The sequence below is a fragment of the Chamaea fasciata genome, unplaced genomic scaffold (assembly GCF_029207755.1).
Source record: "Chamaea fasciata isolate MVZ Bird 193981 ecotype frontalis unplaced genomic scaffold, bChaFas1.0.hap1 SCAF_10, whole genome shotgun sequence".
Classification (NCBI taxonomy): Eukaryota; Metazoa; Chordata; class Aves; order Passeriformes; family Sylviidae; genus Chamaea; species Chamaea fasciata.
Window position 1 is genome coordinate 31,562,001 of NW_027094095.1, and position 65,261 is coordinate 31,627,261.

Below are 65,261 nucleotides of genomic sequence, written 5' to 3' on the forward strand. Positions count from 1 at the left end.
CTCCTCTTTAATGATGACCCGGCCAGGCTGGCACAGATGGCAGGAAACCCTCACCCCCGCTGCTGGCACTGCCCCGGGAGGCTTTGGGGACAGCAGCGACCCACACTGTCCCTCCCTGAGGACACCCAGGTGTGCCCCAGCAGTGGCACGGCGTCACTCTGTCCCCAGCCCTGGCAGGAGGGGAGGCTGGACCTGTTCTCCCACTGCTGGGATGCTCCAGCACGAGGCCACCCTGTCCCTGTCCCTGTGTCCAGCCTGCCCGGGGACACTGCAGCAGCACCAGATTTATTCCTCCGAGCTCAGATCCAAGGCAAACCCCTCCGCTTTCTCACCCAGCCCTGTCCCCACGCCACAAACTGGGGGGTCCTGGGGGCACCTGGCCCAGCACACAAATTCTCCTTTCCCTCCCCAGATCAGCCAGCCTGGCCAAGGACAAGAGGGGCAGCCCGGCGGTGGGGGTCTCACCGTGGGCTTCTCCCAGCACCTGTGGATGCAACGGCCTCACTTCCCCCTTGTTAAAGAATTCTGTGAGGGCAGAGTCTGCATTTCCCCCGAATTTTACAACCCGCGTTCTTTCTGGGGGCAGCGGTGGCAAAAAGTGAGCCGCTCCAGATTTCACGTACTGTGAAATACTGTGTGTTAAAACACGCACGTTGTATTTTAAAATGCGCGCGTTGTATTTTTAAAATGTGCATGCTGTATTTTAAAAATGCGCGCTGTGTTTTAAAAATGGCCAGTTGAGCAAAGCTCTCTGGATTAAATGCTGTCAGATTCGGGCAGCTGTGCTGGATGAGCACCCTGCCACGAGCTTTGTTTCAGGGCAGACACCAAGAACATCCCTGCAGCCACACCAGGGAGCTGGATTTGGGCTTGGAAACAGGGTCTCAAACCCTACAAAAAATCCCGATTTCTTCCCAGATTCCTGGGAAAACAACCATCAACAGCACGAGGCTCCTTCCCTCACAGCCCACCCGCAGCTGGACTTCTCTCAGCCCTGCACCCCCACCCCGAGCAATTAATTAACAGAGCTCATTAATTCCGACCAGGTGTGTGACAAATAGACAGGGTGAAAAAGAATCAGTGCAGAGCCACGTTGTTGGTTTTTAAGGCTGCCGCGAGAAAAACACTCTTGATTACAAAAACAATTTGCAGGCAAGCACGGGGTGAGCAGCAGGTTTCTCTGTCGGGCTGACGTTTGGGAGCTCTGCCGAAGAGATTCGTGAAACAAAGTTGAATTTTGTAAAATCTGTACCAAAAGTGGGGTCTGTAACTTCGTCTGGAAACGACAAACATGCAAGGTTAACGGCAAGTGGTTCATAAATCCTGCAAAGATCCTCCCAGAAATGGACAGAAGGACATTTGCAGCCAGCTGAAGTCAGGAGTATTTCTGAACCCTCCAAAATTTGCCGTTAATATATCAAGTTTATACATCTACACACACACACACAGAGAAAGTCTTTTTATTATGTGTATATATAAAATATATACTAGATGGAAAGGCCCTCCAATTAGAAATGCATAACCACAAGCTGGAGATAATTTGGCATTTTTTCCTGTTTAAAAATGGAAATATTTTTATTTTTTTTTTAATAAAAATGAGTCAGGTTCTGACTCCCTGCACAGAACCCAGCTGGGATTGGGAGTGAGGGCAGCTTTCCTCCAGCTCTGCCAGGGCACTTCCAGCCTCCCATTCTTTTTGCCCCATTTTTTTTTTTCAAGGGTGTGTTTTATACTAACAGAGTTGTTTTGTTCTGTTTTGTTTTTTCCACTCGAGAAGAAAATGCAGCAGAATCCAAGCTGGAAATTCTGCTTTTCCAACTCTTGGAAAGCAGGGAAAAGCATTTCTGATTCCCAACTCTACCCTTTAAAAGCCCTGGGAGGAGAGGCCAGCAGGAGGAAGGCTGAGGCACAGCTCCCTGGAGCTCCCCAGCAGCTGCTACAATCATTTGGCAAGGTAGTTTTTGCTAGAAAATGCACTTGAAGCCTGCCTGTGCACAAACAGGTGCTGCCAGCACAGGCACAAACCCTCCCCCCACCACCACCAACAAAAAAAAAAAACCCACAATTTTTAAAAAATGTAAACCCAGTGATTCCATCGGGTCTCTACAACAACTTTGCCTCATCTGCAAAGCTCAGGCAACTTTGGTCGTGTTGGAGTTGGCGAATGCCACCAGGACCCCCCCATGCAGAGAACCCTGGAGCCCGTTCCCTTGGCCAGGAAAAGACGGGGATTGAGTCAGGAACCTCCTAAACAGAGCCAGGGATCAGCAGGAACGCCTTGGGGAGCTCAGGGAATGGTTGTGGGCAGGGTCAGGGAGCAGCCCCGGGGTGCAGGTACCTGGGGGAGTGGTGGTGCTTGGCCCAGCTGGGCTGGCAGGGGCTGGGCAGGAGGAGCTGGCCCCTGTCCTATAACAAAATGCAGGTTTTCTTGTCCTTGAAAGGGTTCTCGGAGGCTGGGATCCCCATGAGCAGCGGGTCCTTCTTGGCGTGCTCCTCACAGTACAGCATCAGGTCTGCCGAGGCTTTGGACACCTGCAGGACACGGGGGGAGGGAAAATCGGCGGAAAATGAGGGGGTTTCTCCATGGAAATGGGATCAAAATGCTGAGGGCTGGGAGATGGGGTCGTCCTGCAGGGCTCTGTCTGCTGCTTTGATCCACGGCGGATGAAGGAAAGGATGGAGCCCCGGTGTTCTTTGGGGGTGGCTGTGACACCGGGCAAAGGCTCAGCAAACAAAGAGGGGCTCCAAAATCGTTCCAGAGGAGTTTTGGATCTCCCCTGGAGCGACAGGAAAAGGGGGAACAGCTCCCCACTGCCAGAGGCGGGATGCTGGGCCACAGGAAACGGATTAACTTGGATTTGTTGAGCTTTGAGAGGGGCAAACACCGAGCTGTGGGTGCACAAAACTCAGACACACACTCCGTTCTCTCACTGTGGGAGGGGAAAAAACAAGGCAAAGGAGGGGGCAGGAGGCTGTGGCCTCACCTTTATCCTCTCTATGGAGGCTTCTATCCTGAGCTGCTGCACGGTCCTGCGGGCCTGGGCGATGTTGTTGGTGGTGGTGGCCGTTTTGCCAGACATTTTCAGTGCAGCAGGGAAGTCCTGCTGGGAAAGACAGGGGGTTGTTTATTGCAGGAGGCAGCACAGCACCCTGAGCTGCTTTCAGGCATCCACTGCACGCTGCTGCAGAAGTGCAGCGTTTAAAAATTTTCATTGTTGTGTCCAATCAGCTAAAAAAAAAAACCAAGTCTGGAAGTGAAAGAGGCTCTCCAGAGAAAAGGTGCTGTGCAGGTTTCTGAGCCTGTGGGACAGCTTTGATCCCCCCATCTGCAGCTTCCCCTGGGATTCCAGGGATCCCAGAATGTGCTGGAAAGCCACAAATTCCCGGTGAGCTGCACCAAGGAACGGGGCAAGGTCCTGAGCCCACCAGAGAGGGAAAACAAAGAGAGAATCACGGAACGTGGAGGCTGGAAAAGGTCTCTGAGACCACTGAGCCCAACCATTCCCCAGCACTGCCCCGTGCCCCCAAGTGCCACATCCACAGGGATTTTCAATCCCTGCACACTCCTGGGCATCTGTGCCAGGCTGGAAAACCCTTTCTGGGGAGAAATAATGACCCTGGCACAGGCTGATCTCAGCTGATCCTCCACCCAGGCAGGCTGAGCCCTGAGTGTCCCAGGCCAGGTTGGATTTTGGGGTTGGATATATTCAGTTCTCTCCCAACCAAACCAGTCTGGGCTCCCAAATTACTCAGGTCTGGGGGAATCCAGAGGGTTTAACCCAGCCCTGTGTCCCAGTCTCCAGCAGGAGTGCGCGCAGCTCCAGGAGGATGAGCGTCCCCCGGAGCTGTGCGTGCACGGCTCTGCAGTGACCCCAGCCCAGGGCAGCTCCCTGACCTTTCTGAGCAGCTCCTGCAGGGTTCAGGTTTCTCTCACCCAGCCTGGTGCCAGCCCAGCAGGCAGGAACAGCATTATCCTGGTTTGGAGGGGACACGGAAAAGCTTTGGGCAGGGCAGGAAATGCCTGTCCAGGCGCAGGAGGAGGGACATTCATGTTCACTCCTCGTATTTGGTGTCACTAAAAGAAATGATTTCCTACAGTAAAGAGCAAGAGAATCTTCCTGCAGATCCACGGATGCTCCAAGCCTTGTCCCACCTGGCCTTGGGCACTTCCAGGGATCCAGGGGCAGCCACAGCTGCTCTGGGAAATCCATCCCACCCTCCCAGCCAGGAATTCCCAGTTCCCAATCTCCCATCCAGCCCTGCCCCCCGGGAAGCCATTCCCTGTGTCCTGTCCCTCCATGCCTTGTCCCCAGCCCCTCTCCAACTCTCCTGGAGCCCCTTTCAGATGAAAAATGAACTTTCCAAGCAGGAAACTCCGCCAGGCTCTGCCCATGTGCAGCTCCAAAGCCACCATCTCTGGGGTAACAAGGAGCTGTTTCACGTGGACACAAGAGCACGGATCCGCCACGAACTGAGCCCCAAATTCCCAGTCCAGCCCCTGCAGTTTTCCTTTACAACAATCAGAAAGTGCAGCGTGAAAAACCCAAGGCAAAGCAATTAATTTTCATCTGCTAATGAATGCAGCTCTGAGAGGACAGGCCAGGAGTTGCTGATTCCTGAAATTTTGGTACTTTTTTTTTTTTTTAAAGGTTAAAAAAGTTGCAAAATTAAAAGACAAACCTCTATAAGATAATAAACAAATTAAAGATTATCCTCTCATGTAACTGGGGAAAAGCTACACTCAGCCCTCCCTGCCCCAGCCCCAAACCCCGTTTGCCACAGGAGCTGTTTGATTCCCGGACCCCTTCCCACCCTACAGGGACTGAACTCCTCAGGAAACTTCTTTTCCCAGCTGCTTTTAGCTTTGTTAATAAATGAGATGTTGGGGAAAAAAACCAAACCAAACCAAACCAAACCAGGCCAAACCTGAAGATTTGAAAATTCACTTGCTGCCTTTGCCCATCTCCAAACAAACAGGAGCTTTAATAGCCCTCCCAAGATTACCAAATCTCTCCCACAGCGAGATTTACAACAACTAGGTCAGCTCCAAATAAATCTGTTTTTCCTTCCCAGTCGCTGGCAACGAACTGGGAGCTGCTGCAGCCCTGGGATTTCTCACCCTGGACTTCACCAAACTCCCCAGATTTAAAACTGGAGGTGTCAGAATCCCGCCCAGCTTGGGGGTTCAGGGTTTGGCGGGGTAGGAGGGTCTGGCAGGGGAAGAAGTTGCTCCCTGAAGGAACGAGAGGGCAAGGCTCTGATCTCTAGGAGATGATCCCCTGGTGCTCAGCAGGCAGCCCTGAGCCAAAAGGAGCCCCGAGAGGTTCCCTCATCCCAACACGTTCCCTGCAGGATCTCTCGTGTCCCAGCACTCCTTCTGTGCTCAATGCACCAAAAACGAATTTTCAACAAGTTTTTTTTCCAATCGCCACCTAGCCCAAAGCATGGCTGGTGGTCCAGGCCAGGCTGGAGCCACCTGGGGCAGTGGGAGGTGTCACTGGATGGGCTTTGAGGTGTTTTCCAGCCCAAACCACTCCAGGATCTTCTGCTGTGATCTCCAGGCAGGAGGGGGTTGCCTGTGGTGACAACCTGGGTCCCCTGGGTGTGCCAAAGCCGAGCAGGGGCTCACAGGAGCCAGGGTGGTGGTGACAGAGATCCCCAAACCCCAGAGCAGCTGCAGGCACGGCTGCAACCCTCACTTGGGGCTGACTCACCGCCTAAAACGAGACAAAGGGGTCAGATCCAGAACAGCCTCTCCTGCCATGGCAGGGACACCTCCCTCTGGCCCAGGCTGCTCCAAACCCTGTCCAGCCTGGCCTTGGAGACACTTCCAGGGATCCAGGAGCAGCCACAGCTTCTCTGGGCAACCTCAGAGCCTCCCACCCTCCCAGGAAAAAAAAAAAAAATTCCTTTCTCGTTTACCCATTGAAAACGGAGGCCTGCAGAGGAGGATTCCCAAAGACAAAATAAAAACCCCACAGGAAACTTCCAGTGCACTTTTCTCTTTCTTGAAACACCTGCAGACAGGTGGAGCTGCCCCTCTCCCACAGAAGAAAAAAAACCAAACTGTTTTTCCAGGCCTTGCCCTGTTTCTTTCCTCAGGCTTTAGGTAAGGAGGTTGCCACGCAGCAGATCCCCGATCCGCCCGGGCTGCCTGCCAAACCTCCAGCTCCAGCGGGATAATGAAACCCTGGCCCGTCTTATTTACTCTCTCAGATCCAGGACTGGTGAAGCATCTGCCCAGTGAAAGGTAATTAAATCAGCACAGCTAAAGCAGGGCTGGGGATCTGCTGGAAATCCCTGCCGGGCAAACAGCTCCCAGTTCGCTCCAGTGGGGCAAAGCCAGCTCGTGCCGGAGCAAAGGCTCAGAGGGGTCTTGGAACCGTTTCCTCGGAAATAAAGCAGGTTTTGAGGTGGGTAACTCGAAATTTGGATTGACAGAGCAAGGTTGGGCAGAACACAAACCGACAGCAGCGACGGCAGCGGCGCCCACAAGCGTGGGTTCCCCTGGTTTCGCAGCCCCTGGCTCCCCCAGAGCCACGGGAGCCCTGCTGGGGAGGAGGGAGCAGAGAGGTGGAGAGGTCTCTGCGCCAAAGGAAACTGCAGGAAAAGGACCGGGGGTGTTCCCAAAATTCCCACTGCCCCTGCTCCCCCTGGTTTGGGCGCCCTGCGCTCCACGGGAAGGGAAGGGGCACTCCCACCCCTGCTGCGGCTGCTGCTGCAGGGAAGCGAGGCTGGAGCAGCTCCAGCCGGGAAATGTTTGGAAGCTGCAGCCTGGTAAACCAGAAACAACCACTGCTGGAATCACAGAAACTTTGGAATTTGAGGTTTTAAATAATTCCACCAGGGGAATGATCCCACTTTTCTTAAAAACACAGGAACGGGGTGGGGGAAAAGAGAGAAACAAGCAGCTGGACAAGTTCAGAGCTGCTGCTCCCAGCTCATTCCCAGCCCTGAGCTCGAGTTAAAGGTTTCAGGAATTCCACCACAAGGTTTCCAAGTGACGCCATTCCCAGCCCTGCAAATTCCCTGGTGTTTGCTGGGAGAGTTTTGAGCTGGATCTGGTTTGTCACCACCACTAACACGGGCTCTGACTGCTGCCTCCCAGCCCAGCCTGCAAAACCATCCTGCTCCCTCCTCCCTGGCATCCTTCCACCACATCTTCCGCAAAAAAAAAATTCGGGATTAACACCAGCAAACCCCAAATCCCAAATCCAGCCGCCTCCTCTCAGCGACTCACGCTCCCCAGAGCTCACAGGAATAAAAAGAAGAAACAATTTTGCTCCTGAAAACGCAGGGATTTGTCGGGCAGGACGGTGATGGGAGGAGGTAGAGGAAGAGGAGATGCACGGAGTGACACCAAGCTGAGGTAAATCCTGCTGGAGAAGAGGGAAAAAGAGCCCCAGTGGCCCTTGGAGGGGTGGCACAAGCAGGGGGTGATGCCAGAGCCTGGGCTGACCCCCACGGGGTGAGTTTTCCGTGGATTTTGGGGGCGCTCTGCACGTGCTGCTTTCCCAGGAGCTCTGCGGGAGAGCGAGGCCTGGCGGCTGGTTGGGACTTGAATGCCGGAGCTTGGTTTTCCTACAGGGCACCCTTGGGAGCTCAGGAGCAGGTTTGTCATGACTTGCAGAACCTGAAAATGCTCCCAGTCCAAGCCAGGAGGCCACAGCCGGCAAGAAAGGCGGGGGCAGGAATAAACGACTCCGCCGTGAGGGCGCACGGGAGCACAGCCGGCTGCAGCAACAGATAACAGCACCCCACAAAGTCCCTGGAATTGTGACATTCCCTCGCGTTGATTTTTGGGGGGTTTTTAGGCCTCCCATGGAAGGATCCGTGGGAGGGATCTCGGTGTGCCGGGCTCTCAGGAGCTGCAGAGGATTTGGAGGCCCGGGGAGAGCAGATGTGTCCCCCCAGATGTGAGCACAGCAGCAGGCGGCACAGGGTGACGCCCAGGACGGGGGGCAGAGGCACGGAGCCCCTGACAGCAGCAGCAGCAGCAGCAGGCGGGAGAAAGGAGCGGCCAAGGGATGTGTCTGCCCGCCCCAAACCGCCACGGCCCTCGGCGCTGCTGCTGCTGCTGCTTCTCCCCCAGCACTGACACGGAGCGAAGGAGCCGCCTTGCCCCGGCAGGCCAAAACATTGCGGAAAGGACACGGGGAAGCCTGGGCGCTCCTTCGGAGTGGGAAAAGGAACGGAAGGAGCAGCCTTGAGCCGTCCCCACCTGCAAAGCAAACGGCGCCCGGCCGTCCCCGCCGCTCGGGCGGCACCGCTCGTGCTCCGGCCGCTCGTCCTGCGGGGGGGCCGGAGAGACCGGCCCGGCCCGGCCCGACCGGGACACGCGGCCCGACCGGGACACGCGGCCCGACCGGGACACGCGGCCCGACCCGCCCGGCCCGACCGGGACACGCGGCCCGACCGGGACACGCGGCCCGACCGGGACACGCGGCCCGACCCGCCCGGCCCGACCGGGACACGCGGCCCGACCGGGACACGCGGCCCGACCGGGACACGCGGCCCGACCCGCCCGGCGCTCCGCCGGCGCCGCGCTGACACCCAGCGGGAAACACCCGGGCCGCAAGGTTTGCCTTCCGCTGGGCTGCCAGACAGCATGGGGAAAGGAACCGGGAAAAGCCCGGGCGCCTGCCCTCAGCCAGAGAAATGGGCTAAGGGAAGGGGAGGAAAGGAAAGGAGAAAGGAAGGGAGAAAGGAAGAAAGGAAGGGAGAAAGGAAGGGAGAAAGGAAGAAGGAAAGGAAGAAGGAAAGGAAGAAGGAAAGGAAAGGAAGAAGGAAAGGAAAGGAAGAAGGAAAGGAAAGGAAAGGAAGAAAGGAAAGGAAAGGAAAGGAAAGGAAAGGAAAGGAAAGGAAAGGAAAGGAAAGGAAAGGAAAGGAAAGGAAAGGAAAGGAAAGGAAAGGAAAGGAAAGGAAAGGAAAGGAAAGGAAAGGAAAGGAAAGGAAAGGAAAGGAAAGGAAAGGAAAGGAAAGGAAAGGAAAGGAAAGGAAAGGAAAGGAAAGGAAAGGAAAGGAAAGGAAAGGAAAGGAAAGGAAAGGAAAGGAGGGATTGGAGATGCTTTTATGGAGCTTATTTCTTCCCTTTTTATGGAGTTTTCGTTTCATCCCTAGAAGGGTCCAAGGGCAGGCTGGAGCAGCCCGGGACAGTGGGGGGTGTCCCTGCCCATGGCAGGGCTGGCACTGGATGGGATTTAAGGTCCCTCCCAACCCCAACCGCTCTGGAATTGCCGATCCAACGAGCAGAGAGACAAGCGGTGCAATATTCCAGAGATTCCCAGGAGCACCCCGAGCCCCTCCTGCAGTTTGCAGGCTGAACACAGCGTCCACAGTGCAAACTTCCCAGGAAAAATGGGATCATCCCTGACCTCCCTGCTCCCAGCACGGGAACCCGTGGCCAGGAGAAGGATTTTTCCACACCCGCCCCAAACCAAGCTGTGAGTAGCAGCTCCCTGGTGCCTGGCAGGTGAGAAGGGCTGGATTTTTGAACAGGAATGGATTTTAAACAAGACTGGATTTTTAACAAGACTGGATTTTAAACAGGACTGGATTTTTAGCAGGACTGGATTTTAAACAAGACTGGATTTTAAACAAGACTGGATTTTTAAACAAGACTGGATTTTTAAACCAGGTCTCAGGTGAGATTTACAGTCGTGGCACAAATCTTTTATATGCCACAGAAAAAGTTTGGGTTTGGTGAAAAGAAAGCAAGATCCTCCCCAAACAAGACCCTCCCCCAGGGATCACCCTCTGGAAAAGGAAAGCTGGAACACTTTCAGCAGCAGGACTCGCAGTGGTTTTGGGGAGAATGGGGATGCTCTGGGATGCACCACAGCTGAAGGGATTGGGGGAGCTCAGGCAGCTCAGATTTCAAACCCAATTTTCCAGCAGAAAAGGCCCAACTCTGCTCCAATCCCCCTCCTGGAGGAGGTGCAGCAGCCAGGGCTGGATGAGAAATGGGAATTCTGGCCATGCAGGTACACCTGGTTTGCACAGGGCACCTGTCAGTGCAAGCAGACCAAAAAAAAAACCCCTAAAAGCACAGAACATCCATTTGTGATGTTTCCTCCTTCAGGGAATTTACACTTGAGAGTAGTGAGAGATCCTACACTAGAGATCTTTTCTTTAACTTATAAATAATGCTGCCAGTGTCTTAATTGGGGATTAAAACCCTTAATGACGTGAAATGAAAGGAAACAGACGGCTCCTACGAGATCTTCAGCAGGACTCGGTGTTCTGGGTGTTTAATTAAGGCTGTGCTCCTTCATAAGTTATTCCAGCACCATCCTGCTGATCAAACCTGGCCTGCAGCTCCCTTTGATTTTCAAAGTCTGCCTCCACTGTGGGGTTCTGTCAGACCCAATACTGGGAGCGGGAAAACCTGCTTTTGTTTCTCCTCTGCGTTCTTCTTCCGACTTCGCTTTTTTGTATCTTCGGCACGCAGGAAAAGCGGCTTTGAGATCAAGGTTGCTTTGAAAAACATCTGAGCAGGGCGATTTTAAAGGCATTCAGCCTGAAGTCGCTGGAAAAGGCAACGAACTGCAGGGCAGCTTCTCCCCAGAAGGTCCCTGTTCCACCCCACGGGGAAAGAGGAGGAGAAAAAAAAACCAAACTACAAAGAGACATTTGCAAAGAGGCTTTCGGCGGGATGAAAATCAGGCTGTGAAGCAGGAGAGGGCTGTGCAGAAAGCTCCAGCCTGGCAGTCACGGGATGCAGCCCGGCCCCAGGTTATGTGACCTTCGGCAGATTCTTTGTCTGCCACAGATAAAGCCGAGCAGAGATGCTCTGGGGAGAGCTCAGCTCCAAGAGCTGGGAAGGTGGGAAGGGTTTCACCACCTCCTTGGCTGCAGGAATTCATCAAAGTGCCTGGTTTTTTCTTAAGGATGGGAGGGGAGAACACAGAATGATTTGCATTTTTTGATGGTCAAACAAAATACATGTAAGCACAGCAAAACGATGAAGATTTGCAGGCTGGTCCTTCCTAATCAGGGGAAGAAACAAGGAAAAGCTTAATTTCTGTGAGAAAAGCAGGTTTTTTCTGCCCTCCTAAATTCAACCCCAAAGCAGTCAGGCAGTTAAAAGAATGAGGTGAAAAGTGTCAGCAATCCTGCCAAGGACTTTATATTTGCTCTGCTCCAGAATAAAATTAAACCGCCAGGGTTTGGGACCTGTCGTGCTGCTTTGTATTTTGCACGGAAGAGAAGAACCAGAGTGGACTGGAAACTCACCTACATAGGCAGACTTGCTCCCTTGTCCAGCTTGCCTTGATTTTATCGGTGTAATGATCCTGAAACAAAAATAAAATAAAAATTAGAAGGATTTCAAAGGGCAAGAATGCCAAAGCTGGAGGGGGTTGGGGGGGGGGGTTGGCACTTGTGGTTTGATGCAAATCACAAAAACAATATTTTGAGATTGAGAAAATCCACCCCAAGCTTGGAGCAGCCTGGGATAGTGGAAGGTGTCCCTGCCCATGGCAGGGAGTGGGATTGGATGGGATTTAAGGTCCCTCCCAACCCAGACCACTCCAGGATGACTTTGCCCCTGAAGACTGGGAGCTGTCAGCCTCCAGTGACGTGTCCTCACAGCTGGCTTTAAATCACTGCCTGAACAAATCTGAGAGCTCACATTCCCCATGGAGGCCCTACCCAGCCAGAAAGAAACCTGGAATTGGATCAGTCCTCCCATCCTGGAGTTTCTTTAGGCCCTGGAAGGGCTCGGAGCTCTCCCTGGAGCCTCCTCCTGTCCAGGTGAGCACCCCCAGCTCCGTGAGGCTGATGCAAACCATCGGGTGATGGGAATTCTGTGAGAGCTGGAGCAGGGAGCGTGTTGACGAGTAAAATCCCCTTTCCTTTCATTCTGCTGCCGGGAGCCCAAGGGCTGCACAACCACTGCACTTCACACACAGGTGTGCAAACAGAGCTGCCAGGTTCTGACAGGTCACGATCCAACCGGCAGTTCCCGTGTCACCCTTCCCTGGAATTCCCAGCGCAGGTTCCCAGGCCTGCAGACTGCCCCAGTGTGGGACTGGGATCAGAGGCGCTGGGCTTTTCCTGAGCTGGCACAGCCAGGGCACGGCCGGATCCGGGATTGCCACTGACACCCTCTGGAATGAATCCAAGCTCCAGGATTGCCAAGGGCTGCTGGAGCTCTGGCAGCCAGCCCTGGAGCTGCTGCACGTCCATGGGCCTGGAGAAGCCACAGCCACCCCCTGCTGGAACCCGGGGCACTGGGAATTCCAGACTCTCTGTGCTGACAGGCTCTGACCCCCAAGCAAACTCTGCATTGACCTGAGGCCGTGGAAAAGGCTCCCAAAACTGAGTGACAGCTCTGGGATTGTGGGTGCGGGGTTTGGATAGAAGGGTGTGATAGCACAGGGGGGAAAACATAGAGTTTAAGGGTTTAGAATAGAGTAATATATATACAAAGCAAGGTGGAGGTTTTAGGGCAGAGGCTGTCTTTCTTTTTCACCTTCTCCTCCATGGGTCTGGGTGGTGTTTTGTAACTGGGTAGAAAAATCCGCATTGTGGGCCGGGGTGGTTGGCTATTGGGTTAAAAGTCAAAATAATTTAGGTGTCCTTTCTTAATTGGACAGTTTATCCTTAAAAGGCCTTGCAGAGAGAGAGACAGGGCTCCATTTTTAGTTTGTTAGCCTGAAGTGCTGGAGAACTCATGGCCTGTGAGACTGTAACATAGATAAGGATTAATAAACATCTCAGTCCAAACAAGAAAAACCGTCTGGAGCGTTTAATCCCAAGTCAAGCGAAAAGAAGATAAAACGTGACAATCCCCTTCCCTCCTTCCCAGGGAACAAGGAGGGGGAAAACCCACCTGAAATTCCCAAGGGGTGGTCCTGAGCAAGGCAGAGGAGGCAGCACTTGCATTATTCCCGTTACAATCACACCCCGCTTCCCGTGCTGGAAACGGGATCACGCTCTTACTAAATGCTGCTCAAATCATTGTGTGGAGGAGGGAAAGAAACTGTGTTAAGGACAGTCTGCCTTGCCACAGTCCTTGTCCCTGTGCCAGGCTCGTCCTGTCCACATCCAGCAAGGAAAGCAAAATAAATAAACGTGACACGTAACCTCCTCCACCACGGACGAAATCAAAGTTTGAATGGAAAAACTGCAGCTCTGCTTATCTGTGCAACGTCCCAACCTGCTCACAGCCCCTGGAAACCGCCAGGGAAAAACAAGAGAAGCTTTAAAACCGACTTGTGGACCCTGAGGAGGATGAACACACAGTCAAAACAAGCACAGGGAATGGTTTGGGCTGGGAGAGACCTTCAGGGATCAGCCGGTCCAAGCCCATCTTTAACACACCTGAGAAGAGCCAGAGCCAGGCTGATATTCCTGCCTAATCCAAGCTCCTATCAAACCAGCCACAAAACCCCACAAAGCCGGCATTGCTGGCATAGTTTGAGGCTGGTGTAATGCACCCCCTGCAAAAGGCTCCACTCAGAGGCCAGGCCGCGCTCGGGAAGGAATAAATCAGGGAAGGGCACGTGGGCTGAGGAAATTCCACAGCTGGACGGGTCCCAGTCCCTCTGGCCAAGGCTGGCAGCACCAGCCAGCTCCTCCTGCACTGCAGGGCTTCCAGTTCCAGCTGGAGCATCCCTGCTTTGCAGGAGGAATCCCTCCCAAGTTTTACAGCAGCACAAAACCAGATTCGGCCGGGCCAAGGATGGTGCCTCTCCCCTAAAAGCCAGGGACGCTTTCTGCTGATGCCAGGTCCAAGCTTAGACCAACAAACCCTTTGGGAGGGGGCTTGAGGCTACAAACGGAGCTGAAAACGTCATTTGGGATCTGCTCAAAATTATTCACAGCAACCACAGAACCACAGACTGGTTTGGCTTGGGAGGGAGCTCAAAGTTCAGCTCATCACAACTCCCCTGCCATGGGCAGGGACACCTTCCACCATCCCAGGCTGCTCCAGCCTGGCTTTGGACACTTCCAGGGATCCAGGGGCAGCCGCAGCTGCTCTGGGAATTCTTGTGCCAGGGCTTGCCCACCCTCACAGGGAGGAATTTATCCCCAATATCCCGTTCAAACCTGCTCTCTTTTTCCCTTTCTGTGACCACCACCAGCCCCTGGTGCTTCCCTGGTTCAGGCACCAAGGGCTGGGTCCCAGGGCATCCCTTGGCCTTCTCTTGGGAACTGGGAAGGAGAGTTTTCTCTCCTTAGCTTAAAACCCCAGAAAACCTTCTGGTTATGTGCTCTGGGGGAGGCTGGGCACAAGGAAAACCCTCATTTAGATGGGAAAACCAGACAAAACCTCCCCCGTGTGCCCCACAGGGAAAGGTTCCGGAGAGCGAAGGGTGATGGTGCAGAGCAGCTGAGCACAGCCTGGGAACGCAGGCTGGGAGTTCAGCAGGCTGCTCCCTTCCCAGCAGGACTGAGACGGGCTTTTCCACCTCCAAACATCCCAGAGAGCCACGCCGGAGGAGAGCAGCCCATGCAGAGAGCCAGGGCTGCGAGCTGGTGACAGGTCAGAGCAGGGCAGGGAGGCTTGGGATCACACATCCCAAAGGAAAATGTGCCAAAAAATCACCTGTCCCCGCACGGCAGGTCTGGAGAGACACGGGAGGAGGGATAAAGGGGGTAAACAAAGAGGGGAGCAAGGCTGGATGCTGCCTGAGCTGAGCGGGATGTTTAGACAAGGAGCAGATCCCAGCGGCCACGTCCTGCCGGCCTCAGCTGCTGCAGGACAAATAATCCTCCCAACACACTCCTTTCCCTTTCCCTCCTCCCTCTGGAACTGCAGCACATGCCAAGACGCTGATACGGACACAGGAAGCTCAATATAAACACATTGCCTGCTTTACCAAATATTCAAAGGGACACGACTAAAAATACTCAGCTGCTGGTGTGCGGGAACATCCCAAAGCTGTGATCCATCCCAGGGAGCTGGGATTTGGGGCACACTGAGCCCCAGGCCTCAGCCTTCAGAGAATCTCAAATGGTTTGAGTTGGAAGGGACCTTAAAAATGATCGTGGTCTGCTCCTCTGCCACGGCAGGGACACCTCCCATTGTCCCAGGCTGCTCCAACCCCATCCAGCCTGGCCTTGGACACTTCCAGGGATCCAGGGGCAGCCACAGCAAATCTGGGAATTCCATCCCACCCTCCCAGCCAGGAATTCCTTCCCAATCTCCCATCCAGCCCTGCCCTCTGGCAGTGGGATCCATTCCCTGTGTCCCGTCCCTCCATCCCTTGTCCAAAGCCTGTCTCCATCTTTCCTGCAGCTCCTTCACATCCTGCAAGGCCACAGCGAGGTCACCCCAAGGATTCTCCTCTCCACGTGAACATTCCCAGCTCTCCCAGCCTTCCCTCTTGATCATCCTGGAGCCTCCTCTGGATTCCCTGCAACAGCTCCAGGTCCCTCCTCTCCCGGTGGTCCCAGGGCTGGAGGCAGCTCTGCAGGGGTGTCACCAGAAGATCCAGGAGTGGATCCTCTCCTCCCCAGGGACACCTGGCTGGAAGGGGTTCCGCAGCTCCGCAGTAAGGAATGCCACATGCCCTGGGAATGCTGAGCCACGCGTCTCTCCAGGGGATGGACGTACCCCCGCTGCTCCCCCCCCACCTTCCTGCTTCTCCCTAAAATCCCGTGGAGAGTCCCACCACAACCCAGTCACCCTGAGGGTTTCTCTCACAGCCTCTGCTCTTTCTCACCAACCCTTGCAAAATACAGAATGGGAGCTTTTTCCCCTTGTGTCATCGGCGTTGTCTCACCCTTCCAAATCCCCCTCCCAGGTTATTCCTGAGAGCAGAGATGATGTGGGCCCACGAGCTCCCAACACTGAGCGCAGGGCGAACACCGGGGTTAGGAAAAACCAGCTGTGTAACATTGCAAAACTCACCAAAGAGCTGCACAATTCCAGCAGGGCAGGAATCCCAAGAGCCACCAAACATCTGCAGCTCCCATTTCCCAAGAAAAAGCGACTCCGTGACGACTTTCAAGAACTGGGGCTGTTCCACCCCAGCTAATGGAGCTTCACTCCAATTCCTGCCCCTGCAGGGATATTTCTGTGCCAGGACACAGGATCCAGCAGCCTCCCCCCATTCCCATGGTTTGTGTAAGCACAGATGGAGTTGCAGCAACTCAATCCTCCCTGGAATAAGGCTCCGTGGCCGGGCCAAGGCTCTGCTGGTGTTTCCCTTGATAACCATAAACCTTTGGAAATGATTCCCTCCACCCCCTCATCAGGGCAGTGATCTCTGCTCTGGCAAAGGGGACAAAGGGAAAGGGTGGAGGATTTATGGATTTCTGAAGCAAGACGGGTCAGAGAGGGATACGCTGGGGTTTGGGAAGCTGTGTCCAGGGAAGGAGCACGTTCCCACCCCACAGAGCTGATGAGTTCAGCATCTTCCTCTCAGCGTTCCAGCAACTCTTGCAGGGATGGTGGAGCCACAGAAAAAGGAGGGAGAGGGACTTTTTGGACAGGCAGGGAGAGACAGGACACAGGGAATGGCTTCCCAGTGCCAGAGGGCAGGGCTGGATGGGAGACTGGGCAGGAGCTGTTCCCTGGGAGGGTAACAGGCTCCCAGAGCAGCTGTGTGCCCAAGGCCAGGCTGGACACTGGGCTTGGAGCAGCCTGGGACACTGGAAGTGTCCCTGCCCATGGCAGGGGTGGCACTGGGTGGGATTTAATGCCCCTTCCAACCCCAGCCATTTGGGATTCCACAATTCTACTGTGTCACCCCAGGCCCCGCTACAGAGAACTCGACATGGATCTGGCTCAAATATTCCGAGTCCTTTTAGCAACAGAACCTAAAAACTTAATGGCTTTCGGCACTTAAAAAGTTATCACATTGCCCAAGAAACATTATATTTGAAATAAAAAAAATACCTGAAACCTACAGCACAACTCAATAATTTGATTTGACACCAGCAAGGCGTGAGAGGTCAGTTGTTCCGCTGCCTGGGAGCCCAGGAAACTCCTCCAGGATAACAGGAGAAGTTTATATTTCAAGGAAAAAATCCTCCATCAGCTGGGTGATTATGGAATGAGCTCACCCTCAGCGTCAGAGCCCATGGATTGTTCCTCTCTGGAATTGATTGCTCCTAATTGATTAGAGATATCCCAAACGCTGTGGTGCATCCCACGCCGGGATCAAACACGGGATTGAGGAGTCATTAACTCCACACTAATCCCTCAATCTCGTTTAGTGGCACCGAGCGGCACAAAATCCTGCCAAAATACAGTTTACTCCCAGAACTGTATCTCCAAAGCAGTTTAGACCCCAGACAAACACACGCAAGTAACGCGGCCCCTCATCCTGTGGGTTCTCAGCCAGTTAAAGCACCGGGAAATCGCCCGGCAAATTGCTGGGAATTCCACTTGATGTGCCACGCTAATCGAATCACAGAATCACGGAATATCCTGGGCTGGGAGGGACCCACAGGGATCACGGAGTCCAGCTGCTGGCCCTGCACAGGACAATCCCAAAATCTCACCCTGCACAGGACAATCCCAAAATCTCACCCTGAGCTCCGGGACCATCCCCTGGGGATCTGTTCAGTGCTCACCACACTACAGGGAGAACCTTTCCCAACGTCCAACCTAAACCCCTGCTGACACAGCTCCTTCCTAAAAACACCAGCCTAAAATCACAATATACACCCAAACCCCTCTTTCCCTCCCTCCCAAAAAAAGAATTTAAGCTTTCAATACAGAATTGCAATTAAAGGAACTAAAAAATTCCGGGAATTGGATCCGTGTGGGTCCCTTCCAACTCGGGATGTTCTGCAATTCCACGATTCCAAGCAAACTTTATTACTGCAACAGGGCGTGTAAGCTCGGTATCAACACGAAACCTCCTGGAATAATGACGCTTCCCACTAATTAACCTCCTTCCCACACTCATCCCACAACTCCCCGCACGTGGGAAACTTCCTCCGTCAAGCAGAGCTCCGCGATTCCAAGGAAAACCCCACGGCCCGACGGCTGGGAAAGACTAAAAATCGGTAAAAATTTAAAGGATTTAGCTGAAAGCTGGGGCGGCCCCCGGGTAGCTGGAGCCGGCAGCTCCGGGTATCCATCGGAGCCGTGGGGAAGGTCTGGAGGGAAGGGGGTGGGAAGGAGGCAGGAAGGAGAAGGAAAGGAAGAAAAAAAAATCGCCTATTTTAGAATTATTTTTGCCTAATTAACCAAGAGTATTTTTTTTTTACATAATTAAGCAGATTTTTGCCTCGTCCCCGCGCCACACGCCACTTGTTGAACCACACCGCAGCCGCGCGCTGCCTCCCGTCGGGAATTCTCCTCAGCACAACAAAAAAATCGGGGGAAAAAAAAAAAAAAAAACATTAAAAAGGAAAAAACCCTCCAAAAGTACCCAAGCACCGCTCGGGCCCGGCCCGCCCCGCCAGGCCCGGCAGCCAAAGGGGCCGGGCCGGCGCTTGCCGCGGCTCCCGCCGCGCCGGGCGGGCTGTGGCGGGCGGCAGAGCTCGTTATTCCCGGCGGGAACCCCCCTGGCCCGCGATCCCGCGATCCCGGTACTCACCGAGCGCCGCTCCCGGTGTCTCCACGGGCGACCGGAGCGGGAGCGGAGGCCACGCCCACCGAGCCGAGCCACGCCCCGTTTATCTTCGGCCACGCCCACCCCATTCGGGGCGGGGCCCAAGGGTGGGCGTGATCACGGAGGTGGGCGTGACCGTGGGGAGGGTGGGCGTGGCCACGCGGGCATCCCAAATCCGTGCGGGATTCCGCAGCCGAGTCCGGTTTGTCCCGTTCGGAAGTGTGGATTCAGGCGTGCCCCGCGTGTTCGGGAAGGGGTTGAGTGAGAAAAGCGTGCGCCCGAGGGACGGGAGCACACGCGGTGATTCAGGGGGGTGATGGTGGTAGAGAATCGGGCGGGATGGAGAGGTTGGAGCATGGATATGCTGGGAATTTTGGGAGTAGGGGTTGTGGCGGCCGCCGGGGAGGGGCAGATGCGGTATTTGCAAAGGCTTGTCTGCTGCCCGAACGAGCCCGGCGTGCCTCTGCTTGTGGGGCTTTGATCCTGGGATCACCTGGGAATACATCTGTCTCCAGAGGCAGGGGAGGGTGGAGAGGAAAATTTAAATACGGGTTCTTGCCTGGGAGCTGCAGGAGGGAGAAGGCTTGGAAAATGAGGATGTGGGGGCCCTGGCACAGATTGCCCAGGGAAAAAGTGGCTGCCCCTGGATCCCTGAAGGTTTCCAAGGCCAGGGTGGACACTGGGGCTTGGAGCAGCCTGGGGCAGTGGGAGGTGTCCCTGCCCGTGGCAAGGGGTGGAACGGGATGAGCTTTGAGGTGCCTCCCAAACCAGTCTGGGATTCTATGAAATTCCAGTAGCACCGGGGAAGATCCCGCGCTCATCCCCATCGCCACCTCTGCCCATGGGGCATCCCTGCCCTGAGAGCACCAGGAAAACCTCTCCTTGCTCTTTTCCATGGTTTTGCCCAGCGCTGTCACAGGCGGGTTGTCGCTGTCCCTGGCGCTGCCAGGCTCTCCCGGCTCCAGCCTGTCTCCGCAGCAGCTTTTATGGGAGAGGAGATGGGATCACCCGTCTGCTCGGCTCCTCTTTACTGCCATTCCAGCGGGGAACACAGGGATGCACAGGAGGACCTTGTCCTGCATTGTGCCCCAAAGAAAAAAAAAAAAAAAAAAAAAAAAAAAAAGAACAACAACCAAAAAAACCCCACAAACGACTCCTTTAGGAAGACTGTTAAAAGAGAAGGAATTTCTCGTTCGATTTCTACTTAAAGATGCAGGAATCCGGTTTTCCCCAGTGTGGCCACCAGCCAGGAGGGAAGCGTTGCCCTCTCGTGGGCTAAAGCAGCAGCTTCCCACCATTCAGTCCTAACCGAGAGCTTAATTAGCCAGCGTTAATTAACTACCTGTGGCCTCACAGTGCAGCACTCCCAGCGAGCAGCCCCTGACCCGAGCTCGTCGGGGTGCCCTGGAGCTTGTCAGGGATTCCCAGGAACTTTGCTGGGGCTCCCATCCCATTCCAGCCAGTTTGCCGCAGGGCACACACTGGGAGGGCACCCTGGGCATGAACTGGGCACGCTGGTTGCACTGGGGCGCGTGCTGTGCATACTGGGAACACTGGAGCACGCAGCGGACACACTGGGTTGAACTTCGTATTTTCTCTATTAACCATTTATTTCCCCTTCCACCGGGGCGGGATGAAGACTCGGCAAGAGGAGATCTCCTGGTTTTCCTTCCTTTTGCTCCCTCCCAGACATTCGCCCAGTGGATGTCTCACCTCAGTCTGAAGGCAGGACCGAGTTCTTCGGATCCTGGTGACACAAGCACGGGTTTCCCTTTCCCCTACAAAGATAAATAAATATGTAAATTATGATGGTGATGATGATGATGATGATAGCTGTTGTAATTGTTGTTGTTATTATTAGTGTGTAGTAGTAGCCTAGATCAGGGCATCCACTCTTAGATATTGGGAAGGAATTCTTCCCTATGAGGATGTGGCACAGGGTGCCCAGAGCAGCTGTGGCTGCCCCTGGATCCCTGGCAGTGCCCAAGGCCAGGCTGGATGGGGCTCGGAGCAGCCTGGGACAGTGGAAGGTGTCCATGCCCATGGCAGGGATGGCACTGGGTGGGCTTTGATATCCCTAAATAACCCACATATAACCCAAGATAACTCTGAAATCCCTTTGATAACCCAAACCAGTCTGGAGGTGAGGTACTGGGAGGGACTCGCAGCAGGACTTGGAGCAGTATCCAGGATGGAATCCTCTCCCCCAGCACCGTTTATCTCTGTGAACCCTCGTCATTTCCTGCCTAAGGAGGTTCAGAGTTCAGCCAAGGGCTGCCTGCAATGCGCAGCCTGGGAGGGTTTGCAGCAGCTCTGCTCTCACGGTGCCCTTTGCTCAGAGAAAGCAAAGACAGATTTCTTCTGCCTGTTTGACACTGTGCTCCTTCCCACCTTGGATGCTCTGGATCCCAGAGCAGGTGGGGGATTCCCTGAAGGAGCTTGGGGGGCTTTCCCAGAAGGATCACAGGAATCTCTGATGCTGGAGAAAATGAGCCACATCACTCCCAGCCCCAGTGATCCTGGCAGGAGCCGGGCAGAGCAGAAAAGCTCAATTCTTGGACAAACCATCAAAATTATACCACGTTCCCCCTCAAAATCCAATGAGTTTTCCCCAGGATCTGTGCAGAACAGGAATTTTGACTTGCTTTTCCCAGGATCTTTGCAGAGCGGGAATTTTGACTTGGTGGCTTCACTGAGCTGGTGTTTAAGCAGAAATGCACAGAAAACCAATCCTGAAATTAGCTGAGAGCGGGCAGGGGCTCACTCCTGGTTAAAGGCTGGTGGGGGTGGAGGTCGTTGTCCTGTCTTTCAGGAAGGGGGAGCTCCCAGCAGTCCTGGGATGTTCCCTGGGCGTGAAGTCCAGAGTGACAGTCACAGAAAGGGACTTCATAAACAAAGCAGACAGCTGTGCACAGCCAGCAGCCAAGGAAGGCTTTCTCCAGAGCAGAAGAGTAATCAAATTCCGCGTGGGAGAACCGGAGGTGCAGGAGACGGCACAATGTGATTTCCAGGACAGCCATTCCTCATCATTGCTCCTCTGTGCAGGGCCACAGCCCGGGCCTGTCACCGTGTGCCTGGCCAGGAGCAGCTCCTGCTCTCCCCTCTCCATCCCTCTTCCATCAACAGCTGCCATTCCCTCCCTCCCTCCAGTGTCATCGGAGAAGGCACAGGAGCCCGAGCTCCTGTTGCTTTTGCCACCCTTGTCCCAAAGAAATAGCCCCCAGGAATATAGTCTGGATCCCCTCAATGTTTATTTTCCCTGATTATTTATCATGCATTCCTTCCACACAGGAATCCCTTAAATCCTTGTCTCACATCCCCATCCCTGGGCTGCTGGCCTCAGCTTTCCCTGGAAAAGGCTGTCCAAAAGGAGCATGTGTGATAAACGGTCCTGTTTTGGGTGTCCACGCTGGACAGCCCCAGGAAGAGCCTTGCTGAGGCTGTTTTGAGCAATCATTAACGCAACAAAAACGATTAAACACTAAACATCCTTGTGTTCTACAAAACAAACACCAGCCACCCTTCAGCATCCTCTTTCTTGGGTGGAAAGACTTATTTTCCCACTAAAAATTAACCAAATGAATCAATGCCTGGAATTATGCCTGTGGGGATGAGTAATTTCTTACAGTTCATAGAAATATTTCCCATTTTTGAGCCATAATCTGGCTCATCTTTCCAGATAATCACAAAACCAGCCCCGCTCCCCTAGTTCCAGCTTGGCCAGCTGGTAAAGCATCTGACAGCATTAACATTCCCTTATTTGTTAATTTTCTTCCCTATTTTCAGGCTTTATAATGTGGAAATGACATGTCAGGACTGCCCAGGGGCAGACCTGTGTGCTGCAGCTTAGGTGTGCTCTTTCTCAGGGGCACAACAAATAAATTCCATTGTTCCCTCACCTCCATATCAACCCCAGCAGGTCCATATGGACCTGCACAGGGTTGAACGTGGGTGCAGGCTGGGATCTGCTCCATCCCTGCTCAAGGGATGCTCCAAGCAGTCAGGAGGATGTGGGCAGCAGGATGTGGGCAGCCAGTGCTGGAAGAAGAAGCCTTTTCATCGCTCCCATCCCAGATGAGACCTTGGTCTTGATCCAAGGACTCCATGTGATGGATGGGTTTTTCCCTCCAAGGAGGGATTTTCACTGCCTGGGTGTGAGCTGCTCATCCTTCACCCACGGGCAGCCTGAGGCACATAATGGGATGCAGGGGTTGGAGGAAAACAAGTAGGAACAAAGGGAAACCGTAACGTAGGAGAGAAGAGTTTTCGTATCTCCATCCTTGGATATTTTTAGTCTGAAAGGCACAAATGCATCACTGAGCTATGAAAGGAAAGCTCCCTGCTGCTCTCCATGTCAGAGGCTTCGGAGCAGTGCTCTGCCTGCTTTGAAGGAGGTACCTGTGGGCACCTATATCCAGGTGTGGGAAAACCACATCCCTTTAGCTGGAGGAGACATCACAGGAGTGACACCTTCCACTGTCCCAGGCTGCTCCAAGCCCCATCCAGCCTGGCCTTGGAACCTTCCAGGGATCCAGGGGCAGCCACAGCTTCTCTGGGCAGCCTGAGCCTGGGCCTCACCACCCTCCCAGGGAAGAATTTCCACCCCAATATCCAATCTAAACCTGCTCTTCTTCATTTTAAGTCCAATCCCCCTTGTGATAAGCCCATCTCACAGCACATCAGCTGCATTTTCCCTCTGCTCAAGGCTTGGAGCAAGTTCTCAACACGGGCTGCCAAGAAGAGATGGGCTCTGGTGGGACCCCACACCACCCTTCCCACCTGGATAAGAGCTGAGGGCAATGGGAGGAGTAGTTGGCATGGTTGGGTTGGAAGACTCTGGTTCTGTGCTAATCCAGGAAAACACAATTATTCCTTTCCCTTTAATTTTCAGGCTTGCTGGAAGTGTGAAGAGGACAAAGAGCAGCAAATGGGATGGAGGCAGCAGCCCAAGCCAGATCCTGTTCCAGTGAGGTTTGGCTCCACCACCACGGGACTGTGAACAAACCCAACCAAGCCACGGCAATGCTGAGCTCCCCCCTTCCTCTGCTCCTCCATCCTTTTCGCATCATTAAATGTACTCCCATCTAATAGGATTTTACGTCATCATTTTTCCCCGAAGTGGGAAAAAAGGAAACCATTAGGGGTGGCAGCTCTAGCCTGGCACGCAGCAGCACCATTAAAGCAGGAGGCAGCTATGCTGCCGTTGGTCTGGAGCCTCTTTAGCATTTTCATTAGCTCTCCAAAGCTTTTGATGTCCCTAATTTACGCCACAGACACTGCAGAGGAGGCAGGCGATGATTGCGACGAGCTTTTACTCTTCTGGAGTGCACCGGGTACCTCGTGGCTACGGACCCTGCATATAAAGCAATATTGCTTATTATTCCGAGCTGTTTGTTCCGTTAATCATGAGCCTGCTTCGCTCTGGGAAGAGGAATTGGAATACAGCAATATTCTGTCTGCTTGTTTTTAAAATACATGTGTGGGTGGACACTCCAGCTACTGCTCACATTTTTCTCTCGCAAGAAGAGCTGTTCGTGATTCTCCTCCCCAGTGTTTTCTCTTGACACTGATTTTGTTCGTCGAACTCAGGAAGGGAAGTGCCTCAAGCCTGTCAAGGAGTGTTGTATGGAAATAGGGAGTACTAACTGAGAAATGCTGGAAATTCAGCATCCCACAGAGGAAAGGAATTTCTTCATGGCAAGGGTGGTCAGGCTGGACATTGGAATGGACTGCCCAGGGAGGTGGCGGAGGCCCCGTCCAAGGAAGGGTTAGATGTGACACTCCGTGCTCTGGGTTGGGTCACAAGGTGGGGACTGGGCACAGATTGGACTTCAAGATCTTGGAGGACTTTTCCAGCCTCAATGATTTCACAATTCTGTGATTCAGTTCAAAGTGACTCACTGCCCTCACAGTCTCAGCCTTCACCAGGCACCCGGGCAACGGCGGGTCTTGGGATTCCTTCAGGATATCCCAAAGGGAATTTTCAGGGACTGTGTTCACCTCGTGATCCCAAGAAGACACTATGGAGGCATTAAAAGCAACTCAACAAGTTGTGTCAGCATCTTCTATGACCTTGTCTCACCACATCTGACCTCGTAAAGAACCTTCCAGAAAACCAGAGAGTTCTGGGGTAGAACAAAATGAAAAAGGGAATAAAACAACCAGCTTAAGAATTATTAGTCCAACAAGTTCCCATCCAGATCTCCAGACACGGACAATGTGTCAGGGCATGTCTCCAAGCTGAAAGGTTTACAGGATGCATAAACAGCTCCATAAAAAACACATCACCAGCTCCTGGAAAAGCAGTGCTGGAAACAGCAGGTAAGGCCAGAGCAGCTCCATCAGACAGCAGAGCTGCTTCTTCATTGCTGACAAAGCTTCACCTGAGTGTCCTTCATCAAAAGATCGACTGAAACACTGCAGGTCTGTTACTTTTCTAAACTACTTATTCAATCCTTCCAATCCTTCCAGCCCCCTCACAACAGAACACAGCATCCACTGCAATGAAATGAATTTCCCCTCCTATAGGAACGATAGATTGCACACACAAACCAGGTTAGTTCAGTTCATATGGAAACAGCCAATTACATCATTTATTTATTAATACAGTTTTAATTTACAGTACAATTGAGCTGCACACCCAAGACATAGATTATTTACAGAGCATGAAAGGCAGACGCAGCGGGGTGTCACTTGTTCCCCTTCTGGTTTGGGTTTCTAAACAGGGACACCCCCAGGAGCACCCCAGCATCTCCATTGCCACACAGTCCTGGTCTCACGGCAACCAAAGGAAGCTTTGAATCATGGAATTGCTTAGGTTGGAGAAGTCCACTAAGACGATCCAGTTGAATCATTCCACCAGCACTGCAAAGGCCACCCCTGACCCGTGTCCCCAAGTGCCACATGCACAGGGATTTTAAATGCCTCCAGGCATGGGGACTCCACCCTGGCTGCCCTGGGCAGCCCCTTCCAATGTCTAACCACTCTTTCCACGAAGAAATTCCTCCTGCTGCCCACCCTGAGCCTCTCCTGGCCCAGCCTGAGGCCGTTCCCTCTCCTCCTGTCCCTGTTCCCTGGGAGCAGATCCCAAATCCCCCCCGGCTGTCCCCTCCTGGCAGGGAGTTGTGCAGAGCCACCAGGTCCCCCCTGAGCCTCCTTTTCTCCAGGCTCAGCCCCTTTCCCAGCTCCCTCCGGGATTCCCCTGGGTGCAGGAGTGCCTGAGGCTGTTTTGTTCCAATGGATTGTTGCTCTGACAGATCCCAGCCCTCGGAGACCTCCACACCCCGCACAGGGAACACACAGCAGTGCTAATGACACATTGCAGAACATCCTGGCTGTGTGAGTAATTGCAGATCCTTTGCACAGGCATCTCCATGAAGGCAGTGGGAGTTGTAGAGACATTATTAGGTCTCCTGACATTTTAAAAAGGCTTAGACAGAAAACGTCTTCGAGGGGTTTCAAAGGCTGCGATGGAACTGAAATAGTTTTTGTAATAATAACCAAACAACCCACGAGGAGCTTTGTGTAACTGCTTGGACATGAGAGAACAGTGAGAGAGAAAACCCATGCACAAAGTCAGAGAGGAGAAAGGAAGAGTTATGTCCAAGCAAAGCCATCAGGGCGGCTCCCACAGGAGAGGTCACACAAAGGGGACGACACCAGCCAGCAGCACAGGTCCAGCACTGGGAGCCTGGGGGGTCCCTTCTCCAATAGGGAAAATCAGGAGCAGAGCCTCTGTGCTGATCTCGGCAAGCGAGCACAACCTTCGGACAGCTCCAAACCCTCCTGCAGAAGTTGGGTTTCTGAAATCCTAAGTAGTAAGTTTTTCTCCTGAATCAAAAGGTGTGAGGGCTCCAGATGAAACTGTGGCAAACTCCTCTGGCACACACAGAGCCGTCTGACCCCATGAGTGTGTAGGGACAGCCTGGGGAGATTGGAAAAGCAGCTCAGGGACAGCACAGGAGACAAGGGAGCACCAGGTGCCAAGAGTTGTTCAAATGTCATATATTCACATGGATACAAATTTCATGGGTTTGTGTATTGGTCTGCAACATGAACAGAGACCTCTGGGAGAAAAGGCCCTTCTATAGCACCTTCCATTGAAACCCAAACTGGTTTGGGTTGGGAGGGACCTTAAAGCTCATCCCATTCCGGCCCTGCCATGGCAGGGACACCTCCCACTGTCCCAGGCTGCTCCAAGCCCGTGTCCAACCTGGCCTTGGGCACTGCCAGGGATCCAGGGGCAGCCACATCTTCTCTGGGAATTCCTGTGCCAGAACCTCCCCACCTTCACAGGCAGGAATTTCTTCCCCAAATCCCACCCAGCCCTGCCCTCTGGCAGTGGGAAGCCATTCCCCCTTGTCCTGGCTCTCCAGGCCCCCATATTTCTCACAGGGTCCTCTCAGGTCATTCTCGACATGAATACTTCCACGGTTAGAGCCTGAAAGCCTCCAGCACCTCCTGTTCCATATTGTGCTCACCTTCAACAATGAAATCACTTCACTAGAAAAGTGCTATAAAAAGCAGCAATTCCTCTCCTCCCATGTCTCGTGTCAAGACCACGTTGCTGTGTAAAAATCAAACCTGCAGTGCAACGCTGAGGTCTTACAGTTTTCTGCTTGGGCTAAAACACACCCCAAATAGGAGACAGAATCATGGAATTATTTGGCTTTGAGAAGCCCTCTGAGACCATGGAGTTCAACTGTCCCCCACATCCCCAAGTGCCACATCCACAGAGCTTTTAAATCCCTCCAGTCCCTTCATTCACACGAAGTGTCTGCTGAAAGGTCTCATCAGAGAGGGGTTTGCTTCCAGGTGTAGATGCTCCTTCCCCCGGCAATGTTATCTAAACTGACTCACCCCAGGGTCTCAACTAAACCCTGGGTAACTTGGATAGAAGGGCGAAAATAAATATCTAACAGAATTCCAGGCAGGCTGGGAAAAGGAGCTTCAGACAGCAAAACCAGGGTGATGGTTGGGCAAGGAAAAGATAACCAGCTTCTACATCAATGGGCACTTAGAAGCTCCCAGTTACCTTCATCAGGAGGCAGCTCCTGCTCCAGGATAACAAGGATCACTCCCGGACTGGGAGTGAGAGCACGTGGGATCTCCTGCCTCAGTGAACAGAGGAAGCTGGAGTAAAGCAGGAATCAAAGCCTGATTTTATGCAGATAGAGCTGTAATCACTCCCAGCACTGCACAAGTCTTGGGAATTGCACAGCACACAGGAAAACTTCACTTCTGCCATGCAAACACTGCAGCTTTGGTGGGCAAGCCAGTCTGTCAATCAAAAATTTAGGCACCCAGAGCCACACACATGTTCATTTTCACAGCAAATGCCTCACTTTGTTAGAGATTTGCTCTGGTCAACAGATTCCTGAAAACAATTTACACATTATAGGTTATTTTCTCTGAGTTAACAGGCTGGAGATATTTAAAAACTGGCATGTACGCACAAGAATAGAGAGGTTTGTTCTGACAGACATTTTTTTCCTCTGGAGAACTTCTTACATTAAAAACTTCTAGTCACAGGTAATTGCTAACATGGAACATTTATTGGTTAAAAAAAAAAAATAAACATGCAGAAGCCAGCCTCCTTAAAAACAACACATACAATTACCCAGTGGGGATTTTAGAGGAAAGCAACAACCCTGCAAGGCGTGGATTCCTCCAAAACCTCCAGCAGAAATGTATTTTCTGTGGGAGTCCACGCTCCAGCTGTGCCGTGCAGCAAGTCCAGCCAAAGGCAATCACATAACAGAGCATTTGCCTTGCAGTTTATCTTTCTTTTTCTGCTGTTTGGATTTCTTTCCATCCACCTGGAGGCTGATAGTTCTCCTCTGCTCCAGATTCAAGAGCTCCTGGAAGAGCTCCTGCACGTTGTAGTTCATTTTGGCTGACGTCTCCATGAAGGCACACTTCCACTTGCTGGCCAGCGCTTGCCCCTCGCTGGCATCCAGCTCCCTCTGCGTGTCGTCGCTTTTGTTCCCCACCAACATGATCGGGATTTTCTGGATGTCGCCTTTGATCTGACAAATCTCCTCGAAGATGGGGTGGAGGTCTTCCATGGATTGCCTGCTGGTGACGGAGTACACCAAGATGAAGGCATGCCCTTTGGATATGGAGAGCCGCTGCATGGCAGGGAACTGATGGCTGCCCGTGGTGTCCGTGATCTGCAGGGTGCAGATGCTCTTGTCGCAGCTGATCACCTGCCGGTACGTATCCTCGATGGTGGGGATATAGGTCTCCCTGAAAGTGCCCCTTACGAAGCGCAGGACCAGGGAGCTTTTGCCGACCCCCGCTGCCCCGAACACCACCACCCTGTAATCATTGCTCTGCTCAGGCATGTTCGCTGCGCCGAGACGTGAGGGGAGGTTTTCACCCGAAAGGCCCGAGTTCCACCAAGTTTACACACCCCTATGCAGAGGTGGGCTGCGGAGAGGGGAGGGGGAAAGGGTGCGTGATTGAAATCAGCAATTAATAAATCACTCCCATCCTCTTCCCTTGAAATAAATCACCGTTCCTCCCTCTACCCCAGCCCTGCAGCCCCATGCACGTTTAACGCTACGAGAAGAGAATGAGAATTCACCTGCAGCCATCAGCTCCACCGAGCAGCGAAACGGGGCTGAAATCGCCTGGCAGCCGCGGGGAAGAGGTATTCCGGCTCCAGGGAAGGCGCGCTCCAGCGCCGGGAAAGCCGCGCTCCAGCCCCCGGGAAGGCGTGTTCCAGCCCCCGGGAAGCGGTACCACCCTCGCCCGGAGCGCCGCCGCCGCCGCCGCGGGAGGGGCCGGGAGGGGAGGCTCCGTGCCTCCGTAAATCCAACCTTCCACCCAACCGCCCCGTGAAAATAAATAAATAACCAACGCAGCCGCCTGAATTAAAGCCGCTGCAGCCGAGCTCTGCTGCTCCATCCCTCAAAGGCGAGTCTCGCCCTCCCCCAGCCCCCCCCCGCGCCGTGGACCCCCAGGAACTGCCGGGCTCTGCCCGTCTTTCATCCACCCCGCGCATCTCCCAGCTTAAATTTAGGGCTGATTTAATTTAAAAACTTCAAATCCGGGTCAGGTTTTCGCCCCCACTGACATGAAGCGGGGCAGGGATGCCATGAGCAGCGTCTCAGCCCTCCCCGGGTAAGACATCGAGCCCTGGGGCCACGGCCAGCAAGGTCCACCCAGGAGTTTATCCGTGTAATCCCTTCCAGCTCGGGATATTCTGTGATTCCAGTGTTTGGTTTGTCTCCCTCACACCGCCGGATGCGACAGAGTAGTTGTGTGTCACAATCACAAAAACAAGTCGTATTTCTCCCCGTTTATTAGGAATTTCCCCTGACGCAGTCTCTCCAAACGCCCTCGTGCGGGGACACCGGAGCTCGCACCACCCGGTGCCTGACAGGAGCAGGTGGCCGCGCGTCCCCGCTGTTCCGCCTCCGCCACGGCCGGGGAGGAGAGCTACCCCCGGCTGCTCCTCGTCTCGCTCCGGCCCAGCCGCCGCCGTGGGCTCGGCTCTGCCCTCACGGTCCCTTCCCGGCCATGGGCTCCCGCCCCGGGCTGGGCTCTGCCCTCACGGTCCCTTCCCGGCCATGGGCTCCCGCCCCGGGCTGGGCTCTGCCCTCACGGTCCCTTCCCGGCCATGGGCTCCCGTCCCGGGCTGGGCTCTGCCCTCACGGTCCCTTCCCGGCCATGGGCTCCCGTCCCGGGCTGGGCTCTGCCCTCACGGTCCCTTCCCGGCCATGGGCTCCCGTCCCGGGCTGGGCTCTGCCCTCACGGCCCCTTCCCGGCCATGGGCTCCCGTCCCGGGCTCGGCTCTGCCCTCACGGCCCCTTCCCGCCCGCGCGTTCCCGCCCTCATGCCCCAAAATGGCCGTCGGCCTCTGAGGGCATCGGTCCGATATTAATGCGTTTTATGAAGTGTTTCTCTTTGTGGGTCATCTACAGGCTGGTCACGTTGCCAAACGTGGAATAAGTAAAATTTTCCTTAAGAAAGGATGTTCTTTGATGTTTGGTCTTTGTGTACTTTGAAGCCTAATCAAGCAGCGAGATTGAATCTTGTGGAACAGCAGCCGCCAACAAGCTCTAAATGATGCCCACGTATTAAAAAAAAAACAAAAAAAAAACCCAACAAATGAATTGTTGGTAGAATTGTTAAGGTTAGGGCTGGACGTGTTTGTCTGCTCTCAGACCTGGGGGAGTTTAACAAAGCTTGGGAAGAAGGATGAACCGCTGATAGTGGGCACAGGGAATGCAGGATTTCTGGACCACAAGGACATCTGGCAGAACTCCCAGGAGGAGGAAGAAATTCATAAAAACAACTCAGGAACTGTGCTGAAATCAGCACTTGTGGAGGATCACTTCCCAGTCCTTCCCCAAGATCATTCTTCCCAAACCATTTGTGGTTTTCTGGGTTATCATTTCTTATTTCTCTGATCCTTGTTGCATTCCTAACTCTGTGGTATTCTCCTATTATTTTAAATCCGTTTTTATCAGCCTCGTAGTGCTCCTATCCCAAACAGACAAAAAGTATCTCTTTAGATCTATTTTATACTGCTGCGGAGTTTTTGTGTCTAACACGAAAAACCCAGAGGGTTTTCAATCTTGACATGAGGCCAAAGTACCTGGGGATAGAATTTCCAGGTGTTCCAAATCCATCCCCATGCAAGGGGAGATAAACCCAAGATCTTAAAAAAGGCTTCTCTAAAGCCAGTAAGGTGCCCATCTGTACTGAGATGCTTTGAAAGTTCATGTCTGAATTAATAATGAAAATAAGGGAATCAAGCAGGACTGTGAAAGTCCGCTGATCAACATTAGTGGGGGTCAACAGGGGGTCAGGGATCTCCCCTCACCTTCCTTTTGCCGGAAAAAATTCCTCTTCATCTTCCGTCTGCTTTTACTGTTCCTGTCTCTCCAGGCAGGATGACCTGCAAACCATTCACTTCGCCGGAATCCCATCATTACCGGGGATTTTCAGAGCAGATTTACAAACCGCCATTTCTGGGGGATTTCTAAACCATCACTTCTGGTGTTTATGAGGTATTTATTAGCCACAATGAAACGCTGGCTAGGAATGAGTAGCTAATTCGCTTTCTATGCCAGCTACTTTTGCTCTGTTATCCCGTTTTCAGATATTTTCCGAGCTTTCCAATGGTTCTTTCTACGAGGCGTTTTATTTAAGCTTCCAGATCTAAACTCTGGAGCTGGGATTGATTTCCTATAATAGGTTCTGACAAGGGAAGAACTCTAAGAGCTCTAGCACAGTGTGGTGTCAGGTGCTAAGTGGGAAGCAGACCCGTGACACGTCCATGTGCCCACCACAGATCAAAACCTTCCAAAAATAAATCTGTTGCGGCTCGTTGCTTATTTTACCCCAAAAAGTGCACTGACGCTGTCCTATCGTCGAGAGCAGGTGACTGTCATCATAACCAGAACTGGAGCTCATCTCCTGCAGCCCCGTCTCCTGCCATTCTGTCCCCAGCAACGCACCTACCAAAATCCCAGAAAACAGCTTTGGGCTGCAGGATTTGGGGCGGGAGAGGGGACGTGTTTCAGTGTCCCGCAACACACGAATTGTTTGGGGGCTGCTGGAAATGGGTTTGAAGAGGACAAGGAGCAAACCCCGGCAGCTCCCTCTCCCCAGCCAGCGGCGACAATCTCAGGTGGCTTTTCCCATCCCCGCCCGTTCTCATCGTGTCCCTGCGCAGCGACACGGACACACCAAGCTCCAGGGACCCCGAGCGACACCTTGCAGGCGATTGTGGCTTCCACACATCACCAAATCCCCCACGTTTCACTGACGAGGGATGGCTGGTTTGTGTTCAGTCCGGCCGGGTTCTGGTGGCAGCAGGTGGCAGCAGAGCCCTGCCAGGGCAGGGTGCGCCCGCGAAAGGAGCGTGTGGGAGGGGCTGGCGCTTCTACAGGCGCTGAAATCTCATTTATTCGCTCTTTGGACAATCGTTAGGTCCCAAAGAGCTGCACTGCCTGTGGCCTGGCTGGAGCCAGCACGGGCTGCAGCGGGAACGGAGCCACGGGCTCTGCCTGAAGCTCACAGCCGGACCCTCTCTCAGGTGCTGTTTTATCAGGGCAGACCCTCCTGCGAGCGGAGTTCAGGCTCTCGATACTGAGCTTCGTCTGTTTTCATCGAACTTTCCACTACTCCTATTTCCTACTACTATTTCCTCAGTGCAAATCGAAGAATTACGGCACTGTTTAGGTTGGAAAAGCCCTCTCAGACCACTGAATCCAGTCATTCCCCCAGTATTGCCCCGTGTCCCCCAGTGCCACATCCACACGTCCTTCAAATCTCTCCAGGGATGGGGACTCCACCCCTGCCCTGGGCAGCTGTGCCAGGCCTGGACAACTCTTTCCATGAAAATATTTTCCCAAATATCCACCCTGAGCGTCCCCTGGCACGATCTGAGACCGTTTCCTGTTGTCCTGTCACTCGTTCCCTGGGAGAAGGGCCCAACACTTTTTAAAAAAATGTATTTTCCCCGGATTATAGACAGCAAGACAACAAGGGGAGAGGAGGCTCCAAGCAGTGGGCAGCAGCACCTCGAAATATGGCAGCAGGTGGAGGGTGATGCCCAAATCAACACTGCAGCGGGGTGACGGCCAACACACAAAGGTCGCAGCACAGCTGGGACAACTCCAGGGCTGGCAAACAGGGACAGGAAGGGAAAAAAACCCTGCAGGGTTGTTCAGCCTGGAGAAGAGAAGGCTCCGGAGACACCTTAAGAGCTGCTTCCCATAATTAAAGAAGCTCCAGGAGAGCTGGAGAGGGACTTTGGATGAGGGTCTGGAAGGACAGGACAAGGGGGAATGGCTTCCCACTGCCAGAGATGAGGAGAAATTCCACTGACAAATCCACAATATTGTATATTTTATTTAAATTAACAAAACTACGTGTTTTCCAGGTTGCTTAAAGCATTCTGTAAAAACTGAACTCAACCTAAACAAAACAAAACAAAACAAAACAAAACAAAAAGGATATATTTTAATAAGACCCAGAGACTATTTCCGAGACATATGAGTAGGGCTGAGGAATGAAGAAATAAAAAACCCACACACGCACGCACATGGACACACGCCCCGTAAACAAACTGTTAGTGTTCGACACAAAAAATTTGGTTTGAAAGCTGCAGCTCCCGGCTCGTGGGGAGCCTTTACAAAACGCAATGCTAGAGTCTAAGCTGGAAAAGAACCCACGGACACAGCTATGGGAACAACATAAATATCACGTAAGAACCCAAGGGAAAAGGGATGGTAAAGTTGCAAAGTCGAGTGTTCAGCTGGGAACCTTCCAGGGTTACAGGGATGTGCGTTGATTTAATTCACTCTGTAATGGAGAAACTGCTACAAGTAGGAACCCTGCTTGGACCTGCTTTGCCTCCAGGGGCAGGGGAAGCTGGGGATCCTGGGGAGGGCGAACACAAGGAACAGAATTGATTTAAGAAAACCCAACAGGAGCTCCAGTTGATACACAGGGGAGCAGTGTGACACATCCCAGCTGGAGGAGCCCCGTGTGATGGAGCACAACTTGGGGCGCCCAGCAATCAAACCCACGCAAGGTGACCTTGTGATGCCACCCTCTCTTTTTTTCATAGTGTTGAGCTTTCATAAATGCATGAGGGTAAATGAACACATGCTGGGGTGGGAATCGTTATGGTACCTGGAATCGTGGTGGTACCTGGGCTGACAGGAATGAGTTTGACCTCTCTGCCTCCTCTCTAACCTTTAGGCAACACACAGCAGCAGCAGATTCTTGTCTTGTAGGGCCAGAACTGGGAGGGTGAGTTTCATGTTACCAGCAGTTAAGGCAGACATTTACTCCTGCCAGCTCCTGAGGCTCTCTGGATGCTCCAGGCCTTGGAAGGTGTGCCCTGAGCAGCGCAGGCCCGTCCCCACCATTCACTTCTCTGAAGTGGTCCCAGCAGGGCTCAGCTCAAGCCTCCACCCCGGATCAATTCCCACTCCTCTCTCTCTGCCAAAGGCCTCCCAGCACGGGGCTGAGCGAGCCCAGCTCCCGTGTCTGCTCTGGGAAAGCAAAGATCCACATTAGCGCGTGACCAGCGGATTCTTTCAAGTCCCATAATCCCTGGAAGAATCCAGCTCTGCTCCAGCCCAGCAGTGCACAGAGCGAGACTGCCCAGCTCCCAGGGCTGCACTGTGACAAAAGGGGAAGGTGGAGGAAGCCACAAAAGCACGGGAAGCCAAAGGGACTGAGAACAGGGAGGAGCTGGCTGTGGGATCAGCCAGCTGGGGACTTGGGTCAGGAGCGCTGTTCTCCTGCACCTCAGCTCAGCATCCAGGCTGGACATTCCCTGTATTCAGCAAACGGCTGTAAAACCTGCTGAGAAAGTAGTCACTGCTTCTACTAAAGCCTTACTAACAGCCTGCTCCTCTCCTAGCTGTGCTTCATCCAGCGACACAGGGTGACTGCAGGGCTGCACCAAAGACTCAGACAAGGGTCGAGACAGCTACACTGGTGGAATTAAATGTTTTTACAAGGCTGCCCCCCCACAAGTGACACCTTGTGTAAGCTGCACACAGGAGCAAACCCAGAGTACTGAGCACGCGCTCCTGCCTGAGCTCCCTGCAGCACCTTCATGCACCAGCACACCCAGCAAAATCAAACCAGCCCCACGGCAGCTCTGCCGCGGCCCCACACCCGGACATGCGACTTTGCAACCTCAGTGCCCTTCCAGCGGGGTTTTACGTGCCCGAGTGTAACACAATATACACAGCCCTCCCCCCAGGAATAACTACACCATAGTAAAGAGTTAACAAATGTTCTGCTCGCTGTCGCTGCTCTGTGAATGCCCCCAGGGACGGGGTGCTCGAGGAGCGGGTGCGGCCGGAGAGGCCTCCAGCCAGAGGGACTCGTGTGTCCTCTGCTCCCCAGCCCAGGTCAGTCCCTGCTGAGGCACCTCCGTGTCACTCCTGAGCCTCCTTCCGAGCCAGCTTGTAGACCTCCGTGGGCCCGTCCACGTGGGTGATGGTGGTGGTGAGCTGCAGCTCCTCCCCACTGTTCACCCCCAGGTCACCTGAGAAACAAACGTGCTCCATCAGTGCGGTCTCACAATAAAATGTGGGACTGTTCGAAAGGAAAAGATCCAGTTTATTCCTTCCAGCCTTTCAGCTGCCTAAGCCACGGACCGGTGACTTTCCTGTAAATTATTTTATTTACAGTTATTTAAATAGAAGTACAAGAAACACATTGAGGGGCCAGTGCATGTCCAGAGAAGGGAATGGAGCTGGGGAAGGGGCTGGAGCACCAGGAGAGGCTGAAGGAGCTGGGAAAGGGGCTGAGCCTGGAGAAAAGGAGGCTCAGGTGGAACCATCTGGCTCTGCACAACTCCCTGACAGGAGGGTCTATTTTCTCCACTCCTCATCCCTCCATCTGAGCTACGCAGTTCCATCTGGGCAACGCTAAAAGGCACAAAAACCATCCCGAGGGCTCCAGCCAGCCTTGGCTAAAAGTCAAACCTGTCTAACCCAGCCATTAATTCAAATGCCTGCTTGGAAACCCAAACCATCATTTGCAAAACTTTTCAAGGTGCTGAATGTGCCAAAAAAAGAGACAGAAGGCATCTCCTACTTGGTACCCCTTTGTCCCCATGAGAGCCCTTGGGCCATTTGGGGACATTTACCATTGGACTGGTCTTCGCCGTAGTTCTTGTGGGATGGCGCGTACAGGAACATGAGGGCGAACACGTAGAGATTCCACATCCCGTAGATGCCGGTGAAGAAGGCGCTGTTCACCTGGATCGTGATGTCCTCCCACTTCCAGTGGCCTTCTGTCACCTGTCCAGAGACAACAGGCAGGCCATCAGGAAGAGAAAATTCCATAAAGACACAGCCTTGGAGTAAATCAGTGAGAACGGCATCAATTCAACAGGACGGAGGAAATGGGGTGTAACAGGTTCAGTGAGGCAGAAGTCAGGCTGGGATTCTCCTCTTCAGACTCGGTCTGCAGGGAAAAAACGCTCCTGACAAAATGATTCCCTCAGGACTTCTTCAGCTCTGATGTCTCATTTACTGTGACCGAACCGCTGCGCTCTGCGATACCCCTGCCACAAGCATGTGCTCAGCACAGATTGGCACACAAAAGGCACTACCTGGGGACACCACTGACATCCCAAAACATCCCCCTGCCAAAAATAGACCTTTTATAGCAGGAAAACCAGCGTGAATAATGGGGGAATTGATGTGAGGAGCAGTCAGGCTGAGGAGGGGCCAGGCTGACAGCACCAACCTGCCACACGCTGAGGGCTGTCAACATCCATGAAAATATCATCAGTATTAATATTCCTTGAAGATACACAGACTGCTCAGACTGCAATGGAGCTTTCTGTTAAAGAACAACATAAAGGCCAAGCAGAAAACTAAAGTAGCTTAAAAAGAGAGCCATGGAGATGCTCTGAGAGCTGGAGCCCCTCTGCATGGAGCCAGGCTGGGAGAGCTGGGGGTGCTCACCTGGAGAAGGGAAAACTCCAGGGAGAGCTCAGAGCCCCTGGCAGGGCCTGAAGGGGATCCAGGAGAGTTGGAGATGGGCTTCGGAAAAGGGAGAGGAGGCACAAGACACAGGGAATGGATCCCACTGCCTGAGGGCAGGGCTGGATGGGAGATTGGGAAGGAATCCCTCCTTGTGAGGGTGGGGAGGCCATGGCACAGGGCGCTCAGAGAAGCTGTGGCTGCCCCTGGATCCCTGCCAGTGCCCAAGGCCAGGCTGGATGGGACTTGGAGCAGCCTGGGACACTGGAAGGTGTCCCTGCCCATGAGATGGGCTTTAAGGTCCCTTCCAGCCCAAGCCAGTCTGTGACTCCATGATTCAAGCCGTGACAAAAGCTCATTGGCACAGAGGTGACATCAGAGCTCAGGACAAACAGGTCCAGCAGGGCTGCAAAGTCAGCCCAGGGAAGGTTGGATGCTGTCACGTCTCCGTGGGCACACAAAGCCACCCGAGTGTTTCAGTGTGAACAGAACATTTTCCTCTCTCCGAGTGCTCAGGAATGGCCAAAGCCTGTTGGCCGATTTCTGCACAGCACGGCCCCAACACTCCCTGGGAGTCAAGGGCCTTTGTGCTGCCTCCAGCCTCACCAGCTGCGTGGCAGAGCTTCAAATAAGCGAAAACAACTTCTTCAAAAGCGATTTGTTATCAAACGTGCTCAGAACAGGCCAGTCCTGTCTGACCAGTGAGGAGCCGGCGTCGGGAGCGGCTGGGAAGCGGCGGCTGATGCTCTCCCAGGAAGCCCAGAGCCATCCCTCACCTGGCTCACGATGAAGAAGATGACGGTCATGGCTGCACAGGCCAGGGTGATGAGCATCAGGAACTTGAACCTAAAAATCAGCCCCTGTTTAGAGAGAAATGTCACCGGTCACATTAACAGAATCCACAAAACCCATTTTTGGTTTTAGGATAGACAAGACACGAGGATAAAAAATAAAAAAAAATAAAAGAAAAAAATAAAAAACCCAAGGGTCCAACCCACGAAACCCCAAAGCAAAACAACCTCCACCCACTCCTGTGCCGTGCCCAGCACAGCCCATATCCTCCGCTCCCCACACGTCTGCGCTCCTGCCGGAAGCTCCGCGCGGGGTGGGCACGTCTGGACAGCGCTGCCTTTCCATGACATTTGCCGGGTGACTGATTGAGCAGCAGTTAATTAAGTGAGCTGGGCTGCAGGGGGGCACGGCCCGACAGCTCAGGGCTCTTGTAAAACAAACACATGGCCAGGCGGCGTCTCGGCGTGGGCTCGGGGTCTCACCACACTCATCCTCACTCATCCCCAGCCCAGCTGGGAAGGAGCTGCAGCGATTCCAACGTCTGGAAAACCTGGCTGGCTATCACAGGATGGAGATTCCGAGACGAACTCCTTGGCTGGCAGTCCCACTGCCCACCACCCCTGCTTTCGCCGGTTTTACATTTTTACTTACAAATTCTTTTGGTTTTGGGTGAGTGCGTGGGGTTTTTTAACCTGGTTCTGGAATTTAGGTGGAAATGTCAGTGTCTGCGTAATTACCCGGCCACACCACGACAACAAAGGACTATTAATTTAACTCTTCCACACCAGATCCGTGCTGCCCAGACGTTTGGATGTGGAGTGTGGCAGCAGCAGCTCTCTGCACCACTGTGCCTCCTGCTAGAGGGAAAACTACTCGATATCTGCTTCGAATTCTTTCAAGTGCAATTTTCTAATTTTTTTTATGTGCATTCCTGATGGGTGATAACGACTTGTTTAAAGAAGAAGTGACCATAATTTAACAGGATGACTTTGGGGATAAATATTTGCTCCCCTGTAGAAGCAGGTTTAGCACTGAGAAGTGAGCTCTTGGGGTTTGGCAGCAGGGAAATCAGATAGGACAGTTAAACATACAAAATCATGGGCTAAAAATGGGGATGATGGGAGGAACGTGTTGTGCTTTGACCCTCCAGCAACTTCTAAGTAAATTACGCCCCCAAAAATCCAAATCTATACCATGAAAAACCAGATGGTCTTAGCAGGACCTCTCATTAAACACAAAAATTAATATTAGGGGAGGAGAAATGGAAGTATGAGGAGATTATGGATAAAGGGGGTCTCCGAACAGACTGTGAGGTCCAAAATGTCTTTTAAAAACAAGGAATCAGTGTCCTGAGGAGAACCCTTACCTCGTAGTGAAGGCGGCGAGCCTTGCTCATGGCAGGGAGGCTCGACTGCTTCCCACTGATGTTTCTGAACACTTGGAAGACCATGAAACACAGGAAGAGAAAATAGAGGCACAGGCAGATCCCTGCGACTATAATAAAGGCCATCTGTGCAGAGGAAGTTAAGGGAAAATGGTACGGACTAACGAGAAATCCTAGGAAACATTATCCAGGTGATTCCCATATTCAGGTCCCCTGTGATCTCCTGCAGTGCCTAAGCCACCCCCTGCCTCCCAAAAGCAGGGAGTGTGCCCACACCTCCCAGGGACCTGGCAGGAGGGAGCACCTCCCTCTCCCACAAAGCAGGGGAAGGATACAGCCAGCTCCGTGCCCACCTCGGTGGTCCAGATGCTGTAGAAGGGATTCTTGAGCTGCACTCCCCTGCAGAGAGGAGAGAAAACACCAGTCAGAGGGCCCCTTGTCCACTCTGCAGCCTGGAACCATTGAAATCAGGGAATATCCTGAGCTGGAAGGACCCACAAGGACCATTGATCCAACTCCTGCCCTGCACAGACACCCCAACAATCCCACCCTGTGGCTGAGAGCGTTGTCCCAATGCTCCTGGAGCTCTGGCAGCCTTGGGGCCGTGCCCATTCCCTGGGGATCTGTTCAGTGCCCAGCACCCTCTGGGGGAAGAATCTCTTCCCAGGGTTCTGCAGGAAGCCGGCTGTGCTGCTTTCCCATGTAGGTGAGGAGAAGGTGAGGTGGGCAGTGTTGTCAAGGCCAGCCCACTTCAGAGCACCCACAGGAGCCTCTCCTGGTGCTGGGAGATGCCAGCCGTGGGGTGGAACTGCTGGTCCCTGCTGCAGGAGGTGACCAGGAGCCTCTCCCTGGGGAGTGCAGCTGCGCCCACCTCTCGCACATGTCGAAGATGAAGAGGCAGAAGGAGCCCACAGCGATGGGTCCCACCTGCTTCCAGTACCCCGAGAGACGATTCCGCTCGTTCTGGTCCTGAGGTGGGGAGGAGGAGAAAAAGGAAAAGCAGGTGAGCCTGAAATCCCCACAGCATCGTTTCCAACCATCAGCACGGGAGCTGCCAGGTTTTCCTGGAAGCTGGAAACCACCTTCCCAGGGGTGCAGTACCCACCATCATGTGCTCCCCGCAGAAGATGATCCAAAACGAGAGCAGCATGGCATAGAAGATGCCCTGTCGAATGTCTCCGAAGAGCAGCATCCAAGTCCAGTCAAATCCGATGGAAAACCACTCCACGGGGATATTAATGAACGTCATGGAAATTCCCAGAGCGAAGATGACCCTGGAGAGGCACAAACACCATCTCTGTCCCGGGTGCAGGGAAGGACAGAGCCCCAAAAGCTAAAGGGGTGCATGGAGAGCAACAGAAGGAAATCCAGCACTGTTTGGGAAGTGTCACCTCCTGCCACCAAAGCCCCTAGGACTGAGCTCCTCAGAGCAGCTCCTTTTTCTCCAGGGGTTTAACAGGAAAGGAAAGAGAAGCTGCGGAGGTCTCCAGCTCCCAGCGTGCCTGGGTGGAGGGAGAGAATGAAGAGACAATTCCTATCTCCCAACCATGGGCTCTGCCTGGGAGCAATGACCACCTCAGTGGGGTCCCCTGGGCCACCACGAGCCCCTACTCACTTCTCCAGCAGGACGGGAGCGCGGGTCATCAGCGTGATCCTCCTCCAGTACCACACCATGATGATCAGAATGCTGGGGGTCAGGAAGGTCTTCATGGCAAACCACACCTTGGTGAAGCCTCCGTTTTGATGGATGCCCTGAGGAAAAGCAGGGTTTAACATCACCATCCTGCGCTTCTCTTCACGGAGCGTCGGGAAGTGCATCCCAACGATGGCTTGGCCAAGGATGGACAGAGAAGAGGTGGCCACTGAGCCCCCAGGCCACCTGGGCACGTTCCAGAAGGTCTGGGAACAAACGCCAGCAGATGCAGCTTCCACAGCAAAGGAGAGAGAGGGAATTCTGACACGGCATGGAAAAAGCTGGAGGAATTGCTCCCAGACAAGTAACGAGATCCTCACGGAGCCAAGTGGGAAGAGCATGGGCTCATTAACGTGTTTCTCCAGCCACGTGTCCTCCCACCGCTGTCTGCAGCCACCGTGGCCGTGGTGGGACGGCCTCCAGCTGGGAAAAGCATCCCTGCTCACCAAGCCTCGAGGGCAGGCAGAACCAGGATCACTGACTGCCTTCCCACACGCGGCCACAGCCAACTCCAGGACACACCAGGCCCCCTCTGAACCCTCCTGTTCCTGTCCGTAAGAAGGAGATGTCCCACCAGGCAGAGTGTGGTGGGAAGCAGAGGACACAGGGAGCTCGGAGGCTTGGGAAGAGGTGGAAGGCTCCTCAGAAGAGCAGGCGAAGAGAAGGACAGTCCCCATGGAGGCAGAGGAGCTGGGCCCAGGAGCTGCAGCAGCCCGGGCACAGATCCTGGATGGCACAGGAGGGACAGGGCACTCACCACGAGGCGGATGTCCTTGATCTCTCCGATGCCCACGTTGATGCCCTTCCTGTCGTTGACGGGCAGGCGGATGTTGATGAGGTAGTACTTGTGTGCCACGCTGCCAATCTCCATGAAGGGCAGGAAGTCGCAGTCGTAGTGACGGCCCTCGGACTCCACGGTCTGCAGAAAGGGCAGGGAGCACAACCTCAGCCCAGAGCCCTCCAACTGGGAGCACAACCTCAGCCCAGAGAGTCCTCCAACTGGGAGCACAACCTCAGCCCAGAGAGTCCTCCAACTGGGAGCACAACCTCAGCCCAGAGCCCTCCAACTGGGAGCACAACCTCAGCCCAGGGAGTCCTCCAACTGGGAGCACAACCTCAGCCCAGGGAGTCCTCCAACTGGGAGCACAACCTCAGCCCAGGGAGTCCTCCAACTGGGAGCATAACCTCAGCCCAGAGAGTCCTCCAACTGGGAGCACAACCTCAGCCCAGGGAGTCCTCCAACTGGGAGCACAACCTCAGCCCAGGGAGTCCTCCAACTGGGAGCATAACCTCAGCCCAGAGCCCTCCAACTGGGAGCATAACCTCAGCCCAGAGAGTCCTCCAACTGGGAGCACAACCTCAGCCCAGGGAGTCCTCCAACTGGGAGCACAACCTCAGCCCAGAGCCCTCCAACTGGGAGCACAACCTCAGCCCAGAGAGTCCTCCAACTGGGAGCACAACCTCAGCCCAGGGAGTCCTCCAACTGGGAGCACAACCTCAGCCCAGGGAGTCCTCCAACTGGGAGCACAACCTCAGCCCAGGGAGTCCTCCAACTGGGAGCACAACCTCAGCCCAGGGAGTCCTCCAACTGGGAGCATAACCTCAGCCCAGGGAGTCCTCCAACTGGGAGCACAACCTCAGCCCAGGGAGTCCTCCAACTGGGAGCATAACCTCAGCCCAGGGAGTCCTCCAGCTGGGAGCACAACCTCAGCCCAGAGAGTCCTCCAGCTGGGAGCACTGGGAGCACCCAGAGCCTGTTTGCAAATTCTAACCTGTGTGAGACACTGGCTGAGGGAAACTTGTCATGTTTTTGATTATTTATGATCACTGGGTAAGTAAGGTTTGACCTCAAACAGGTCAATATTTCAGGCTTTAATTGGCACCTTCCAAGATGAAGCCTCTACAGCTCCCTGACAGGAAGTGGGAGCCAGGTGGGGACTGGCCTTTGCTCCCCAATAAAGAGTGACAGCATGAGGGAAAACAGTCTCAGGTTGTCCCAGGGGAGGTTTGGGTTGGATATTGGGGAAAATTTTTTCATGGAAAGGGCGATTCTGTGTTTCTGTTTATTGGAAGAGGACAACTTCCACTCATGCTCATCCCCACCACCAGTGTCACTCAAATTCCTTACTTTTGGAGAGCCAAAGGTGCACTTCAGCTTCCTGATCTCTATGGCATGTGCTATTTCCTCCCAGTCATCGAACATGTTGTCACGATAGGCCAGCGACACATCCAGGGTGATCTCTGCGTTTTCCTCTGCAACAGCAAGGAGGCAGGAGGCTCAGAAGGGTCCCAGAGTGATTAAAAAACACAACACAAAGTTCCTTTATGAAGACAATTAACGAACTGAAGTTGAGCTACGCCGGCCTAGCTGGGAAAAACCTCCGAACCAACCACACACAACAGCACTGATGCTTTCTATACGCCTTGTTTAGCTTCAGTTGTCCCACGGAAGGTTTTTGGAGCTCTCCCTTCCTCACCTACAGAACATTTTAGAGCCCTCCCCTGCTCCTCCACACCTGCCCTGACTTGTTCCTGCCTCTGCAGATGCCCCAGCTCACACCCCAGTGACACACACACGGAGCTGCTGGCCTGGCAAGGTCACACACCCATGTGGGACCAGCAGCTCGTCCCCTCCTGGATGCGTGCACGGTGACAGTCTGGGACACAAGGACACTGCCAGGGGCTCCTTGCTGCCAGGAGGGAATGAGGCTGGATCAGGCTGATTCAGTCGGGAACAGGCTCACTGAGGAGCCACAGCTGAGCGAGTTCGTGCGCTGGAGCTGCAGCTGAGGCTGCCAAGGAGCAACACATCAGCACAGTTAAAAACCTGAGGCAAGTCTGTACCAGCTCCACCAGCTGGAAAATCCTCCTGTTTACCAGGCACAGATCCCAGGGAAGGCTCTGGACGAGGATCACGCTCCAAAACGAGCATGTGCATGTTACAGCCCAGCCTCCTTTTGTAGGGCACCAAACTCTGCCAGCGACAGCTGCTGGAAAAGCTCCAGAGCCATCCACCTTGGAGAAGTGTTGGGAGATGGCTCCAGAACCATCCACCTTGGAGAAGTGTTGGGAGATGGCTCCAGAACCATCCACCTTGGAGAAGTGTTGGGAGATGGCTCCAGAACCATCCACCTTGGAGAAGTGTTGGGAGATGGCTCCAGAACTTTCCACTGTGGAGAAGCACTGGAGATGGCCCCAGAACCATCCACTGTGAAGTGTTGGGAGATGGCTCCAGAACCCATCTTTTCAGCTGTATTTTTGTTGGGAATACGTGGTGGCACACTCATCCCACCGGATGGGAAGGGGCGTGGATGGGATCTGTGGTTTGCAGCTCTATTTTTACACCCCTTGGAGGTGGCTGGCTTGTGCATCTGATGTGGACACTTGAGGATTTTTCTGAGCATTTTTTGGTGCACGTGATCTGCACCATCCGGACCCGTATCCAGTCCCTTTCCAGAGCTGCCAGGAGTTGGGTTTCCATGAAACACGAATTTGCCATCTCAGATCCGCTGTTTAGGAGACCAGCAAAACAGATAAATGGGAACATAAGGTTGAACTTGGCCCGGCTAAAAAGAACCATGAACTCCATTTCAGAAGCCATAAAACCAAACTGGAATGCTTGGGATTAAATCCAAGAAAAACAGCTTTCAGTATTTCATCTTTTGCAGTCCAAATGTTGCTGCTGCCATCAAGTATGAAAACCAGAAGGCAGAAGAGGAACTGCTGCATGCCTTTCCAGGCCAATGGATTAGAGGCTCCCTCTGGAATTCCATCAGTCTCTCTGCTGGGGTGACACCTCCCCTTGGAAATGAGTTTTGTGCAGAGACCCTTCAGGGCTGTCAACATAAAATATAGATATATCCATACATCCATTTATTTCAGCGCAGCAGACTGATGGCAGAGCTCTGCTAGTGGTTGGACTCCATCTTAAAGGTCTTTTCCAACCTAAATGATTCCATGATAATCCTGTGCCAGCCTTCCATCAGCAACTCCCATTTGTCCCTGAGGAACAAATGAGGACAGTGACAGAGAACCAAATCTTAAGAAGATTCGTGCCTTATTCACATTAATCAGATGGTGAATGGGCAATTTTCGGGGAGGGGAGGGTGCCCTTTCCCTGCACAGCATTTACAGCTTTAAACTGAGAGGGAGCAGGATCAGATTGGAGCTGAGGGATAAATCCTTCCCTGGAGGGTGGGCAGGCCCTGGCACAGGAATTCCCAGAGCAGCTGTGGCTGCCCCTGGATCCCTGGCAGTGTCCCAGGCCAGGTTGGATGGATTTGGAGCAGCCTGGGACAGTGGAAGGTGTCCCTGCCATGGCAGGGGTGGCACTGGGTGGGCTTTGAGCTCCTTCCAATCCAAATGAGGACAAGACACGCTCCTGGAGGATTCCCAGCCCTGAGCCCTGTGATCCTTCCAGTGAGGGACTCCCTGCTCACGCTCCAAGCACCACCAGTGTCATTTTTCCCACTGGCATTTCACTGCCCAGGAGCTTTTCCATGAATCACTTTATAGGACAATACTTGCCCAGGATATCTTCACTCACATTACAATGGCCTAAAAATAGTGGAGTTGTTTCAGGAGGGGGCTCTGTGCCAGCTGCACACTAACACAGCTGGCTGGGGAGAAGCCTATGGCAGGCAAGCAGAAACGCTGGAATTATTTCCATTACACTTCCATGCTTCACCAGCTCCCTAAAATTACAAAACCTACCAAAAAGCCCAAGGCTGGATGAATTAGGAGGCTGCAGCACTCTCACTGTACACAGTTGCTTTCCAGCTGCAAAGAAACTCCATCTCCTTCTTCTGGCCCCCTCCTTCCCCAGTTCTGGGAAGGGGTTTTAATAATTGAGTGCACAATGCATCAAGAAAGGAAAGGGACAGCACAGAAAGAGCCTCCTCCTCAGAGGAACAGTGTGAGTCTCTCCCAGCTTTCTGGGGAGGATAAACACAGGGAAGTAGCTCAGCTTCTAAACATCTGCATTCTGAAAAATCAGTGTTTCAAAACCTCTGGAAGTGCAGAGGGAGTTCCCAAGGTGAAGGTGATGAGGGCTGGCTGCTCCTCTGAAAGGTGAGATCCCACAGGGAATTCCAGGAGGCTCAGCCCCAGCCAGGCTCTCTCAGGGCACCTCAGCAGGGCTGCCCTTCCCTTCTGTCCCAGCAAAACCCTTTCTGGATGGATGAGGAGAGCTGACAGGTTCTGGATGAGGAGAGCTGACCCAGGCCATGGATGAGGAGAGCTGACCCAGGCCATGGATGAGGAGAGCTGACAGGTCCTGGATGAGGAGAGCTGGCAGGTCCTGGATGAGGAGAGCTGACCCAGGCCATGGATGAGGAGAGCTGACAGATCCTGGATGAGGAGAGCTGACCCAGGCCATGGATGAGGAGAGCTGACAGGTCCTGGATGAGGAGAGCTGACCCAGGCCATGGATGAGCAGAGCTGACCCAGGCCATGGATGAGGAGAGCTGACCCAGGCCATGGATGAGGAGAGCTGACCCAGGCCATGGATGAGCAGAGCTGACCCAGGACTGACTCCAGCTCTCTGTGGATGAGGAGTCAGCCATGAGTCACCAACATTTCCCAAGAGGCACAGGCCAGCTGCCCCTGCCCCAGGAGGGTTTTGGCACCCAGCACCCTGAAAAACCCAAATGCAGGTTTACTCTGTGCCTTGGCCTTGCTTAGGAACACCAGGGGAAGAGGACAACCAAGGGCCTTTGAGGAAAAAAGCAGCAGACAGTTTGATGTGGCTCAGCAACACCCCTGGTGAAGGCCAAGGGGAGCTGGCAGGGCCCAGGACCCTGCACAGCACCTTCACACCCTGCAGTGCAGCTACAGCAGCCAGGATGTGCCCCAGGCAGCAGCTTCTTCAGCAGGATAAGTCCTGTGCAGCTCCCAGCAGTGCTGCTTTCCTGGCTGATCTGAGGCAGCTCCAAGACAGTTTTTAGGACAGCGACCAGAGGCTTCAGCAGCTGTGGAGCCTTCCAGGAGCGCCCTGGTTTGGCACCGGCCCCTGCTGGCATCGGCCACAGCACGAGGAGGCCTGGAGGGCTCAGAGCCCCAGAGAGAAGAAACTTGAGTTGTTGCTTTAAAAGAAGAACTGAGGTTATTTCACATCCTTATCACTGTCCCTTCGGAGGAGCTGATCCCAATCACCTGATCAATGAGGCCCTTTCACTTAACAGCAGGGGACAGACACACACTTGTAATTAATTCAGCTTAACAGGTCTGCTCTTTATTTCATCTAACAAGCAAGAAACGTGCTACTAGTTCCTGAGATTCTACACTTAATTTACCTCTGCCTTCAGCTTGGCACAAAGTGTAGGAAAATCCCCAAACCTCCTTTTTATCAGCCAGGGGGTGGCCCAAGAGGAGCTTTTCTGCTCTGAGATCTCAAAACAAACCTCCCACCTTTGCAGGACTCAGTCACTGAAGGGCACGAAGCTGAAGCAAGGGCTCTGCTCTTGCAGCAGAAATGCTGCCAGGAGCTGGGTTAGCATTCCAGCAGCCTGCTCCAAGGGCTCAGCCAGCTCCTGACTCCAGCACGGTGGTTCAACTTGAAAATCCTTGGAATAAAGAGCTGTTTCCCTAGTGCAGTCATCTATCCAAGTGGAAGGAGGTGAGGCCTTAATAAAGGCACAGAGCTGCTCTCTCTGTATTTCAGAGATAATTACAGGGATAAGAATACAGGTGAAAGCTTTCTACAATCTCATTTTTAACTTAAGTTCATGGTAATGCATTAAATCATCCCTTCTCCATCTCTGCAAGTGCTCAGGGTTGGATGGGGCTTGGAGCAACCTGGGCCAGTGGAAGGTGCCCCTGCCCATGGCAAGGGTGGAACCGGAGCTCTGAGATCCTTCCCAACCCAAACCAGTCTGGGATTCTGGGATAAATATCTGGAGGAACAGCTCCACGCTGAGCAGGAAGTGGGGCAAGGACACAAAGGTGGCCAAAAAAGCTCCTAACCTTGACTAACTCCCTGAACTGATCCCACCCCGCGGATCCCTGAGCATGGAGCCGGCCCAACAGCCAGGCTGGAGCCAGGGCAGGAGCTGCACACAGCCCAGCTCCACCAGCCTGGAGAGCAAATTGTTCATTCACTGTAGCTTAGAGAGGGATTTCCCCCAAACTCTTTAAAACATGCAAATACATGGACAACTTCCCTCCCAGGGAGGGCCAGAGCAGTGCTGCCCTTGCTGCTCTCACCATAATGTTGCAGGTTTTATTGCAGGATTCTTTTTGACTTTGGGGGGGGAGTTGTGTGTTCTCTGTGTGTGGGGGGGGAAGGGTGTTATATATTTATTTAGTGTTTATATCATAGCTTCAAACTGAAAGAGAGGAAATTAAAGTTAGATTTTGGGCAGGAATTGTTCCCTGGAGGGTGGGCAGGCCCTGGCACAGGGTGCCCAGAGCAGCTGTGGCTGCCCCCGGATCCCTGGCAGTGCCCACGGCCAGGCTGGAGCAGCCTGGGATAGTGGAAGGTGTCCCTGCTATGGCACAGAGGTGGCACAGATGGGCTCTGAGGTCCCTCCCAACCCAAACCATTCCAGGAACACCAATTCCCAGCTTGAGGAAGAGCTCCAGCACCACCTCACTCTGTGGCACCAACACAACTCACGGCACAAAGTCCAAACCCCTCCAGGGGAGGCCCACTGGGCAACGAGAGCCAGGCAGCCCCTCCCTGTGCCAGTCACTTACTGAGGTCGTTGTCCATCTTGAAGGCAATGTCCAGCTGCATGATGAAGAGCATGAACTGGAACCAGGGGCTCATCTCCTTGCTGGGCAGCGGGATGTGCACGGCGAACACGATGTCGTTGGCCTCGATCTGCCGGCTCACGGCCTCGTCAAAGTCCTTCAGCTTCTTGCAGTGGTTGGGTCCCCAGGGCATCAGCCACTTGGTTTTGTGGTGGTTCTTCCTCACGTCAATGCACTTCACTGACGTGTAGGGGACAGCTGTCGTGGGGCTGGGAGCTGGGGATGCAAGAGGAGCACACTTGGAGCGTCTGCGGACATCTGGCACAGCGGTTTTTCCCCACCAAAACTCGCAGCTCCCCCGCTCGACTCTTTGAAGGCAATTTAAAACAAATGCACCCAGTGCTGCTCCCTCACAGCTCTTTGATCTCACAGTCAAGTAATTAAGTTTATTACATCCACAGATGTATGGCTGACTTTGTAGTGGGATCAAATTAGGATTAATTGAAGAGCTGGGATGTGCTGGTTCAGTCTCAGACACCTCGGCCGCACAAAATCACCCTGATTTACTGAAATCTTTTCCTTTCCCTGCGCTCACTCGAGCAAATCCACACAGAAAGCATGTGCCCAGGGAAACCTGGATGGATAAACTAATCCCAAACCTCGTGGTCCTGCAGGGCAGGATTTACCACGGGGATTTGCGCCATGCAAAGCCACACATCTCCTTGGGCAGGAAGATGTTCCCCCAGGGCAGTGAGTGGCGTGGGAAAGGAGACTCTGCAGGTGATTTTCACGTTGTCACCATCCTCATTCTGATCATCCAGGACTTCCCTTACAGACCACAGCCTGCCCAAAACCTCCAGCAGCAATAACAGCACCCCACAAACTCCCAATATTCCAACGAGGAAAACATCCCCAGAGTGAGCTTCACCCTCCTGCTGCCCCCAGCCCCACACTGCTACACCCAGATGACTCAGCCCTGGCTCCCTTGCAATTTGGGCACAGCAGGATGATCCCAGCAGCTCTGGAGCAGCTTGGGATGGCAGCCAGGAGCCCTGTGGAGCACCTTGCCCAGCGAGCCACCTCGGCACAGGGTGACATGCACACGGCTTCCCACGGGGACTCAGTGCCAGGCGGGAGGAAGTTACTCAAAAGCCAAATGTTTATAAAGTGCATTTTTTCCATTTTTTCACAGCACTGAGTTTCTTCTAGCTCCAAAGGCGCAGGGATGCTGGGATAAGGGTGGGCTCCAGGGGACTGGCATGAGCAGGTGGGCAGTGCTGGGTTAATGGTTGGATTTACCGACCTGGGAGGGCTTTTCCCACTGAAAGGATTCCATAACTCCCAGATTCAGCCCAGCTCTCGGGGGTGCATTGTTGCACTGCTGCATCCCAAACCCTTGCCGCACTCAGGAATCACACAACACTCAGTAATTAAAGCAACCCCAAAGCCAAACAAGTTCTTGCTATCAGAATCAGGACATATCCTGAATTGTCACTGGCGGCCTCGGGGCCGTGCCCGTTCCCTGGGGAGCCTGGGCAGTGCCCAGCACCCTCTGGGGGAAGCACCTTTCCCAATATCCACCCTGAATACTGCATCAAGAAACAGCAAAGTAGAATAAAACAAAGCATTCCAGAGACAAACACAAACGAAGCTGCAAGTCCAGGCTTACAGGACACTCCTGACGTGCCCATCGTGCACAAACCACTGCAATAAATGTTGATTCCTTCGCAGCGCCTCGATGCAGAGCCCAGTGACCACAGCTAAAACTGCAGCTGGAAGGGAATATCAGGAATACTGCTGTGAAACAAGCCAGGCATTGCACATGAGCTCTCTGAGCTCTTTAACTCTGACACATTCCGGGTGACTTCGAAGGCATTTCTGAATTAAGAGACAGCATTCCCTCCACAGAGAAGCCGAACGTTTCTTGCTTTGATGCAACTCATTATAGCCATAAATACATGTTTTCATCGCTGCCTGATTATGATTTTAAACACTTGGCACGCTCCCTGCAGCCTCCCCTGTGCCAAAGTTACAGCTTTGAGGAGCATGAGACAATTACTATACATATTCCTCGTCGGGAATCGCGCACCAAACAAACGTCGGCGCTTGGCTTCCATTACTGATTTGGCTCCTGGCCCATTAAATCCAAGCGAGCGTTGAACCAAGTGGAAAAAAAAAAAAAAGAGAAAAGAAAAAAAAAGGTTTTTGGAGCTGCAGCCAAGTCAGCCAACAGCATTACAAAGTGCTATGCAAAACAAAGCTCACACCGAGGGATTTGGGCTGTGCTGCGGTGCCAAGGGCTGCTCCCAGCCCTGCTGCCCTCGGCCCCTCTGCCCCAGCTGGCCCACAGATCGCAGATCTCTGTCAGCCTGGCAACACTGAACAGCTCTGGGTGTGACACACAGTGGATCAGCCCCGTGAGAGCTGCAGGAATGCAGGTACCACTCGGAGTAAGAGGAGAGCAGAGCTTCCAGAGGAGGCCTGGGCAGGAGCCAGTGGAGTGCAGCTCTCCGGGAGCCAGCGCAGCCAGGAGTCCCCAGGAGGGAGCCCTGGCCCCAGGGGCTGGCAGCAGCCATGGGGCACGGACCCCTCGTGCCAGGGGGTTGGACACCAGCAGGGCCAAGGGCCAAAAGCCACGGGCAGGAGGTGCTGGAGCTGCCGGCACTGCCACAGGATCGCAGAAAGAGACCTTAAAGTTTGTCTCATTCCAAACCCCTGCCATGGCAGGGACACCTGCCACTGTCCCAGGCTGCTCCAAGCCCTAATGTCCAACCTTGGACACTTCCAGGGATCCAGGGCCTGCCCAGCCTCCCAGGGAACAATTCCTTCCCAATATCTAATCTAAATTTCTGTCTCTATCTCCTCCAGCTGGGCCTCCAAAGGTGCCCAGCTCACTGCAGAAATGCCAAGTGCGTATCCCAAATTCCAGGGGCAGAGCAGATGCTGCTGCTGCAGCAAACACTTGGAAAGCTGGACGCCTTCACCAGTGTGGCCACCACTGTCCAGGGAGGGCTTCCCCAGGACTGCCAGGGCCACCTCAGCCGTGTCTCACTGGCTGAAACAACTCCTGCACAGAATTTCTTCCTTTCTGTTCAGCCAGGAGCTCAGCGCAGGGTGCTCAGGGCCTCATCCCACCAGGACAGCTGAAAACAAGGTCCAAGGGGCTTCCCTCAGGAGCTAGTCCTCAAAGGAAAAAAAAACAAACCTCACATTGCTTGTCTGGTTTTAGACTTAAATCTTTGGGTAAAAAAAAAAAAAAAAAATTACAGAGACAGGCGAGCTCAATTTTTTAGCACTTTGGGGGGGATATTACGTGCACCTTGGCTTGGGTAAGAGCCCCCATCACTCAGCATTTTAACTTCAATAAGTGAAACAGATCTTCCAAAAACCCTTGTGACGAATCCTCGAACACCTCAGTTCCAGGATTTCCATCCCCTCTCAGCCCCCTCCGGCCCTCACCTCGGGAATCACAGCGTGCCCCTTCTCATCCCCGCACCTCCGGCACTGCCACGAACCACCGACCCTTGCTCCAGCACCATCAACAAGCCCTTTGGAAACTCTCAATTGCATTGTGTCCACATTGATTAAAGGCTGAATCCCCCTGACCTCGGGGGGATTTAACTTCTCCCGGCACCGGGAGCATTCTGCTTTTCTACTCAATTACCCCCTTCGGAGCCAGCCAGCACTTCCCAGCGAGCACACACAAAAGGCTTCTGCTTCATTACCCTAAGCGACTGCAGGGTAGGAATAAACAAGCTAATTTATCATGGACAGACCCAGCTTTTCCAACTGGAACAGCCAGAACCTGGGGAACGCCATAGATGCACTCAGGATTAGAAATATGTAGTTAGTGCAGCATGAATGTTTTTTTTTTCCTTTTCTGTTTAATAAATTTGAGTGACACAGAGGCTTTTAATTAGTCTTTCTCTGAGCGTTCTTATTTCGCAAAGCTTTTAGGAACGTTGCAGCATATTTTATATGCAGAATAATCATATATTTAAATAACCCCACTGCCTACTGGAAGCCCACTCCCCTTGGGAAAGCTTTTTCTTTCTTAGATTTGACTTCAAGCTTTATCCAGACCAAAATCCTTTAAAGCCCCGGGGCAGCGATTCCATCCTGATTTACAGTGGGAGTTTCCAGATATCCCGTGGCAGCTGAACACCCATATTCCTGTTGTTTCCAAGATTTTTTTTTTTCAGTACTACAGGTTTCTCTGTTTGGTTTTTTGTTGCTGTCTTTGTTGCTGTTGAGGTTTTTTGTTTTGGGTTTTTTTTTGTTTGTTTGGGTTTTTTTTCCCCCACACCATAAAAATGAACCTGTCCCAACCATCAAACCCAAGTTTGCTGGATCAGAACAGAAACTTTGTGGTTGTCTCTGGATCCCCAGAACAGGGGCGGGCTTGGAGCAGCCTGGGACAGTGGAAGGTGTCCCTGCCATGGCAGGGGTGGGATCAAACGAGGTTTAAGGTCCTTCCCAACCCAAACCACCCTGGCATTCTGTGACTCCACAATCCAGTCACACGTTGCTGGGCACTCTCATGGCCCAGGGCTTGTGTTTTCCCCTCAAGGTGTGTTCTCCAGTGCTGCTTTCGCAGCTTTGCTACCAGCAAAGCCTCTTCAGAGGAGCACAAACTGGAGGTTTATCCCCAAGAAATCAGTTCCCAAGGAGCTGCAGGAGCAGCCGCGCCCAGAGCCCTTGGAAGTGAAGGAGCAGGGGATTCCCAGCTCCCTGATAAGCAGCCAAAGGGCTCCTGGGGAACAGAGATAAGGAATTATTCCCTCAGCCCCCGGCAAGTCACAAAGCAGAGAAATCTTCTGAGGCCCAACTTGCTGGGAGAACTGAATGGATGATCTCCATAATTCACATCCATATTCAACAGCAGCAACGAATACAAATGAGGTGAGCACGAGCAGAGCTCCCTAAATGCAGAAATGGATATTCAAAAATATTTTATTAAACAAAAAAAAAAGAGGCAAGACTGATTTCCTGATTGCCACAGAGAGCCTGATCTTCTTCCAAGTCGCTTTTGCAGTGGGATGAGCCGCGTTTCCTGCAACGGCCAGCCAAGGGATGAAATCCCCGCGGAGAGAAGAGATCGGAAGGAGCAGGAAGAGCTGTTGTTATCCGGCAGCTCTCCCCGGAGCCTGACACTCCCCACGGAAAGATCCCCTGGAAAGATCCCCTGGAAACCGCCCGTGCTCAGATATGTGAGGAATTTCATCTCCATGTCAATGGCCCTTCCCCTCCGGACACCTTGAGCCCTTCAAAGGCTTTCCCAGGCTAGCAGCGAGATACAGCCCGGCTTCAAAGGCCGCGGATGTGATTTCCCGAGGAAAAGGCTTCCTGCGGAGGGCTCTTCCCCGACAAAGGGCGGGGAGGCAGCAGGAGCTGCTCGGGAAGCGCTCAGGTCACGTTTAAACCAACACAGCCGGGAGGACCGAACTTGCCACCTGAGCTCTGGCAGGTTGTGGAGTCTGGAAGCGATGCAGCTGTGAAAAGAGGGAAAAAATCCAGCACCTGCGAGGATTCGCAGCTCCTCGGGCCCCAGCTCTGACACTCCTGCCTGGGAACTCTCCGTTTCTGGCACTTCTGCCCATTCAGCTACAGTTACAGCTCTTCAAAAGGAGAATTGAGCGGACCTAAACTAAACAGACATGACCTTTGGTGTCTGCTTTCTCCTGGGCTCCCCGCGCCTCTGCCAAGGCTGCAGCACTGCAGGAATGTGTCTATACAGAGGATCCATTGGCATTCATGGCCACGGAGCAGCGACCGGCTCCTGGAGAGGCCCTGGATGAAAGGAAGTCAGGCACACAAAAATGTTCTTTGTCCCCGGCCCGAAACACTCTTTCCTATCCGTACCTTGGAAATCCGAGCGCTTTCCCTTGTCAAAAAGATCAGCTCAGGCCGAGGAAGGTAATGAAATCCCAGGAAAGAAAATGAAATCCTGGAAACTCGGAGGCTCGGGAGCCAAATCAGACATTTAGATAATGAGCTGGGATTGTGGAGAGCTGCTCAGCCATGGCCACACATGATTCATTATCTCTCCGGGCCAGACACACAAGGAAGTTCGAGCTCCTCCAGTCACAACAATTCTGTTTTTTCCAGCCTAAGCCAGGGAAGGGAGCAGTGAACCTGCACCTCCTTAAATCCGTGCCCTCAGCCCAGAGGACTCATGTGCTGAATCAATCCCTCCACTTTTCCTATCAGTTAGATTTGTAAAGCGGACGGGTGGGCACTGGACCTGCCTGGACCACAGAGAGTTCTCCTGCATCCCCTGGGCTTGTTTGGACCAAGGATCTGCGATTTGGGATAAGGCGTCCTTGGAATCACGGAAGTTTGAGTTGGAAAGGGACCTTTAAAGTAACTCACATAAAATAAGTCACTGAAAATTCCCTTCGGAAAAGTTTTCAAAGCTGAGATGTTGCTGCCCAGAGATTTTTTGGTTTCTCCTTTTTAAAATACTTTATATACATAAAAATTCCAGGATGAAAAGGCAACTAGAAAGGGACACCAACAGCTTCCCACAAAGATAATTTGTAATCAAAAGCTTCATTTCCAAAACAACCAAGAGGCATCAAACCCACATAAATCAATCCAGTCAGATTCTGCACGCACAGCTCCCACCCCAGCAGCTGTCAGGAGGACACCAGCGTGTCCCAGCTCAGCTTTGGCCTGGAGCAGCTGTGGTGGCCCCCGCTGGAACATCCCAGTCAGAATTCCCAGCAACAGGCACAGCCAGGTGGATGCTGCAGCTGCTCCAGCTGTGGGAATCATGGAACTGTTTAGGTTGGAAAAGTCCTTTTAGGCCAGAGAATTGAACTGTTCCCATGTCCCCAAGTGCCACATCCACAGGGCTTTGAAATCCCTCCAGGGATGGGAACTCCACCTGTGGCAGGGCTGGACAACCATTCCATGAAAGAATATTCCCACATATCCAATCTAAACCTCCCCTGGCCCAGCCTGAGGCCGTTCCCTCTCCTCTGTCCCTGTTCCCTGGGAGCAGATCCCAAATCCCCCCTGGCTGTCCCCTCCTGGCAGGGAGTTGTGCAGAGCCACCAGGTCCCCCCTGATCCCCATTTCTCCAGGCTCAGCCCCTTGCCCAGCTCCCTCTGCCTCTCCTGGGGCTCCAAACCCTTCCCAGCTCCATTCCCTGCCCTGGACACGCTCCAGCCCCTCTGGGTCTCCCTTGTCCCGAGGGATCAACACTGCCCCAGGACTGGCAGTGCGAGGTTTGTCCTCACGCCCTGTCCAGGGCTGTCCCAGCTCCCAGCCAGCACAAGCCTGGTGGCATCCCAGGGAAGGCAAAGCAGGGAATGGCGGCGTGGCTGTAAATCACCAACAGCCTCGTTCCTCACAAACGATAACAGACACCATTCCTGTGATCCCATTCTCCTGGAATCCACACATGCCATCATTTACAGCGGGGACGGTGGAGACAAGGCTGCATTAGGATTAATTTTGTGGATCTTGTTCTATCTCCCACTGCTGCGTCCCAAGTGAACACATCACACGCAGCCCAGAAGCGTGACCTTTAAACAAGATGTTTCCCACAAAGGGAGCAGACACCAGGAATTCTGTGGGGTTTCAAGCAGTGACAGCCCCACTTCCTGGAGCCAACACTTCGTTACCGTAGCACAGCAGAGAAACAGCTCAATAAAATTCTCCTTTGGGGTGTTTGCTCCCTTTTGAGCTTTGCAAAGCTCCCTCCAGGCATGGGGACTCCGCCACCGCCCAGGAGAGCCTGCAGCACGGCTGGGCAACCTTTTCCACAAAGAAATTTTTCCAAATATCCCATCTAAAACTCCCCTGGCACAACCTGAGGCGGTTCGCCCTCATCCAGTCCCTCGTTCCCTGGGAGCAGAACCTGACCCCACCTGGCTGCACGCTCCCGTCAGGGAGTTGCTGCCACAGGAATTTCTCCCATCCGTGTGCATCCTCATGCTTTGCCAACAGACAGCTCTGAGCAAATCCCACCTGAGAGCTGATAAGGCTCCTGCCACTAAATAAAAGAGCTGTCGGAAACGTAGAAGTCGCATTAAAACCCCAGCATCACACAGCGACTGCCCAAAAGCCAGCCGGGAAGCGGCGGCGGCAGAAAGCCCCCGACGTGAGGAAAACCAGCTTTGTGGTGGTTGTATCAGGGACCAACGTGCTGCATTTGGGTATTTTGGACTGGCACGAGGGATCTGTTAAAATAGAGCACTTAGTCATTGTTTTGAAACATGACCTAAGTGCCTGCGAGGGGAAAGGCTGGCTCGGCTTTGCAGCCCTGTCCCACTCGCGTACGTATTTTGGGTTGTCTAGACCTGGGCACACCAAAATAACCGGATTTTGGTGTCTGTTGGGTGCGCTGGATCAAACCAGAGCGGGGCCACCGGGTCAGGGCCACCTCTGCTGCCACCCCACCTGGTGTCACCCCTGGGAGCTCTCCCAGCACGGCTCTGATCCCTTCGGAACGCCGGCCACCACGAGCAGTCTCCCTGTAGGAAACACCACACGCTTGGGAATCACTAAAAGGGTCAGCCCCAAGCCCCTGGATCAGAGTTTCCAGGGATACAGGGAGCCCAAAACAAGGCAGGTTCCTGGGAAGAGCCTCCCAGGCCGTGTGTCACCCTGCCAGATGTTGGGGACCACACCTAGGTTACACATGGAAGTTAGTGTTTCACAAGCACCAAATATCCCTGGATTTCCAGCTCCCAGGACGGCTGGCTCAGGGAGGAGCCTCTAAACTCTTTAAATGCATCAGAAGGGATGTAAATGCTGCAGAGGAAAAAAAACCAAACCAGTTTGGAAGATTGATTAGAGCAGTTTGATCTGAGGGAAGATCAAAGTGGGGGTTTCCAGGAATTAAAGAACTTTTGGGGCAGCAGCCCCTAGAATGTGACCACAGACAGGAGATGCATTTGCTCCAGCAGGATGGAGTGGCTGAGGCCATGCAGGAATTCCAGCAGGATGGAGTGGCTGAGCCCGTGCAGGAATTCCAGCAGGATGGAGTGGCTGAGCCCGTGCAGGAATTCCAGCAGGATGGAGTGGCTGAGCCCGTGCAGGAATTCCAGCAGGATGGAGTGGCTGAGCCCGTGCAGGAATTCCAGCAGGATGGAGTGGCTGAGCCCGTGCAGGAATTCCAGCAGGATGGAATGGCTGAGCCCGTGCAGGAATTCCAGCAGGATGGAATGGCTGAGCCCGTGCAGGAATTCCAGCAGGATGGAATGGCTGAGCCCGTGCGGGAATTCCAGCAGGATGGAATGGCTGAGCCCATGCAGGAATTCCAGCAGGATGGAATGACTGAGCCCGTGCAGGAATTCCAGCAGGATGGAATGGCTGAGCCCGTGCAGGAATTCCAGCAGGATGGAGTGGCTGAGCCCGTGCAGGAATTCCAGCAGGATGGAGTGGCTGAGCCCGCGCAGGGCAGTGAACTCAGCCCCAGATCCCTGTCCCTGCTGGCCCCAGCCCACCCAGCCTTGTCCCTGCAGCTTTCCAGCCCCACCTGGGAGACCCATCCAGGATGGGAGGGCCCGAGGTGGATGCCCAGCAGCAGCCAATAAAGCAGGGCATAAACCAGCTGGAAAACTGAACGAACGTAATTTAATTTCTTTAATCTCTGAATCCCTTCAAAACTGAGCAGAAACATTTGTTTTCTCCCTGTAAAGGCAACCATAAACATCTGTTTGTCACATCTGTCCCCAGAGGCCAGAACAAAGGCGGCTTCCTGAGCCACTTCAGCCTCAGGAACGAGCTAAATTTCAACTTAGCAGCAAGAAACTGCTAGAAAAACCCTTTTAAGGTGAAATCTGGTTTCTCTGCACAGCACAGGCCAAGACATTTTATCTCGGGAATCAGCAGCGGGTTCAGTAACCTGCTCTTGAACCAGCTCTTAAAGAGAAAGAAAAGGAAGGAAAGAAGCTAATCCTGATAAACTTCGTGTGGTTTCAGGCCTGCAAGAGCAGGAAAAATGAGTTTTAGTCAATATGTGCCAGCGACTCCCTTGTGATGGAGGTGAGAAAGTAAGAGAATGAGGGAAACTGAAGTTTTCCAAGATTATGTTTAGTGGGATTTTATGGTTATTAGCGGCTGATAATTCAAGGCCACGAAGGCAAAGCACTGATGGGGCACCAGGAGCACAGAGCCTGCTTCCTGAGGAATGGCCGGAGCTATTCCCTCAAACAGGGAGAACAGCCCAACTTTATATTCTCCCCACGAAGCGTAACAAAGTTTCAGAGTGAATTTGACCCCGATTTTTCCTGAAAACCCCCAGAGCTCCACAGGGAGGAAGGGCTGGACCCCGGGATGCCCTGCAGGGCTGGACAGCCCTTCCCGGAGAGAAAAGACAATATTCCCACCCTGGAAATGGCCAAAGCGGCCACGTCCATGTGCCCAGCATTCCAAGGAGCCGGCGCAGAACTCAGCTGCTTTCTAGTAAAAAAAAAAAAAAAAAAAAAAAAAAAGAAAGAAAAAAAAAAATCCCAGGACTGCCCCAAGCGCGCTCTCCTCCATCTTCCTCCTTCCACCCCGCAGGGAAAACTCCTCTCGCCGCAGGGCTGTGTCCCAGGTCCCATCTCCCTGCTTTCGGGAATGCTCAGGGACAAATAAACACAATCTGGGCTTTAAAGTGCCCGGAGAGGAGCCGGGGGGGCAGAGCCGAGGGGAGTCGCGGATTAAATCCCTCCCTGGGCAGCCACGCGGGTTTTGCACGGGCAGGAACAAACCCAGGCCGAGCCCGCGCGGGTTGCAGCTTCTCCCGGGAGAGGATCGGGAACGGGGGTCCCGCCTGGAGAAGGAACGGGGGCTGGATCGCAGGGGGCTCCTCTTGGAAGAGGATGAGGAGGTGGAAGGGAAGGGAGGGGATCCGTCCTGAGAGGTGGGGAGATGGGGGAGAGGAGAGGGGACCCCTCCCGGAACGGGATCCCCCGCAGGAACGAGCCCGGACAAAGCGCGAGTCCCAAAACCCCAGAGCCGGGACGCCCCCTCCCACCAGTCATTCCCTTTTTTCTTTTCTCTTTTTTTCTTTTTTTTCCCCTAGATTTTTTAATTAATATTATTTTTTTGTTCTCATTCTGGCAAGGAAGGAGCCTTCCTCCCGCGGCCGATTCGGAGGCCGAGGCATGGAGAGGTGCAGCGCCAAGAAGGGAGGCAAAAATCCTTTTAAAAAAATAAATTATTATTATTTTCTAAGCCAACTTTGAAACGCGAGGCTCCCTGCGCGTTCCGTCGCCATACTGAAGCTTTCCCACTTCCCTCTTTCTTTAAGTCCAGGCTGAAACCAGGCCAAAAAAAAAAAAAAAAAAAAAAAGAGAAAGCAACACAAAAACTTTTCCTTGGCCGGCTCCCCCCCTCAGCAGCCGCGGGACGGGCACAAAGGGCCCGGAGCCGGGATCGCCGGGCTACAAAAGCGGATAATGAGATCATGGGAGCGAGTCAGCGATACTGTAACCAGCACTAAACAAGCGGGCAGCGGCGGCAGGAGGAGGAGGAGGAGGAGGAGGAAGGCAGGGCCCCCGGCACTCACCGATGAGCCCTCCCACCAGGAAGGCGATGACTTGGAACACGAGCAGGATGCCCCCGACGATGCAGAGCTTGCGGGTGCTCATGTTCTCGATGATGGCCCCGGCCATGCTGGCGGGGCGGTGCGGGCCGGGGCGCGGCGGGCGGGCGGGCGGACGGAGCGGCGGCCGCGGGCAGCGGGCGGGCCCCGCTCGCCGCCCCAGCCGTGATTGTGCCGCTCCCGCCGCCCGCGGCCGCTTTAACCGGGCGGCCACACGTGACCGCCGCCCCTCCCTCGCCCAGCCCCGCCCGGGCCGCCGCAGCGCCGGCCGTGGGGATGGGAGCGCCCCGGGGATCGGCGGAGGGAATGGGAGCGGGAATGGGAGCGGCGTCGGCGCCGCCGTGCGCTCACCGCAGCCCGGCCCCGGCCCCGCGACCGGCCCGGCCACGGCAGGGGCACCTTCCACCGCCTCCCACCCGGCCCCGGCCACTGCCAGGGATCCAGGGGCGGCCACGGCTTCTCTGGGCACCCTCCCCACCCTCCCAGGGAACAATTCCTGCCCAACGGCCCATCTAAATCTACCCGCTTCCAGCTTAAAGCCGTTCCCTGTGTCCTGTCCCTGCACGCCTTGTCCCCAGTCCCTGTGCAGCTCTCCTGGAGCCCCTTCAGGCGCTGCCAGGGGCTCGGAGCTCTCCCTGGAGCTTCTCCTCTCCAACCTGAACTCACCACCACATATTCCCCGCTGCTCTCCCGTCCCCATGGCTCTGGGCAATGCTTTGTCCTTTCTCCAGCACTACTTTGACTAACCCCGGTTGCTCACAGAGCAGCTTTCCCAGTTCCTCTTGGTTTTCCCAGTTCTGCTCGCCTCCATCTCTCCCCATTTCCCAGAGGAGGATGCTGCGCACCCATCCCACCCTCTGGAAGCTGCTGGCCTCCTGCTCTGAGCTCTGTGTGCTCACAGAGTCCTTTTGCATGGCCCAGAATGAGCCCATCACCCCCTGCCATCACCTTTCAGCAGCAGGACAAGGGGGAATGGATTTAAACTGAAGGGGGAGAGATTTAGATCAGATATCAGGCAGACTTTTACAGCTGTGGCTGCCCCTGGATCCCTGGAAGTGTCCAAGGCCAGGTTGGATGGGATTTGGAGCAGTCTGGGACAGTGGGAGATGTCCCTACCCATGGCAAAGGGTGGAATGAGACGAGCTTTAAGGTCCTTTCCAACCCAAACCAGTTTGGGATTCTATCTCTGGTTTTTATTTACTGGATACCTCAAGGATCCATGCCCTGCCGCCTGTTGCACATGGAATGATGGAATGCAGAACATCATCCTGGATGACTGAAACTAGACAGGGCGTTGCCAAAAACACTTGGAAGACAAATAAGCCGTGAAAGGAAACAACTGATAACAAAAATACAGACAGGAACAAAATGAAAGACAGGTCAAAGATGTAGAAGCACAAACCAATAACGAACTAAAGTAAAAAGTAACAGGGAAAAAAAAGTTGGGAAAGACTCCAACACCATACCTTGACCATTCGGTGTAGGAGCACTGTCCTTACTTGGGGTTTTGTTGGTAGATGTTTAAGGAATAATATACCTTGGGATAATATCATTTGGGATATAGGCACCAGGAATAACTTTAGCTATTTTGTAACTGCGGGAGAGTTTACTCTTTAAAAATATTGCAAGCTTTACCTTCTTTTAGTTTAGTCTTAGCTTTACTTTCACATTCCAGTTCTGACTTCATTGTTAAAAATAGCTCCTAATGGACGGGTCCTTGTGGCCATTATGATCCCACTCGGATCAGTCACATGGATTTGTTTCCAAAAATCAAAGCCTCTTAGTGGCCTTTTGCCAACACAATTAAAGTCTTCAAATACCAAATACTTTATACTGAAATTAAAAAAAAAAAAAAAAAAAAAAAAAAAAAAAAAAGAAAAAAAATCCCACATAGAACAATTGCTATTAAAAAGGCTTCTTTTGAAATATCTAATCATAATTTTTTGGATGTGTGTGTGACACAGTGTTAATTCTGAGTGATGATTTTTGCTCTTTTCTCTGTTGGGAAAGGAACAAGCCTTGGAATTGTGTTTGTTCCCTCACAGTCTGTAAGAACTGCTGACAAGGAGAGTTTGACAAGTCCCAGCCACTCTTTGAGGTCCTGATTATCCAAATGCAGGGATCTGTGTGACCAAAGAGAATCCCGGAATGGTTTGGGGTGGAAGGGACCGTGGGCAGGGACACTTTCCACTATCCCAGGGTGCTCCAAGCCCCATCCAACCTGGCCTTGGACACTTCCAGGGATTCCAGGGAGCTCCCAGCATCTTTGGAGCCATGAGTGCCACTAAATCCCATCTGTCTTTAATGACTCTACAAAAGTTACACGGTGCAATCTTCTGTTAAATGTCCCTTTTGTTCCAAGCCATTCATTTCTGGGATGAAAATCTCAGAGGTACAGCTCAAATTGTGCCATCAGGAAAAAAATCTGGATTGAAAAAAGTAAAATAACTAAACCACAGGAAACAGCTCTTCACATTTATAAGGCACTTTCCATTTCTACGACCTTCCTACATCTTTAATACTGCAAAGTTTGGAGAAATTAATGGCATGTGACTTTTGACACGTGTCCAAAGGGCAAATGGAGCACATTCCACAGTGACCACACACAGACTGGCACCAGAGAGGAGCCAGCAGTGCTTCCCAGCTGTTCACAAATCAGAATTCCTGCCTCTGAAAGGATCTGAATCAATTATCTGGGAACTCATCTATTTGCCACTTCTGACGTGATTTTTTCCTGCCTGCTTTAGGCTGTTTGGAAAGCTCAGCTTTTACAAGAGCTGTGCCAGGGTCAGCCCCAGGCAGGAGGAGGAGTTTTCCGCAGAGAACTCTTGGCAGGGTTGGGCCTAAAGCCCAGATTTTCAAAGGGATTTTGCTGCCTAAAGGTGCAGTAAGGGCTCAGCAGGGTTTCCACACGCTCCCAAATTTTGGGGCTGTGAGCTCTGCTTTCAGGGTGGGTATTGGTGGTACTTGGTGCAGGTTCTAGTTTGTTTTGGGGTACACCTAAAACATTATAAAGATGCTCCAATGTGCAGTTTAAAGATAATTCAAAGTGTCCAAAAGCCCTGCTTACTCCTCAGTATGGACTGTTCTAAAAGTTAAATTCTTAGTTCTGTTCTCCTGAAAATACTGATAGCATGGAACATTTTCTCACTGAACAGGAAAAGAGTGTTCTATGTCATTTCCAGCACACAGATAATGGGGGACATTTTCTGCTTGTTAGAAAAACCTTTTCCATGGTTTGGAAAGATACTTTTGATGTGCACACATCAAAACAAGCACGGAGGGTTGAGATTGGTGAGCAGACAGAGGTTTACACCTGGTCATGACCACAGCAGCTGGGAGGAGGAAGAATATCCACAAGTCTGCAGCGTTCCAGCTGAAGCAGCCCCGCTCCAGAGTGTAAATACTTGGAGAGATTTCCAAGGCAAACATTCATCACTGATTAGGAGGCAGGAAAGCTGAATTTTGCCACTGTTCCTGCATCTGGGAACTCGGAGCTAGACTTAATATTTCACAGAATCACAGATTGATTGAGGCTGGAAAATACCTCCAAGACCCCAGAGTCCAGGCTGTGACCACCAGAGCAGCTCAGGGTGGGTGACAGTGCCCAGCTTGGGTCCTTCAGAGCCACTGTCTGCACTCAGCTGTCCTGGGCTCCCTCAGCAAGGAACTGGGCAGGAAAAGCCACAAGTCATGGATTCCTGGAGTCATTTTCATCTGACAAACATGAAAAGAACAGTCCCAGACAAGTCTCCTGGTGGCTCTTCCCTAATATCCTTTCAGGTGACAAAGCTTTCCTCACGACAGGTGAAGCTTTGATGGAATTACAGAATGGTTTAGGCTGGAAAATCTCTGAGACCATCGAGTCCAGCTGTTCCCCCAGAACTGCCCCATGTCCCCAAATGCCACATCTACACACGGGGAACCAAAGCTTCCCTCAGGCTGTGAGACAGAGCTGAGCTGTTGATTTGACAGAGCGCATTTCAGCCTGTCAGACTGACGGTGCAGACTTGTGATATCCTGGAGGAGGGGGCCAATAACAGCACATTAAAATAATTTATTGAGGGCTGTTTGAACTGGATTTTTCTGTGTTATTTATAGTCTTTATAATTACCATGTGGTTAAAAGGCTCAAACCCTCCAAAGCCGTGGAGGTCTTTGATTTGAGTCTGCCAAGACGTCTTTTTCAATCATCAGCAAACAGGCAGAGTTCCTGCCATGGGATATCTGACAAGTCTGGGGAGGATTCATCATTACTCTATCACTGAATTCCCAAGTTCTTCCATCCAAACCTCTTCCATAACATAATGATCATCTGGCAGTAGGAGCAGCTCGGCTTGAATCCTTCAGTTTTGATTGAGCAATCATCTGGAGGCCCATAAGTTTTGTCTCATCTAAACCACTCCTAACACTCCCCCCTCCACCCATCAGTCCCTCTCACCTCCACAAAATCCAGTTATAAAGAGCCAGGTCTCCCAGCAGGCCCCCAGGCAGGAATATGGAATATCAGGATGGCTTCAGGCATCCCTCCAGGCTGGAATCTGCCTTTCCCTGGGGCGTGACCTCCTCAAAAGCAAGCAATGAAACTTGTATTGCTAACAGATATGAGCATTTTTATATTTAAAACGATGTCCAGCATCCTGTCTTAGCTAAAGTAAAAGCTGAATTGCACAACCATTTATAGCAAATTCTTCATGGTTCCATCACTGCTACCCATGTTCAGAATACCGAGACTGAATTCCATTTTTCTGTAAAGCCTCTATTTTTCCATGGATCCAATCTATTGCAAATTTAGCACTGAAGACAAAACTAGCAGATGCTAGACTAAAAAAAAAAAAAAAAAAAATTAAAATGAAGCCATTTCTTCATATTCCCATGAAAAGTGAACTCCAGGGGCCTGAGTGTTTGTACTGGTGGCACCTGGTTTAGAATTCTAACACCAAGAAACAGGCTCCCATTAAATTTCAGTGAATGCTGATATCAGTTAATTAATGGCAGAGATTCAGTCAAGTTCCTGTGCTGTCTTCAGATGAAAAGTTGACCAATATGAACCTCATTTTAACCTTCTGTTCTGTTAATGTGCGTTTTTGTAGGCGGCTATTTTGGATTTGGTAAGAAATGATCTGCAGCTCTCAATGCCTGCACCGTGTGTA

The 65,261-nt window shown here is 53.0% G+C and overlaps 3 protein-coding genes across 4 annotated transcripts; all 3 read right to left on the reverse strand.

Moving 5' to 3' along the window:
* Nucleotides 1-1,444: 1,444 nt before the first annotated feature.
* On the reverse strand, nucleotides 1,445-18,599 carry GNG12 (G protein subunit gamma 12). 2 transcript variants are annotated; one of them, XM_066193012.1, is made up of 4 exons: nucleotides 18,507-18,599; nucleotides 11,236-11,294; nucleotides 2,985-3,101; nucleotides 1,445-2,532 (listed from the first exon to the last, which is right to left on the reverse strand). In XM_066193012.1, exons 3-4 carry the CDS (start codon nucleotides 3,078-3,080, stop codon nucleotides 2,407-2,409), a joined length of 222 nt encoding a protein of 73 aa, XP_066049109.1. In that variant the 5' UTR covers nucleotides 3,081-3,101; nucleotides 11,236-11,294; nucleotides 18,507-18,599; the 3' UTR covers nucleotides 1,445-2,406. The 2 variants fall into 2 exon arrangements, with proteins under 2 accessions (XP_066049109.1, XP_066049108.1); XM_066193011.1 differs by having other exon boundaries at nucleotides 2,985-3,104.
* A 9,454-nt stretch (nucleotides 18,600-28,053) lies between these two features.
* Nucleotides 28,054-29,282, reverse strand: DIRAS3 (DIRAS family GTPase 3). The gene is made up of 2 exons (XM_066191959.1): nucleotides 29,110-29,282; nucleotides 28,054-28,952 (listed from the first exon to the last, which is right to left on the reverse strand). The coding sequence occupies exon 2, from the start codon at nucleotides 28,865-28,867 to the stop codon at nucleotides 28,271-28,273; it is 597 nt and encodes a 198-aa protein (XP_066048056.1). The 5' UTR covers nucleotides 28,868-28,952; nucleotides 29,110-29,282; the 3' UTR covers nucleotides 28,054-28,270.
* A 4,090-nt stretch (nucleotides 29,283-33,372) lies between these two features.
* Nucleotides 33,373-60,274, reverse strand: WLS (Wnt ligand secretion mediator). The gene is made up of 12 exons (XM_066193013.1): nucleotides 60,074-60,274; nucleotides 48,568-48,840; nucleotides 43,001-43,125; nucleotides 41,630-41,791; nucleotides 40,795-40,931; nucleotides 40,285-40,453; nucleotides 40,051-40,148; nucleotides 39,515-39,578; nucleotides 39,162-39,305; nucleotides 37,780-37,863; nucleotides 36,160-36,313; nucleotides 33,373-35,553 (listed from the first exon to the last, which is right to left on the reverse strand). The coding sequence occupies exons 1-12, from the start codon at nucleotides 60,177-60,179 to the stop codon at nucleotides 35,444-35,446; spliced, it is 1,626 nt and encodes a 541-aa protein (XP_066049110.1). The 5' UTR covers nucleotides 60,180-60,274; the 3' UTR covers nucleotides 33,373-35,443.
* Nucleotides 60,275-65,261: the final 4,987 nt, after the last annotated feature.

Excerpts from the sequence above, each read along its gene's own strand:
- WLS (XM_066193013.1), bottom strand. The coding sequence starts at position 60,179 with ATGGCCGGGGCCATCATCGAGAACATGAGCACCCGCAAGCTCTGCATC. Across the intron at positions 40,932-41,629 it reads TCAAGGACATCCGCCTCGTG|GGCATCCATCAAAACGGAGG; the intron begins GTGAGTGCCCTG and ends GCTTTTCCTCAG. Across the intron at positions 40,149-40,284 it reads TCTGCGGGGAGCACATGATG|GACCAGAACGAGCGGAATCG; the intron begins GTGGGTACTGCA and ends TCCCCACCTCAG.
- GNG12 (XM_066193012.1), bottom strand. The coding sequence starts at position 3,080 with ATGTCTGGCAAAACGGCCACCACCACCAACAACATCGCCCAGGCCCGC. Across the intron at positions 2,533-2,984 it reads CCTCCATAGAGAGGATAAAG|GTGTCCAAAGCCTCGGCAGA; the intron begins GTGAGGCCACAG and ends CGTGTCCTGCAG.
- DIRAS3 (XM_066191959.1), bottom strand. The coding sequence starts at position 28,867 with ATGCCTGAGCAGAGCAATGATTACAGGGTGGTGGTGTTCGGGGCAGCG.